The 72,089-nt window shown below is 36.6% G+C and overlaps 6 protein-coding genes across 6 annotated transcripts; 4 read left to right on the top strand and 2 right to left on the bottom strand.

Annotated features, from left to right (window-relative positions):
- Positions 1 to 1,109: 1,109 nt before the first annotated feature.
- On the top strand, positions 1,110 to 8,453 carry LOC131021958 (probable rhamnogalacturonate lyase B). Its single transcript, XM_057951294.1, has 14 exons — positions 1,110 to 1,223; positions 5,277 to 5,316; positions 5,404 to 5,525; positions 5,638 to 5,691; positions 5,777 to 5,893; positions 5,993 to 6,109; positions 6,187 to 6,322; positions 6,418 to 6,588; positions 6,658 to 6,810; positions 6,897 to 7,082; positions 7,224 to 7,365; positions 7,438 to 7,594; positions 7,687 to 7,803; positions 7,868 to 8,453. The coding sequence occupies exons 1-14, from the start codon at positions 1,144 to 1,146 to the stop codon at positions 8,340 to 8,342; spliced, it is 2,067 nt and encodes a 688-aa protein (XP_057807277.1). The 5' UTR covers positions 1,110 to 1,143; the 3' UTR covers positions 8,343 to 8,453.
- Positions 8,454 to 14,182: 5,729 nt separating this feature from the next.
- LOC131023495 (uncharacterized) lies at positions 14,183 to 15,775 on the bottom strand. The gene has a single exon (XM_057953038.1). It carries the CDS (start codon positions 15,773 to 15,775, stop codon positions 14,183 to 14,185), a length of 1,593 nt encoding a protein of 530 aa, XP_057809021.1.
- Positions 15,776 to 34,484: 18,709 nt separating this feature from the next.
- LOC131021921 (geraniol dehydrogenase 1-like) lies at positions 34,485 to 36,610 on the top strand. The gene is made up of 3 exons (XM_057951260.1): positions 34,485 to 35,028; positions 35,132 to 35,245; positions 35,605 to 36,610. Exons 1-3 carry the CDS (start codon positions 34,931 to 34,933, stop codon positions 36,473 to 36,475), a joined length of 1,083 nt encoding a protein of 360 aa, XP_057807243.1. The 5' UTR covers positions 34,485 to 34,930; the 3' UTR covers positions 36,476 to 36,610.
- A 9,207-nt stretch (positions 36,611 to 45,817) lies between these two features.
- Positions 45,818 to 47,867, top strand: LOC131021920 (probable mannitol dehydrogenase). Its single transcript, XM_057951259.1, has 5 exons — positions 45,818 to 46,173; positions 46,407 to 46,520; positions 46,610 to 47,123; positions 47,218 to 47,371; positions 47,462 to 47,867. Exons 1-5 carry the CDS (start codon positions 46,076 to 46,078, stop codon positions 47,662 to 47,664), a joined length of 1,083 nt encoding a protein of 360 aa, XP_057807242.1. The 5' UTR covers positions 45,818 to 46,075; the 3' UTR covers positions 47,665 to 47,867.
- Positions 47,868 to 55,389: 7,522 nt separating this feature from the next.
- LOC131021922 (8-hydroxygeraniol dehydrogenase-like) lies at positions 55,390 to 57,289 on the top strand. The gene is made up of 5 exons (XM_057951262.1): positions 55,390 to 55,736; positions 55,829 to 55,942; positions 56,029 to 56,542; positions 56,637 to 56,790; positions 56,884 to 57,289. Exons 1-5 carry the CDS (start codon positions 55,639 to 55,641, stop codon positions 57,084 to 57,086), a joined length of 1,083 nt encoding a protein of 360 aa, XP_057807245.1. The 5' UTR covers positions 55,390 to 55,638; the 3' UTR covers positions 57,087 to 57,289.
- Positions 57,290 to 62,879: 5,590 nt separating this feature from the next.
- Positions 62,880 to 65,209, bottom strand: LOC131021931 (uncharacterized). The gene is made up of 7 exons (XM_057951274.1): positions 64,894 to 65,209; positions 64,751 to 64,809; positions 64,427 to 64,614; positions 63,615 to 63,685; positions 63,460 to 63,529; positions 63,182 to 63,305; positions 62,880 to 63,100 (listed from the first exon to the last, which is right to left on the bottom strand). The coding sequence occupies exons 1-6, from the start codon at positions 64,973 to 64,975 to the stop codon at positions 63,194 to 63,196; spliced, it is 582 nt and encodes a 193-aa protein (XP_057807257.1). The 5' UTR covers positions 64,976 to 65,209; the 3' UTR covers positions 62,880 to 63,100; positions 63,182 to 63,193.
- Between the last annotated feature and the right edge of the window lie 6,880 nt (positions 65,210 to 72,089).

Raw genomic sequence — 72,089 nt, 5'->3', positions numbered from 1 at the left:
TGAAATTTTATCGAGATAAAATTTTTTAACCCAAATTCTCTCGAATTGTCGATCTAGTCAGGTCAGCCCACACGTCGAACTGAATTAATATCCATACACGAAACTCCCAACTCATTAACATGGAAACATAAACCCATAATTTTCTTTGTATACACATTCAATTAGCAATTTTAGCAATATAAGTATTTTGTATTGCAATTGGATTTTTGGGATCTTTTTAGGTTTTATCGGGTATAGCGTAATAAAATTGACAGCACACATAATTATATTAAGTTTGATGATAATAATAATAATAATAATAATAATAATAATAATAATAATAATAATAATAATAATAATAAAAAAAAGGGGCTGTTTCAATAGATTCAGAACAATGACAAGCCACAAGTCAATTTACAATCATGTGAATACTAATATACAGTCCTACCCGTAAGTGCACGACGACACTAGTTGCTATAGTATAAGTAGCACGTGTTATTTTTTTCATAAATTTATCATGAGAAAATAAGAAATAACAATAATTTCTTCCTTTACATAACTCATTTAGTCATTTTTTTTCCCCACATTTTCTATAATTAAAAAAAAAATCACCGTTTCTCATTCCCCAGTTTCACTTCAAGCTGCGTTTTACTTTGATGGATAATAAAAATTTATGCCCTTACATGCCTCTTTTCCTTTCCAACATTTGGCACAAAAGTATTTTTTCTTCCTTATTTTCACTTTAAGGATGGAGATAATATCATCAACTCAAAATGGAAGGATAATATATTATCCCTCCTTGAAGTGAAAATAAAGAAGAAAAAATGGCGAACTTCTCTTTTGTGTCAAATGTTGGAAAAAAAAAAAAAGGAGACATCTAAAAGCATAAATTTTTGTTAGCCATCATTTTTCATGAATAAATTTATCTATCAAAGTAAACGCACCCTCAAATTATCAATCAAAAGAAAATATACACCAAAGCTTAATGTCAACTCCAAATTATACTGCTTATATAATCATGTCATAAAACACGATAATATTTCGTTTGGTGCAAATTTCATTGAATACTCGTGGTTGAGTTAAACAACATGCAAAAGGTACTTGTGTGTAGAAGTTGGTTTGATATAGGTTTATGTAGGTTGGTTCAGAGGATCGAGGCCAGATATGGACAAGGGTCGAAGACGCTGCCATCTAATTATATTATTGTGTTTATTCTTCCTTCTTACCAAGATTCATGCAGACAGGTATGTTATTTTTGGGATAATTATGAATTAATCCTACATCCTGAATTCTGTCTCATTCTTTCTCGATCGCCATGTACATGAATAATAAACATTAGCTAGGTTCTTCACGCCGAAAGAAATATTCTTTCATATTCTTCTTCTTCTTTTTTATGAAGGTATATGGATCAATCATGCATATATATTTATCTTTTCTTTGATTAGTTAATATGGAAATTTTTTCATATACGAATTGGCTGGGTTACTGTCAACCGCGTATAATTAGCTAGTATCTATAATTATTTAAAGTTTATGATGTTTTGGACGACGTAGAATACAACTCACAAAGATAGTAATTTATTAATGGGTTATCTGCATGTAAATATGTATTTTTTAATTTTGTTTTTTTAATCTAAATATACGAACTTAGTGTTCGTTTGATTTTTTTTCCATAAAATTTATTTTTGCCCAAATTGATGATTATGCATAAAATTTATCTTTATTGGCGTATAAATATACAAACTTTCAGCATTTTATAGATTTTTTCCGTGGACTTAATGTTGTTCTGATTTTTCCCACGAAATTCATTTCCTCCATATTTCTCAACAAGTTTGTGTTGCAATAAGTTGTAGTTAAAATGTTAATTCAAATTTTTTTATGGTGTCCAAAAATGGAAAAGCTTGAATATGATCTTTGGATCCAAAACTTCTAGTATATATCATGCCATATTTCTCAACGAGTTTGTGCTGCAATTAGTTATATATGGTTAAAATGTTGATTCAATTTTTTTAATATGTCAAGAAATTTGAATGTTTTAATATGATCTTTGGTAGGAGTGGTGAATGGGTCGGGTGTGTAACCCGAGTTTAGCCAATTTCTAGTACTCGAATCCGAACCCAGATAGTATTCAGTTACCCATATAACCGATCAGGTTAAACGAGTAGGTTATATAGGTAATTGTAATACCACAAAAGAAAACCTCCCCTATTTATTTTGATTTTCCCACCTATTTAGACTCAAAAAACAAACATCAAAGTTTCACTAATCAATAATCGAACTCATTTTTAAATCACAGTTCACATCAATAAGTTTCAAAATAGAGTCACAGGGTTTTTTAGGACAATAACTTAGGTTGATTTGGAAATTAGGACAATAACTTTCGAACTTGTAAAAATAGGACACTAATTAATCAGCGTTGCACCCGCAGGACATTTATGGTCAATTATCCAATTTTGGGACTTTTTCGCACGGACCAAGCACATGACAACCCGCACGAAGGGGTTGATTATGTGGCAAGTACGTCATTTTTATGGCTCCAGCTAGGATGTCATGTGCTTGGTCCATGCGGAAAAGTCCAAAAATTCGATAATTGGCTGAGAAATGTCATGCGGGTGCAACACTTATTAATTAGTGTCCTATTTTTACAAGTCCAAAAGTTATTGTCCTAATTTCCAAATCAACCTAAGTTATTGTCCTAAAATACCCTCTGACTCTTTCAAAACATCATAATTCACAAGTCTCAAAATTCTCAATGACATTTGCATTTTAAAACTCACAATTTATGTCAATAAGTTTCAAAATAAAAACAACTAACAAACAAAAATAACACAAAACAAAAACTACAAAAAAAAAATCGCTATAAATTTTTATTAAATTAAATTTTATTAAAAGGAGAAAGAGAAAAAAGAACCAAGAACCCTTGAGTGCACAAACAACAAACTAAGGACCGAGCCTCATTAAAACCCTTTTAAGGCAAACCTGGTCGGAAAATCCTTAAAAGGGAAAAAGAGTACTCGTCTAACAAAGGAGCTGTGTGGGAACGGAAGTGAGACAACTTCAGAGATTCCGGCCGAACCATCACCCCTAAGCAGCTCGGTTCCCGAACACATCAAAGCAAACCAACCAAAGAGAACAAGCAAAGAAAAAGCAAAAACACGACCAACCAAAAAGGAACCAAACTGAAAACCAGAAACAGCACGACACCAGGCACAACTAGCGAAGCTAAAAGGAAAATCAGCAGCCCAAGAAAAACCATGCAAACGGAAGAAGAAGATAACACTCCAAGAGGTGGCACATCGACGACGAAAACTACCGCCCCTCAAGCAAGCTCGACGTGAAACGGTAGAAACACGCCGATCACGGAGATCCAAGAGGTCCGACCAGTCGGCTCCCAGTGTCGAGCTCACCCGAGCACTGAAAAAAGACACCGCTGACACCCCGACCCTAACACCAGAAATCGCCCACCCTCCTGCAAAACCATCCCAACACCAGCAGACAATCGAAACCCCAACGAAGCAATCGCACCTGTCGCGAAAAGCATCCAACCTATTCGAAACAGACACTAACACCTTAAAGCACCATTCTAACAAAGCTATGGGTAGAAATTATAATATTCTCTCTATCCCATAAGAGTGTGCATACATCACTTTTGATGACACGATTTTTAATAAATGTTAAGGGAATATGTTATAAGTGGAGGATGTGACCCAATTTTATTGCAGTGTTATAAAATGAGATAAATATAAGGAGTTTGTGGTGGACCATGTTTGATAAAGTCACGATTAAGGTGATAAAGTAAAGGTAAAAAATAATGGGTTTGTGGTGAGGTAGTGTTCAAAAATGAAAAATAAACACTCTTTTTGGACGTACCCAAATGACAAAAAGTGCACACTTTTATGGGACGGGTGTAGTAGTTATTAATTGTTAGGGTATTACGGGCATCACAAGTAACATGTATATCCAATAATTGAAAATTCAATAAACCTATATCCGTTAACCACCTCATTAACCGACATATGCGGTTATATATACAGCTACCCGAACACCAAATGGTTATGAGTTACCTAAATGCTCGATACTGTATAATCACTCACTCCTATTCTTTGGATCAAAAAATTATACCATCTCCGTCCCAACTAACTTGATCAATATTCCTTTTAGGCCTGTCCCAACTAACTTGATCACTTTCCTTATAAGACAAAAGTTTTTTTCTTTATTCACTTTTTTACCTTTTCACCTACCACACTTAACACACTAAACACTAATTCCTTAAAATTTGTGCCAAAAAAAAGTGATTAAGCTAGTTGGGAGCCTGGGAGTCCCAGAGGGAGTATTATTGAGTTTGAAATATGGGAAAAATGAATTTCGGCTGAAAAATTAAAAAAGCATGAAGTTTAATTTGAGAGAAAAACTAGAAAATATTGGAAATTTTTGTATTTAAATGCAAATAACTCAAAAAAAAAAATTAAGACTGTACATTGGCTGGTCATTCCACATTGATGGCTTCTACGGACACGTCAGCATCAATTTGGAAAAAAATAGGTTTCATGGAAATGTCATATGAGCACTAAATTTGTGTATTTATTTTTTAAAAAAAGTTCGTTGAAAAAAACTAAAAATGCTAAAAGTTCATATATTTACACGCAAATAATCATTATTAATTCCATGCTATAGGTGAACTCCTGTTTGTGCAGTTCTCAGTGGTAGATCCAGAAATTCTTATTTGGATGTGCGACAAATAATTATATAAATATAAATGTTAGTAATTTTTTTAATATTAAAATTTAAAAATATCTCTCTCAATCAAAATGACTAAACAATTATTTAAAAATTGATCACTCATGCTATTTTGCAACTTATTCTCGAGATAAGTTATTTTTACCAAATATTAATTATCTCTGGACTTGTAATAACAATTGGAAGAATCAACACCAATATGATGAGTAAAACATTAGAGGATAATTAGTCACATATGTCAGTTTATTTCAACTAGTTTCATAGAAAGAGAACTAACATTATGCCAAAGGAAGTATAAATTAAAAAACATTATTACATTTACATATACAAATAATATTTTAATTTTTTTTAACCTCGGCCCCAATTTACCATTCTGGATCTGCCAATGACAGTTAACCCTACAGTCCCTACTAATGACATGTTCATTACAGACTGAAACCTGCCACATACTTGAAACTCTTAATTGTTACTAAATTTATGATTTGAAAAGGACGTGCACATAATATGTATATATTTTGTAATATGCTTTGTGTTGCTTTTTAATAAAAATATTAGTCGCAGGTCGTCGCCTCCAGTCAAGCTTCTCGTAACGGACAAACATGTATGTCTTGTAAAAGAAATTACAATTGATGCATGTAACACCATATCAAAACACATGCAACCAGAAAATAAAATAAGAATCATGCAGGTGGAGATAGATAACGGCATTGTTAAAATAACGTTATCAAATCCCGGCGGCATGATCACAAGCGTCGGATACAAAAAGACCACCAATATTCTTCAATATCGCTTCAAAGAAGGGCGAAGAGGGTGAGTTCTAAATGTTGAGTGAGAAGATGCATCAATAGCCCCTCTTTTTTTTTTACAAATATATATATATATATATATATATATATATATATTTTGTATTCATTGAATGCAGTTACTGGGACATTATGTGGAGTACGCCAGATCGCAATGGCAGTCACTTGGACACGTAAGATCTTGAGTTTTTAAGCCCAACAACAACGTGGTATTTAAATTATTGCAAAAGAAGTTGTTGATGATCTCTTTATGTGCAGGCTCGAGTGTGAGAACTTAAGAGTTATAGCAGAAAGTGATGATCAGGTTGAAGTTTCATTCATAAGGACATGGCATCACTCCCTTGATGGAGAAGTGCCTCTTAATATTGATAAGAGGTGTGTGATATATCCATGCATTATATATATTATTATGGCTTCAATATTAATTAATGGTCTCAAACTAAAACAGTTCATATATTAAAAATTGTTTCAAAGGTATATTGTCCTACGTGGATCTTCTGGTTTCTACTCGTATGCAACTTTAGAGCATATGGCAGGATGGCCTGATCTAGACATAGACGAAGCAAGAATTGTGATGAAGCTTGATGAGATGTAAGATGACTAATGTTGATTATATAGGCAATTATATATGCTTAGACATGTGTGTTGATATAAGTTGGCGAGTTCAGGTTTCGTTACATGGTAATATCTGACGATAAGCAAAGGATCATGCCAACAGAAATGGATACGAAAACAGGGCGTAGTCTTGACTACAAGGAGGCTGTTCTGTTAACAAATCCCAGCAATCCACAACTCAGAGGAGAGGTAATTAATTAATTAATTATACTAACAAATATATTTAGTAATCGACATTGATAATATAAAGTTGCAGCTAGTGATATGCAAGATTTGACATGCAGGTGGATGATAAGTATCAGTACTCGTGTGAGAACAAGGATAGCCACGTGCACGGATGGATTAGTTCTAATCCGCGTATTGGGTTTTGGGTGATAATGCCTAGCGATGAGTTCCGAGCTGGTGGCCCTATCAAACAAGACCTCACTTCACATGCTAGCTCTACTTCCTTAGCTGTCTGTAATCTAAACATATTTCCAATTTCCATTCATTTTATTTGGACTAATTCATTCTTCCATTCATAGGTATTCTTTAGTGCGCATTATATTGGTGCAGATTTTGGAGTTAAATTGCGCAATGGAGAGCGGTGGAAGAAGGTCTTTGGCCCTGTTTTCATGTACCTTAATTCCGACAACACCCATAACCCCACAGCAATTTGGGAAGATGCTAAGAGACAAGTGATCATTTGCCCACAATTTAACATTACAAATACACATTTGAAAACATCTGCATTAACAATTTTTATTTTGTACCTATATATCAGGCTGCAGAAGAGACCAAGAAATGGCCTTATAATTTCCCATTGTCACGAGATTTTCCCCGTTCCAACCAACGTGGTGCGATCAGTGGCCGACTATTTGTACACGATAGGGTAATCACAACAGCAAATTCAGCATATGTAGGATTGGCTCAACCTGGAGATGCTGGATCTTGGCAAGACAACTCTAAGGTTATATACACATTTGATAGAATTATTATTATTATTATTATTATTATTATTATTATTATTATTATTATTATTATTATTATTATTATTATTATTATTATTATTATATATGTATGAATTGATGGGAGTGTGTGTTTGATTCAGGGGTATCAATTCTGGACACAAAGTGACGAAAGTGGACACTTCAGAATCAAAGATGTTAGAGCAGGCACTTACAACCTATACGCTTGGGTGCCAGGAGTCATAGGAGACTACAAACACCGCGCTGACATTATAATTCGACCAGGTTTGTTTTTCACCTCTTTCGACAAGCTGGAATTAATGGAGACTTATTATGTAGCATATATGCATGATGCAGGAAGCCAAATTGTGATGGGTAATATTGTGTACGATGCTCCAAGAAATGGTCCCACTCTTTGGGAAATCGGGATCCCTGATCGAACTGCAGCTGAATTCTACGTTCCTGATCCTTCCCCTCACCTAGTTAACAAACTATACATTAACCACACAGAAAAGTATATAACTTAAAACATTTTGAGTAATTAATTCTACTAAATCCTTATCTCTCTTCTTACATCATGTAAAATTGTTAATTGTATCCGCCCAGGTATAGACAATATGGTTTGTGGAACAGATACACTGATTTATATCCTCATCAAGATCTGATTTACACCGTTGGAGTCAGCGATTATCGTAGAGACTGGTTTTTCGCCCATGTAAATAGGTATATATGAAGCTAGCTCATTAATTAATTTAAGTTTCGCTTGCGATGACAATGCAATTTTCAGGAAGGTGAGCAAAGGCTATGTACCAACAGCATGGCAAATTGTGTTCAACGTGAGACACGTGATTAGGGCAGGAACTTACACGCTTCGGCTTGCATTGGCATCTGCCAACTACGCAGAAATCCAAGTACGGATCAACAAGCGCAGTGGCATTCGCCCCTATTTCTCGACTGGAGTGATTGGCGCAGACAATGCAATTGCTAGGCATGGCATTCACGGCCTCTATAGATTATACAGTGTGGAGATATCAGGATCTCAACTGCTGCAAGGAAGAAACACAATATATCTGAGGCAAGCACGAGGCGCCTTGCCATTCGTAGGCGCTATGTATGACTACATTCGCCTCGAAGCTCCGCCTCAGTCCTCGCATCAATCACATTCGACTGCCGTCTCCTATGCAAATAGTATCAATTCATGCACGTCTGTACTCATCATGTGTATTACTTCCTCGATTTCATATGCTATTCTTATCAAATAGGGATTGTCGGATGGAAAATTAATTGCTTTACATTTTTTTTTCTTCACTCGCTTATAGTTTTCCTAGCTACTCATCAAGTAGCTAGCTAGAGGAATAGTGCTTTGTACTTTTAAATGGCCTTCTCTGTAATTAAATTTATCATGAGAAAATGATAATTAAAATAAATTGAAAAAAATTATCATATTGTTTTTCTCTCATGTTTCTAGATCGGAACATACAAAAATATGATCACGTCATTACCACATAATAATAATAATAATAATAATAATAATAATAATAATAATAATAATAATAATAATAATAATAATAATAATAATAATAATATATTGAATTGGAGTGTAAAAGGAATAAAAATGAGTTGTTTGAATTTTTTATCGATGCTGTCCGAGGAAAATTAACCACCATATATAAAAAATATGTGAAAAGAATAAAAATATATATATTTCCACTATTTTTCATCAAATAGAATGCATCCTTATTCTATAAACATAGTAAAACTACCTACAAGCAAAAACGAGTCAAAACAACAATCTTAAGATTGAAAGCAAGAATAAAACAAGTAAAATGTCTAAATTAGTTAAGCACAATGACTCAAAATATCACAAACAATAAAACTCAACTAATCCACGGCAACAATCACTACAAGAATTCAGCTCATAGACAACATAATATAGACAACATGCTTCTAAACCTGTTGTCTACCGTTGTCTATTTAGGGCGGCCATAGACAACGGTTTTAAAACTCGTTGTCTATGATAACTATAGACAACGGTTTTTTCAAAACGTTGTCTATTTAGGGCGGTCATAGACAACAGGTTTGAAACTCGTTGTCTATTATAACTATAGACAACGGTTTTTCCAAAACCGTTGTCTATTTAGTGCGGTCATAGACAACATCTCTGAAACTCGTTGTCTATTATAACTATAGACAACGGTGTTGAAAAACGTTGTCTATTTAGGGCGGTCATAGACAACGGTTTGGAAAAATCGTTGTCTATAATTTTTTTCTTACTAATTTTTTCTTTAATTTTTTTTAAGAACATCATCAAATTTAATTCATAAAAAAATACTTAATACTACATCTTAAATTTAAGTTAATGAAAAAATATTTAATATGGTATAAAAATCATAAAAAATAAATAAATTATGAAAAAACAAAATTAAAAATATTTTATTTTTTTTCTCTTCATTAACATTTTATACCCATATTAAACATTTAAACCCAACACAAAGTCCAAAGTCCAATTTCCATATACTAAAAAAGTTCTATTTTTTTTAATTCATAAATTTTCACTTTAAATTCATAATTAAGAAGTTTCTTTATTTTAAGTTTTCAGATGATTTGTATTCATTTATGTTCTATAAATAAATCTGTATCATATGAATATTAATTTTTTAATTCAGTAGACTTTTCATCTCCAACCCTATTCCCCTTCTCTCCTGCGCCGCACCCCCTCCCATCTCACTATCTCTCTCTCAGATTTCATCCCACTGCGCCGCCACAGCCACTTTGCGCCATCGCCGGAGCCCGGCAGCTCCATCGCGGCCAACCGCCATCTTCTCCCTCCTCTCCCTTTTCTTTCTATCACTTTCTCTCTTCTCACACCCAACGCACACACCCAGATCCGCACTCAAATCAGCGGCGTGGGTGCCGCCGCTCGTCCTTCCCGGCAAAGCAACGGCGATAAGCCGCTGACACGCCCGGCTCTCCCTTCTCTCTCTCGGCGGCATCACCGCCTCATCTCCTTTACCCCTCTGACTTAGATCGGCGACGGTGAGAGCCTCCGCCGTCTGAGCCCTAGCCACAATCACGGCTCCCACAGAATCGGCCGCCGCCAGCCACGCCGCCTCCCCCCTCCTGACTCCTACCGACGACACTAGCGCCGCCGTCCTCACTCTCCTCTCCCCCAGATCTGACAAAATCTCTCTCTCTCTTTCCAACAAACTTCGGCGGACGACAGCAGCCCTACTCCGGCCGCCGCCACCGCTCGTTCTCCCCTTCAAATCTTCAACCGACAGCAGCAGAGTCGCGGCCGCCGCCGTCCGTCTGCCTTGGTAAAAACCCTATATTTCTTTAGTTTCTAATTCCTTTCATTTCGTTCCCCTTTTTGTTTAAAAACTGAAATTCTCTTCTCATTTCCCTCTTTGGCAGACGGTGGTGGAGGAATTTTTGGTGGTTTGGAGGCGGAGTGAGGAAGGTTTGGAGTTGGTGGATGGGAGAGGGGCGCCGGAGGAAAGGGCGGAGGAAGGCGGAGGCAGCGCGCAGCGGAGGGTGAGAGCGTGGGTAGTGTTCATAGCTTGTCCATTTGATGTTTAGAAAGAAACGATGCACCCTTTTGATTCAAATGTTGGATGTTTAGAAAGAAACGATGCACCCTTTTGATTCAAATGTTGGATGAAATTTGTGATGTTGGATGAAATTTGTTTGAATGTAATATTTGATTAATAATGTTTGAATGAATGTATGGATTTTTAGTATTAATATATGTATTTTTAGTTTTCTATTATGAGTTTTTAGTATTGGTAAATATATATTTAAAAAATCAGAAAATATATAAATATATATTTAAAAATCAGAAAAATCAGAAAATATCAATATTAGAAAAAAAATATTTTAAAAACTATTGTCTATATTAGAATAGACAACGGTTTTTTTGACCGTTGTCTATCAGAGAATAGACAACGGGTTTCCGACCGTTGTCTATTAGAGAATAGACAACGATCGGAAAACCGTTGTCTATGACCGCCCTCCAATAGACAATACTCTCATTTACAACAGTTGATTTTCTAATACACAATGGGTTTTGTCCGTTGTCTATTGGCGTTTTTCTTGTAGTGAATGCCAAAAACTTATTCGCTACACCGCAAGTGTACGGTGTAGTTGCAATATAAGGAAGCAAGGTCGTATTCCACAAGAATTAGTGGATAAATTCTACTGATTATCCTAATTTATTGTACTATGGCTATTTAGACTAAACAATAAGGTGAGTGGTTTGATTATCTAATTAATTACCTAACAAGTTCAAAGACAATTTAAATCAAACAAACAAAGTAGACTAACCAAGTGATAAAGGTGATTTAGAGATTAGGCATCGATGGATTATCAATGGACTTCAAATTAGCTCAATATTAGTCTTGATGTTACCTATTATCTAGAGTAATCTCTCAACTAGTTCTAGCCCCTCTCCCAGACGACTAAAACGGTAGATTACGGGTCATAGTTACCGTTGTTGGGAACTTAATGAAATATCCTAGCCCTAGTTTTGATGATACCAAAATCTTTAAGTTTTCTTTGTAATAGACTAGAACTTTGTGAACTCAAGTGTTGGAGTTCTTTTTCTAGTTTAGCTAGTGTTCTGAAGAATGAAGACTGAAGACCGGAGGAATGAAGAATGAAGAACGAATTACTAAAGACTGAAGACTGAAGAACTCGACTGGTGTTCACAATTAAAGGCAGAAGTCAAATACTAATATTTGACTAGAACGAGTTTCTCAACTGAAGAATCAGTTATGACTGATTCATCTAATGCTGGCTACGTGGAATCAGGGGACTGATACTAAAGTCAAGTATTAGTTGACATTCTTTCTCGGACTGAACCTCCAACGTTAAAAGGAAGTCACGCAATCAAAGTACAGCCGCATTAAATGCAGAGATACAGAGGATTGTCCTTTCTCTGCAGAGCATTTCTTTTTTTGCGATTACCTTTTCAGAGGTGTCTTACCTCCTGTACCTGAGTAGCCGTTTCTCACCAAACAAGGAACCTCGAAGATTGAAGCCTCAGCAAAATTCGAATTACTCTCCAACGGATGAATTCTTGAAGACCATCTCTGCCAACGGATCTATTCAAGACCTCTCCTATAAATAGAGCTCGATGATCACTTCAATCTTCACCGATTCAAATACACAAGCTGAAACACTGCCGAAATTTCAACTCAGCCAATCAAGTTTGAATCGAAGAAGAGAATCACAAAGCCAAAATCAGTCCATTGCTGATTAAATATATTCTCTTAGAACTTTAGGCAAATATTGTTTATCCAAAGCCTAAGTTACTGATTACAGAGAGCATGTTCTATGTGATCTAGTTGGTAGTTTTCGAACCTCCTTTCAACTGAGCGAAAAGAGTGTTTGAAGTTGTATGAAGTTCAGACCAGTGTTCTGACTTCAGAGAAATCTTAGTGCCTAGTGCGCGCTAAGTGTGTTTGAGAAATCCAACTCAATGTGTTGGTGCGGAAACGTGTGGTTTCAGTTCAAGGTTTGTTGTGCACCCGTAAGCATATGCCCATAGTGTTTGTCAGTGTGATCTACTGACCATGGATGTAGGAATTGGATTCCAAACCACGTAAAAATCCCTTTGTCGTTTATCGCTTTCAATATTTACTTTCTTATCTGACTCAACCTAAAACACCTCTAGAATGACTTGCAATAGGACAAGGACACTCTAGCAATGGTCAGTTGACCCAAAGTCGTCTCTCAAGTAAGATCTTACAGGGCTTCTAATTGTATCACAAGAAAGCGGTAAAGATTGTCGTTTGAAAGCAGTAAATTAAACTAAAGCGTGGAATTAAAACATAACTTGAAATTAAACTTAAGAATTAACTAGGCGAAACTCAAATACTTAAGCATAAATAAATTACTAACCCTAGGCAGAATTAAACGGATAAAGTAAAGGCGAGTTGAATTTAAACGCTACGAGGCTAAGAATTTAAACAACTGTAATTAAAAGTTTATAATCTAATTGACATAAACGAAATTGCATAATTGAAAGCAAAACATAATTCAAGTAGAAACTAATAAATAAACGTAATTGATAAATACCGAAATCGTCACGAGAAGCAAATCTGTCACTTGATTACAACTCAAAACGAAGAACTAACTAAAACTGAATTGAATGCTAACTTAGAATAAAAACTCGAAACTAAAGAACTATGAAAAACGAGAATTAAACTAAAGATTGTTTTGATGCCTAAGGTCGAAGCTATTCTTGGTCCGAAGGTTGAATGATTAATCTCATAATGAACATTAAACCCTATATATAGACTACCTTTCATCAACCCTAAAAACCATCAAGAATGGCCCAGCCAAACTGGGCCTAAAAGATAAACATCAAGGCAGGCATGCGCGCACAGGAGATTGCAGCGAAGGATAACTTGTTCGGCAAGTCATGGCAGCTCTGGCAAGTGATTGCTAGCTCTGGAACAATGTTGGCTCTGGCGAGTAAAGTCAGCTCTGGAGATGTACTCTACTCTGGACGAATAAATGCCAGCTCTGTCAACTTTAGCTCTACACAGATTAATGCCAGCTCTGGCAATGGAAGTCCGGTCTAGTGAAAGTCCGCTCTGTCGAGATTGGTCAGCTCTGTCAAGTTCAGTCAGCTCTGGCTATGGAACTCTACTCTGGCGAATGAAATTCAGCTCTGGAAGGTTTGGTCAGCCAGAGTATGCGCCGCAAGCTCTAAAAATCATTATTCTGATCCAAAATCTCCGACATAGCACTCTTCCTTCTATTATATCAAAATCTCCTACAAAGCATTAAACAAACCCATAAACGCACCAACTTCCAGAATATTTAACTCAAATTTAGCACACTCAAACCCCCAAATTAAGAATAATTAGGCATAAATCATTATCTGTGCAAAATTCTTTTGTTAACTGAAGCTGATTAACTGCAAAGTGTGTTGGGAACTTAATGGAATATCCTAATCCTTGTTTTGATGATACCAAAATCCATAGGCTTGATTGTTGAAATAGAAAGTTTATTAAAAAAAAGAACAAAGAGGTTCAAGCGAAAAACAAGCTAAAGCACCCGCGAGAAGTCACGGAAAACTAAAAAACAACCAAGACTAAGAGAACATTAAATCATCCTCGTTAAAAGATTCTTCGTCATCCAGCATATCTCCCCATCTTTTAGAAACCACAGCCGACATAGCTCGAGCTGCGTCTGAAGGAGAAGAATGAACCACAAAATTTTGCATAAGCGCTCCTCCAGACTGAGCATTGTGCACTTTATTCAAGAACTCCACCGGCGACGGAGTGTCAAGAACAGCGCCCTTATTCATGACCCGCATGCTTGGATCATCTGCATTCCTGAGCCGACTTTTTATACTGTCAATCGGATTCAGTGGAGTTTGCAGACGTTCCATACCCTTTTTAGATCGACTCGGTCGACGCTTAGGATTGTCAACGAGCATTTGCATCCCCTGACTAACCTGCTCCTCTAACCTGCTAATACGACTAGCCAACTCCTCCTGAGCAGAATGTGTGGGCTCAATGACCAACCGAGATGCCGAATCATCTGCCATGTCCGTGGACGGAACCACAACAATGACCTCCGACCCGGTTCTGTCCTCCCTCTGCGATCGTGCTGCCGGACTAACGGCCTCTCGATCGTCTGCAATGATCTCCTCAACCACGGGGCTGTTGGAAACCTCCATAACAGCCGTGTCCTCCTTGCTATCTTGAGCATCAATGGGCCAATCAAGTACAGAATCTGGTCCCGAAATCGAGTCATCTCTACGTGCTGCCATATTGTCTCCATTCTCTAACTCCCTACCCTCCAGCACCTCAAACCGATTGCTTTTTTCCATAGAATTCTTTCCAGCAGTAACATATTCACGTCTGGGCGAAGACTCCGCATCATTATCCAGCCCAGTAGAACTAGGCCCCTCATTCGCGCGCTGTCGGTTCGTAACAGAACGGTTCCTAGTCTTCTTCCATTTTCGAGATCTACTGCGATGCTTCCTGCCCCGCAAACTATTATCCTGTTCTGTTTGCTTAGTCGGAGAAGCAAGCTCTTTGCCCGAAGAAAGTTTACAGTCATCAGTGGCATGGCCAATCGCAGAACAAAGACAACAGAAGTATGGCAAATTCTCATAACCAAACTCAATTTCATAAATATCATCATCACATTTAACATCAAGAAACTGAGGGATATCCAAGGCCACATTCATCTCAACTAACACTCTAGCAAAATAGCCAACCGAAGCCCTAGCAGACATGCCATCAACTAGAATAGGAGTTCCAACATGCCTAGCTATACCAGAGAGAACTTCAGGATGCCAAAACTTATGCGGGAGGTTAAAGATACGGACCCAAACCTGAGCAGTAGAAGAAACAATCTTGTTCGGATTGAAGTTGGGAGTCCATGCCTGAAGGAAAAGAATTCCCACACGAAGACGCCAAGCAGATTTTGCGAAAGCCAAAGCATAATCCTCAGGTGACAAGAACTTCAAAGTGAAATATCCCTTGCCCAGAGGGATAACCTGCCAAGGAGACGACGTTTTCCAAAGGATAGAGAGCTCAGTAAAAAGATCCGCCGCAAATCTCGGCGAATCGCCTTTGCGAAGGAAAACCCTCCCATGAATAGCATGCTGAAAGGATTTGATTTGCCGTTGACGGAAAGCCGAGAAAATAGAAAGGCACAGCCTGTCGTCCATCATTGCGGGTTTCAGCACCGTAAACTCATGAGCCGGGACGTCTGCGGGACGTCCCGAAGATTGCCTAAGAGACTCGACAAACGACTTCACGGGAGGAGTACCGGACGGAACATCTCCACCCCGGCTTAACTCCAAAAGCAATCGTTGCTGCTTCGGCTGTCCCGATCGAAGAACACCGAACTGATCAACGTCACTGCAGGAAGAGGATTGATTGTAATAGACTAGAACTGCTCGAACTCAAGTGTTAGAGTTCTTTTCTAGTTTAGTTTGCTGTTCTGAAGACTGAAGGACGAAGGACTGAAGACTGAAGTTGCCAACTGAAGTATCAGTTGAAGAATCAGTCTTGAACTGATTACTTAATGCGTGCCACGTGGATTCAGCGGACTAATACTAAAGTCAAGTATCAGTTAAACATTCTTCCTCGGACTGAACCTCCAACGTTCAAAGGAAGCCACGTACTCCAAAAAGTACAGCCGTATTAAATGCAGAGATCTCAGGATCATCCCTATATGCAGAGTCATTCCTATTTGGTGACTACTTTATCAAAGACGTCGCATCTCCTGCTCTTCAACATAGCCGTTCTCACCAAAAAATGAACCTCAAAGATTGAAGCCTCAGATCAAATTCAAAAAGCTCTCCAACGAAAGAAATCTTGAAGACGTTCTCCGCCAATGGATCTATTCAAGACCTCTCCTATAAATAGCGCTCGAGGATCACTTCAATCTTCACCGATTCAACGACATAAGCTGAAACTCTGCCAAAATTGTTTCTCAGCCAAAGCTTAACCTCCCCAAAGCTTGAATCGAATGAGAGAATACCAAAGCCAAAAATCAGTCACTGCTGATTACATACATTCTCTTAGACCTTAGGCAAACCCCTGTTTATCCAGAGCCTAGGTCAAAACTAACTCCAAAGAACTTGTTCTTTGAAGTTTAGTTGGCAAGATATCAAACCTCCATTCGACCGATAGAATTGAGTGTTTGAGTTGAAAAGGAGTTCAGGAAGGTACTCTGACTCTGTGAGATCCTAGTGCCAGTTCGTGCTAGGAGTGAGAAATCCAACGCGAGTGAAGTGTTGGTACTGAAGATTGGATCTTCAGTTGATTCAGTTGTGTGCACCCGACTAAGTACACGGATTCGATTTGCAGTGCACCCGTAAGCACTTGCGGAGTAAAGTTGTTGGTCTGATCAACCGACCGTGGATGTAGGAAGTATTTTTCGAACCACGTAAAAATATATGTGTTATTTACAGCTTTCAGTTTTACTTTCCTACTTGTGTTCTTACTTTTGATAAACTGAATACTGATTAAATACAAAGAGAAACCTAAGACTAATAACGTGCTCAACAAAGGCTATTACGAAACAAAAGTATTTCTGCTGCGTATGTTATCAGTCTGACTGATCTATCATCTGATAGTCAGGAAGATTTATAACATCTCTGTTTTAGCAAACTCGACTGAAGCCTTAACGTTCATCAGTTAAGTTCCAGTGACTTAACCGATAACTCATTACTGAAGAGTATTTCAGTATCAGTCGTCAACCCTGTTTGGTCAAAACTCTTTTCAGTAAACAGGCGTCTTAGTTTGTGTGTAAAGTTTCGTTTTGATCTCTATCTTGAGATCCCTCTGATTTGCGAAAAATAGCCTATAGATGTATTCCCCCTCCCCCATACACCTATTCGAGACCCTCCGGACCTAACAAAGTGAAACATAAACTTGACAACGTGTTAATCACAAAGGCTATTTCTAAAGAAAAGTTTTCCGCTGCCAAGTGTTATTTGTTTGACTAATTTATCTCTGATAGTCAGGAGGATTCTTAACACTTCTCTATTTTACAAACTAGACTGAATCCTAACACATATCAGTTAAACTCTTGGACTTAACTGATATCTCTTTACTGAAGAGAGATTAAGTATCAGTCTTCAACCTTTGGAATCGAAGTTTTCCTTAACTATTTCTTTAATCTAAAAGGTTGTGTTTGTTGTTTGAAAAATAGCCTATAGGTGTATTCTCCCCCCCCCGTACACCTATTCTAGACCTTCTGGGACCCAACAACCGTCCCCGGTTAACTTCTAACCTATAACTCCCAAAGGCACAAAGTATCGATAAACTCTCACTCCACTCTCAACCTCCCAGCCTATTGAGTCGATATGTTTCAAGCACCTAATCTATTATAATCATCCTCTCCCGATTCAAATTACAAATAAGAAATGCATAAAGAGTGGCCAACAATTCATGCAAGAGATAATTCTATGGCTTGAAAAGATAATGACAAGGAAATAATCAAGACTTATACTCCCTCCGTCCCTGAAATAATTTCCTCTTTTTTTCTTTTTGGGACGTCCCCCAAATAACTTCCTCTTTTTTTTTTTGAACAACTACCCCAACACTAATAATACTTTATTTATTCTTACTTTTCACTTTTCACCACTCCCAATACTAATTATAACACCTTTTCACAACTTCCAATAATAATTATAACACTTTTTTTTTTCACTATCAATACACTTTACAACTTTTCCTTAAAACATGTGTCGTCCCCAAAGAGGAAGCCATTCAAGGACGGAGGGAGTATTACGCATAATAATCAATCCATTACATAATCTACTAGCCTAATCCCCAAACCAATGGGGAATTTTAGCCTAACATATTCAACATCAACATACCTAGATTAAAAGAATACATAAATGAAAGAGAGAGTAAAGTGACAAATCATATTTCAATGTTGCTTTATTCCTTCTCTCCGCTTCAATGCTCTTCAATTTTAGCAGTTGAAAGTAGTAATGGAGGCTAGGGTTCTGGTGTGGAGGATTAGGGAAGAAGGGACTATGTGTGTGTGGTGAATGATGTCAAAAATGAAGGTTGAAATGGGTTTTAGAAGTGAAAATCCCGTCTAAGCCCCACCAAAAGCATCAATTACGTGTTTCTCCCGCGGTCATGGCCGTGAACGCGGCGTAGGATCGTGGGGGAGCTGTTGGAGAGGCCCGCGGCCGCGGCACGGACCGCGGATGCGTATGGACGATTTTGGAGCAAAGGACCGTGGTCGGGACCGCGGCTTTATGCGCAGTCTGCTCGTTCGGCTTCGTTCTTCATCGTCCGAACTCCGATTTGGTCGCCGTTTGCATTCAAGGATTCCTCTTGAGATGTACTTCAACATCATGTTTTCACAATTTTCAATTTTATCTTTGATTTTCCCTTAGATCACACGAAAACTACATCCAAGAATTAAATCTTCATAAAACTCAACATTAGGGCATAAACAAGCATTCACAAGCAAAATATGAAGAAAATAACAACAAATCATACTAAATGGAGGTACGAAAACCATGTTTGTCAAGGACTTGATTCTAAATATTAGACGCAACTTGCTCGAACGAAATCCTATCTCCAAACTTATGTCTTATCATTAGTGTTTCATTATTAATTTTATTATTTTAAAAAATAATTATTATAAGAAAAAATTATTATCATATAATGAACATTAATTAATATTGACTCAACTCAAAACACCTATTGAATTGACTTGCAATAACACGAGGTCAAGCTAGTGTAGTAAGCTAACTCAAGTCGTCTCTCACAAGGAAGGCTAAGCAGTGTGACTATTCATGCCACACAAAAAATAGTAAAATCCTAAACACTCTAAACAAATGTTTGGTCTGTCATTACTCACACTCTTCCTATGCATAAAATAGAGAACTAGACTCCCAATTGATTCAACCAACACAATTAAACTAAAGCTCCGCATCTCGTAACCTCATCAACAAAGCATAAACATCCAACACATGCATAAATCAAAGGCATAAAGAACAAGTACCACTAAAGAGCCCTCACTACAAATTTTACCACTAATTAACATGAGATTACTAAAGACAAAAAAAAAAACATTCAATAAAATAATCTAAACAATGATTCACAACTCATACTCCACAATAAATACTTAGGTTGTGTTTACTTTGATGGATAAATTTATCCATGTAAAAAGGATGAATAATAAAAATTTATGCCTTTAAATGTCTTTTTTATTTTCCCACGCATTTTACACAAAAGAGAAGTTCACTATTTTTCCTTCCTTATTTTCACTTAAAGGATGGATAATATTATCCTTTCATTTTTTGGGGGATAATATATTATCCATCCTTGAAGTGAAAATAAGGAAGAAAAAATGCTTTTGTATCAAATGTTGAAAAAGAAATGAGATATTTAAAGACATAAATTTTTGTTATCCATCCTTTTCCATGGATAAATTTATCCATCAAAGTAAATGCAGCCTCAACAAAGTAAATCTAGGCAACTAAATGAAATTAGAAAATCAAACTTGATTAAGAAAGCAACGGGCTCAATATCAAATACTAAGCGGGAAAGAAAATCAGGCCACACCAATAACCATCAAATATTTAAAACAATAACAATCAAGCAATAGAACGATCAAATGAGAAACACTTCGATTAGCGATCAAATAACAAGTTCTTACAATAATTAATGGGAATCTTCAACCCAAGAGTACTTAAAGATGAATAATTCTCTCAAAAACTAAGAAAAAATCATAAGAGACTAAGTGGAGGCTGTGAATTTCGAGTGTGTCATGAGAAACCCTAAAATAGGTTTAAATACCTTCTCTTGATGAAAATTTCCGAAAATACCAATCTTCGCAAATGGAGCACGGCAGACGGCGTGCAACAGAGAGGATGTGTTCACGCATTTTAGGCACGAGAGCACCGCGAGGCAGCAAGCGGTGACAGCAGCGCGGCTGCGGCCGCCGTGAGGTGGCGGTCACCATGAAGAATGCTCAAATTCATTCCAAAGTCCACAGGACTCATCATTATCTGGTACTCAGTAAAACTTTCGGCTGAAAAGTTTCTCTCTCCCGTTGAGGAGTGCGAGCAGCCCACGGGCTTGACTTTAACGTCCTCCGTCTCCATTTTGCCGATGACCGGGCCGTCCCCACCCCCGCCGTTCGGCCCCTCCGTTGCAGCCACCATCTCCGACTGAGAGCTGAGCGCCGCCGCACCACTCACGGCTGGTCTGGTGCGGCCGTCCCCGACGTTCGGCCCCTCCGCAGCAGCCGCCATTAGCTTGTAAAAGCTGAGCGCTGCTGCACCATCTCGGCTGGTCTGGTGCGACTGGGACCGCAGCGGCGGACCAGGAGATCGAGAGCTGTGGACCAGGCGAGAGCTGAGCGTTGCCGCCCTTCGCTCCGCTGCTCCTAGCGCCGAGTCTGGACGCCTCCAGCCGTGGACTCGCCGACCGAAGCACCGCCCACCGGAAGATACCGCAGCGGCGGAAATCAGCTCATCGCCGTCTGGAAGTCCACCGCAGCCTTTGGACGTCCACAGCAGCCTCCGTCAACCTCATCTACGAGAAAACTTCCTCCGGAACGGATGATGCGGTTCTCGTCCTCTATCTCCGATCGAAATTCCTTCTAAGCTTCTTTATCACCTCTTTGTTGTTAATCTCTAGTACAGAGGTGAGTTCTGTTCGAATTTCTTCTTCTTTTCTTCGTTGGTTGTTTTGCTCGAATCTGATCGATCTTGTTCTCTTATCGGATATTTCGAACTTTTGCTGTTTTCATTTTCGTGTTTGAAATATTCTATGGCCCAAGAAGGAATTTTTGGATGACATGAGCAACCCGCCTGCTTTCATGACTTCCGATTTTCCTCCCATCTCCAACAACTTTGTAAGACCTATGCCTACTTCCTCCGGTAAGAACCACACTCGGCCTTCGGATGTTCCCTCGAGTTCCAATCTCAAACCCGATTCTGAGAACGGCAAGAGTCATTCCGAGACTCTTGTCAAATCGACGCTGCATGGAATATCTAGCCCTAGCACTGAGGCGAAAAGGAACAAACTCTCTTTTGCGCGAACGGTCCAGCGATCAGTTCCCAAACCAGCAGATGTTTTCGCCCAGGACTACAACGCTCTTCACCCCGTAAACATTGGCAACAAATCTATTCTTCGGATTCCAGAATCCCTGTATCAAAGTAAACTCAAGGAATTTGAGTTCGCTGTTCACGCCAGGCTTTTGCTGAATAAGGGAGACGCCCCCAGATTTGCTTCTGACATTAAGCAAGAACTCATGGCTTTATGGAAAACTTCGGATGCGATCCGTGTGGTGCCACTTGGAAAAGGCTTCTTTTCAATAATTTTCGCGAATGAATATGAGCTTGGTACGGCAAAATCTAGGGCTACTTGGAAATTGAGCAAAGGTATTATTCGAATCAGGGAATGGGTTCCGGATTTTGACCCATACAAAGAATCATCTGCTCTCTCCCAAGTCTGGCTGAGAATCTATTATCTTCCTCACGAATACTGGCATCCGGAAGTGATAATCGGCATCGCCAGATATGTCGGTCTTCCTATTAAACTTGATGGTTTTGCGTTTTCTGGGCAAGTGGGTCACTTTGCTCGTGTTCTTGTCGACATGGATGTCTCTAAGCCTATTCCCGAAACTCTCACAGTGGATAAGGGAACGCGCTTGTTCGAGGTTGAATTCGTATATGAAAATTTGCCGCATTTTTGTAGCTTTTGCAATCTTGCAGGTCATAACATTGCTCAATGCCGCCGCAAGAAACAGCAGGACAACAACACGGACATCACGAAGCCTACAAGCTCGGATCAACCTCCTCTCAAAACCATTCACAACAAAACTATGGGGAAAGAATGGCAGAAAAATAAAGATATTTCGATCGGTAATTCTTTCGAAGCTTTACCTCTAGAGCCTTCCGGAGATGAGGACGTCAACCAGGAGCCTCTTATTGAGAAGGAGAGGACTTCCAATATCAGCGCTTCGGAACATATTAATCACACTCCCCCTTAGGAGTTTCGTCAGACAAATGGGGCACAGAATTTGCCCCAGCGTAAAGAAGGTTTGTCCGGACCTGATTTGCTTGCAGCTGCGTGCAGACCCGTTCCTGATTCGAACACCGTACCACTGATAATACCCGAAGATGAAAGTAATAACAAGAGCACTGACACGGGTACTTTTGCTGATAAGGAGGTGGCCTTAGGAAACATGATGAAAGTGCAGATTTTAGAAACAACATTAACTCAAAATCAAAAGGCTGATAGTGCTAGTGAAAGGCAAGAACAAGAGACAAACTGTTGAACAGTTGGTGCCATTAGTCGTACTACAAACGAGATGATTGAAGCTGTACCAATCAAACGGGGGCGGGGTAGGCCGCCTAAGCAAACTGTCGAATAGTTGGTGCGCACGGCAACTCCGACTATGAAAGATCGTCTACGACACAATCAGGCAGCTACTATTGGGGATCAGGTTGGACAACTTCAGGGGACCACGACGGAGTTTAACTCTTTGGTTAAGGAAGCGGTGGATAAAGGCGTTCAAATTTCAGAGTTCCTCATCTCTCAAACTTCTTCTGCTGCTGGTAAAAGTATGGACACAGCTTCTTCACGGAAATGGGGTGATATGGTGGATGATGATTATGATCCTCAAGAGGAGGACGATAATATCCACCTTTCTCAATGAACATTCTCTCTTGGAATATTCGTGGTATGACGGACACGGCACGTAACTTGCTTCACAATTACTGTCATGTTCATCATCCTATTATTCTAGGCATTATTGAGCCTAAGACTAACTTTCTTCATATTCCGACCTCATTCTGGAACTCTATCAATTTGACTCCTTTCCATCAAAATGATCGCGCCCCTCATGCTTCCAACATCTGGATTCTCATCGCCAACGGGGTTACCTGCTCGTTGATTATGTCCACGGAGCAGATGGTAATTTTTGACATCTTGTTTTCTAGCTATTCTTTCAGAGTGGCTATTGTTCACGGAAGTTGTAATTATATCACTCGCAGGATTCTTTGGGATGATATCTCTTCTTGTATGGTCCCTCAAATGGTGATTCTTGGGGACTTTAATGCTGTGCTTGGAGCTCATGAGCGGCGTGGACGCAGGTTTCCCAGCCGTGCTTCCTGTAGAGATTTTCAAGCTTTCATCGATCGCCATACTCTCATTCAAGCTCCCACCTCTGGGCCTTTTTTTACTTGGACGGACAGGCGTAAATTTCCTATGACTACTGAGTCTGTCCTGGACCGCACTCTTTTCTCAGAGGATTTTGCTACGCAATGGCATTCTACTGAGAGCCGGGTTTTGCCTCGTCTTGGCTCTGACCATGCTCCTATTTTGTTTAAATGTTCCACTCCTCCTAATACCTATGGCGCCCGTCCTTTTCGTTTCCTGAACATGTGGAGTTCTCACTCTGATTTTATTCCAATGGTTCAGCGTTCTTGGGCTCCTGTTGTTGACACGAACTGCCCCATGGTGCGTATGATGCACAAGTTGAAACGTTTGAGGAAAGAGCTCAAAATGTGGAATAAATCCACTTTTGGGAACTTCAACACTTCGCTTGAGGAACTCTATAATAAGCTCTCTTCTCTTCAGGCACATATCGATAATGTTGGCTATTCTGAGACGCTCTTTGATCAAGAAGTTGAGCTTGAAGCCTCTATCTCGGTCATGCTCTCTCGGCAAGAGAACCTACTTCGCCAGAAAAGTAGAATTCGATGGCTCCAGGATGGCGATCGAAATACAAAGTTTTATCATAACATGTTGAGAATGAAGCGCGCTAGCCATACTATCAAGCATCTTGAGATTAACGACGTCCTGGTTGAAGATCATAACACTTTGGCGTCTCATGTGGAAAACTTTTATAAATCTCTTTTTGCGGCGGATATCAATCCTGGGGCCGATCTTTCGTGGATTACTAATTATATCCCCAGTAGCCTCACTTTGGAACATAAATCGGCTTTGGTTACTTGTCCGACTGCGACGGAGATCAAAGCGGTGGTCTTTGCTATGGACAAAGATAGCGCTCCCGGCCCGGATGGCTTTGGAGGTACTTTCTATCGTTCCGCTTGGGAAATTATTGAGCATGATTTCACTTCCGCCATCAGAAGATTCTTCACTCATCATTATCTCCCTTCGGGTCTCAATTCCAATACTCTGAGCCTTCTTCCCAAGAAAGTTAATGCCAAGGTTATCTCTGACTATCGGCCCATCGTTCTTGGCAATTTCTTTTTCAAAGTTATTTCCAAGATTCTGGCGATCCGACTGAATGCTGCTGCTGCCACCATCGTCTCCAACAACCAATTTGGCTTTATTTTGGGACGTTCTATTCATGAGTGCATCACTCTTGCCTCAGAAGGGGCGAACTGCATGGAGAGATCTTTACACGGCAAAAACATGGCTCTTAAAGTCGACATTCATAAGGCCTTTGATACGCTTAGATGGGATTTTCTTCTGTTCGTGCTTCAACAGTTTGGCTTCCCCAATATTTTCTGCTCTTGGATCAAAACTATTCTCAGCTCGGCTCGCATCTCTATTCGGTTCAATGGTGCTCTCTATGGCTATTTCGAATGCGGTCGGGGAGTAAGACAAGGAGATCCTTTGTCTCCCATTCTTTTTGCCTTGGCGGAAGATGTTCTTAGCCGTATTTTTCTGGATGCTGGTAATCGGGGTTTAATCGCCGGCATGCGTTTCTCGAGATCTTTGAGTTTCCCTTCTCATCTGCTTTACGCTGACGATGTGCTCCTGTTCTGTCAGGCCTCCAAGCGTAATTGCATTATGATTGACTCGATTATTCAGCTCTATGCCACGGTCTCTGGTCAGTATTGTAACAAGAATAAGTCTACTCTTTACTTCGGGAAAGGGGTGTCGCCCGGGCGACGTTCTAGGCTCCAACGGATTTTGGACTTCAACATTGGCTCCATGCCTTTCACATACTTGGGAGTGCCTATTTTCTCGGGTCGACCTTCTTGCGCTAAACTTCGACCTATCTTTGATCGGATTCTTGCACATTTCCCTAGGTGGCAAGGTAGTCAACTCTCTATGGCGGGCAGGCTCTGCTTAGTTTCTTCTGTTATCAACAGTGCTGCGGTACATAGTATGCTGGTTTATAAATGGCCGGTGAAACTTCTGCATGATCTTGACAGAGCTTGTAGATCGTTCATCTGGACTGGGAGTACTATGAAGAAACCTTCTTTTTCTGTGAGTTGGATCAGAGCTCGTGCTCTGAAGGAACATGGCGGCATTGGAGTCAAATCTTTCTCTGACATCAATAATAGTTTCATGTTTCGGCTAGGTTGGTATATTCTGAACATGAACAGGTTCGGCTATCGGCTGCTTCGTCAGAAATATCTCACTCAGACCATGGATTGGGCTTCCAAATGGGCGAGTTCGTCGATTTGGACTGGTGTTAGAAGGACGATTCGGGAGATTGTTTCGGATACCTTCTGCACGATTGGCAATGGAGATACGATTTATTTTTGGAGAGATAATTGGCTCGGGTATCGGCTGATCGACAAACTTCATATTCCGGAGTTCATGACACCCTATTTCTCTCAGAAGATTTCAGACTTCTACTTTAATAATAAGTGGCACCTCACTTATAGTTTTATACAGTCTTTCCCGCGCATTGCTCTCGACATCATATCTACCCCCATTCCTGGATTGACGGACGATAGATCCTGGATACACTCGGGTTTCGGGAACATTACTGCTGCTTCGGCCTTTGCTCACATTCGACCTCAGTTCCCTAAGGTCGACTGGGGATCCTGGATTTGGGCCCCTTTTATCCCTGCTCGACGATCTCTCTTTGTCTGGCGCACTATTGTTGGCAAGCTCCCTACCTTTGATATGAATCGCCTCCTTGGTTTTCAGGGGCCTAACCGCTGCCCTTTATGCTCGGCAGCAGAAGAGACGATGGATCACGTTCTGTTGAACTGCTCCTTCTCGGCTTCTATTTGGGCGGATGTCTTTCGTTGGTTTTTGATTGAGCAAACTTTACCGTTGGACGTGGGCAGCATGATTCGCTTCTCTATCCACCAGAATAACAGCAAACAAGTTGGCAATTTGTGGAAAGTTGGGGTGGTCTCTCTCCTCTGGAGTCTCTGGTCTCACCGCAACAACGTCATACACAACAATTTAGCACCTTCACGCCACCTCATTCTCAAGCAGGTCCGAGTTTTTCTTTGTGAAGCTGCCAACAATTTCGTCCTTGGCACTATGGCCAACTCGGTTACTGATCTACTCATTCTTAAGAATCTTTCCATCGCTGGACAACCCAAGAAGCCTTTGTCCTTTAATTACGTTGCTTGGCACCTTCCCCCGCCGTCTTGGATTAAAGTTAATACTGATGGCTCGGTCCGTGAATGGAGGATTCATGCGGGGGGGCATCTTTAGGAATGCCTTCAACGACGTTCTTGGTTGTTATCATTTTTCAGGCGGCCATGGGGTTGCGTTCGAAGCAGAGCTTTTAGCTATTATTATTGCGATTGAATCTGCACATCGCGCCAAATGGGAGAGAGTTTGGTTTGAGTCGGATTCTTCTTACGTGGTTCAGCTTCTTCAGTCGCTATCTGAGACGGTTCCTTGGAGATTCAAGCCTCGGTGGCAGCTTGCTCTCTCCAAACTCCATTCTTTCACGTGGCGCATTTCTCACATTTTTCGTGAGGGCAACAGATCGGCGGATTTTTTAGCTTCTCAAGCTTCGGATGAGGGTTTTTGGCCTCATGCCATTGCTGGTTTAAATGATTTTGTCAAGGAGGATGTTTCTATTCCCTATTTTACTCGTTTCGCTTGATTTTTTGGTTTTTTTTTTTTTTCTTTTTTTCTTTCTTTTTTTTTTCTTTTTTTTCTCTTCGTTCTGGATCGGTTGTGAGCCGGGAGGCCTAAGGGTAATGGTTCGGCCGGAATCCTTGAGACCTCCTAACTCAGCTCTGTCAACCTTGGTCCTTGACGAGTACTCTTTTTCCTCAGCTATTATGAGGTTTTAACGAGGCTCGGCCCTTAGTCTGCAGCTTTGTGCTTTCAAGAGTTTTTGGTTCTCCGTTGTTGTTTCTTTTCTTTTTAATAAAATCTTATTTCAGCATTCCAAAGTCCACAAATCCGCCAAATAACGCCACAACACCCTGTAAGACCGCAAAACATGCAAAAACCACCAAATAAGCATAAAATGAAAAAATATAGGCAAAGCATGCTCAAAAATACGTCCCCAAGCCCGAGAATTTCAACTAAAGCTGAGGTAAACAATTATAATGAATCATCTTTTTCATAAGATTAAATTATAATTTTACAATTGACTAAAAATAATACTATATAGGGTTAAGGTGCAGATAGGCCCCTCAAGTGAAGGCCCTTATAGCATTTCAGTCCTCTTACTAACTGTGTGTGCAAATTGGCCCTCGAACTCAAAAAAATGGTGCAGATCGCCCCCTCTGACTTAACACCGTTATGGGCTGTTAGTCAGAGGGGGCGATCTGCACCATTTTTTTGGAGTTCAGGGGCTAATCTGCATCTTTTCCCTTTTTGGAGTTCGGGGGCTAATCTGCACACCATTCATTAAAAAAAATCACATCTCATCTTCTCCGACCAACTTTTCCGGCGTCAATCGCCGTCAGATGAGGAAAATCACGAAATCAAGTTCCCAAGCCCCAAATCGGGAATTCCAAATCGGCGTCATTGCTCCCGAAAATCACATAATCAAAATGGAAACTCGAATTCTCCATCGAACGTCACCGCCCCCCAATTGCAGAATCACCCCCAACGAATCGAACTTCGCCTCGCCATAGGCGGTGATCGTGACCCCAATCGAGATCGAGATCATGTTGGCCATGGTCTCTAATTTGAAGGCGTCCTTCTTCAACAGCACGCCGATAGTGTAGATGGCGACGGGCATCGTCGGCCTTTATCAACGGATTTCGTCGGATTTGAGAGAAAGAGGCGACTCCTTATCGAGAAAAGCTAGGCGACTCCTCATCGAGAAAAGCCAGGCGGCAGGTTCACCGGATATTGCGGCGGCGATTTCCGACGGAATGGGAGAATTAGGGCTCGTCCTTGACGCTAAGCGTGTGCAGTCGAGCGAGCTCCGAGGTTTAGGGCCCAAGAGAGAAAGAAAGGGGCGGCGCCCTCCGCCGGCCTCGCCGGAGCTTGAATCAGCAACAACGACGATCAAATTTTGAGCGAGAGAGATGAATTAATTAAAAAGTTAAAAGGTGCAGATTAGCCCCTAAACTCCGAAAAAATGGTGCAGATCGCCCCCTTGACTAACGGTCCATAACGGTGTTAAGTCAGAGGGGCCGATCTGCACCGTTTTTTGAGTTCGGGGGCCAATTTGCACACACAGTTAGTAAGGGGACTGAAACGCTCTAAGGGCCTCCACTTGAGGGGCCTATCTGCACCTTAACCCTACTATATATAATGACATGTTTATAAAAATTAAAATAATAAATAATAGCTTTCTATATTGCAATTATACTTTTCTTCAATTTAAATGTTAGTTTTCGTTAGAGGAAATGATAGCTTTTCCTCATTTACTTATGATATGTTGTCATTTCTCTTCATGTTTGAATGCCTGTGTCCCAATATTATGCCTTATAAAAATTTGATGCTTTGGTATTATAAAACTCAAGGATAAAATACTGATCTAGCTAGGGAATGCAATCACATTAATTAAATTTAAACAATTAATATATTAATCCAATTATCAGTTAATCCAACTAAGATGAAACATCACACAAATAACCACACACTCTCACTAGAGCAGTTTATGACAGTTGATTAGAAAATTCTCTATCTCTCTTAGGTCTCAAGAAAACCTACTAACTCCCAAAAACGCATAAGAATAGCTCCATATGATTCATCTATTTCCGTTGGATCACAATCTTAATATCATATATCAAACATTCCTAAATTGATTAAACAATTATATCAGTTTGCTCTCAAAGAAAATAACTAAACATACAAATTATTGATCAGATAATTAATAAGAAACAGTCACTAGAAATTGTAAATCATAACTGGAAAGCAATATGGTATTAATAATTCAATCAACTATGCAAATCCTATAATCAAAAAAGGAAACTAGTCAGACATAATCAAATAAACAGAAGACAAAGTAGAAATGAAAGCAATTGAATAAAATCCAGAATGAATTCAGGATTAACAACTTGGATCCTTAATCTTCTGGAAATTAAATCCAAGCTCTGTGAACAATTTGAATCATCAATCCTCAATCTTTTGAAAACAATAAATTCTAAAAGCTAAAGTCTGAAAATATGAAATGTGTGTCTTCAATAGGTCAACAAAATGACCTATATATATACACAAAGAAAAAAATCAAGTACTCCCTCTGTCCCATCTATCTTGAGACATTTTCGTTTTTGAGCCGTCCCACATATTTTGAGACATTTTTTTATTTGGCAAAAGTTTTACCCTTTATTTATCTTTTCACTTTTTCACCAACCACACTTAATACAAGTTTCTTATGTACCCAAAAAATTTGTCTCAAAATAAATGGGGCGAAGAGAGTACAAGATACTAACAATATAGATAAAAATCGAATCTTGGGCCAAAAACTGATGCACTCAGCGACTAACCCGCAGGTCGCCAAGATGATTCATTAATCTTTTCTTCATCTCGATGACCGTCGTGCGGGTAACCGAGGTGCTCAAATCCTTCCAAATAGGTCTGCGACCTTCATGGCGGTCGCCGACACCTTTCTTCAACTTGGCTTGTGCCTGACGACATCTATGCACGGTCATCGAGTTCATCATTTGTTCGTTCTTCTCTTCTTTCGTGCTTGTTTTCCTCGGTTCTTGAACCTGTTTCTCCTTATACTCGACCCTTTCAGACCTTCATTATCATTATTGTGCCTCCATAATACTCAAATATGCACAAAAAATAGCCAAAACTCCACTCAAACATAATAATATACCAATAAAAATCATGCAATGTGGATAAATATATGATAATTGTAAGAGTGATAGATAGTGGAATTATTTTCAAAAATGGACTAGGAAGATGTTTCATGGACAGACAAAAATAGAAAACTAGAAAAATAGAAAGATGTTTCGTTGATTGAGGAGTATAACTTTTACATTTTAAATTAAATATTTGCCCGTGATCTTTAATTTGATACGCATATTAATATTTTATAATTAACCGAATTTTTACAATTTTATAAAAGAATAAAACAGAAAAATACGAAAATAAAGAAAAAGAAAAAGGAAAAATATATTTTATAAATAAATCTTTAATTTTATCATAATTACAATATTTCCATTTATTTTTAAAATTGATTTCAAAATAAAAATTATTTTTTTAAAATTATATTATAAATTGGAACTTTTTTCTTTTTCTTTTTTCGGTTCCCCTTCTTTATTTATGAGTTGGTCTCTTGCGCGCTCAAGCGCACAGTGACAACCACTCCCACAATATTAATGCAATTAATTTAAATAATTAACTAATTATTATTTGAAGTAGTTAATGAAGGATGAGTATTCCACCTCTTTTCGAAATCTCTTTATTTATTTTCGTCCATAAAAGTTATGCGCTCCATCAATGCAGCCACATCGCTTTCTCGTAGGGAAAATGTAAAATGTTGACTGTTGACCTTGGTACGTAAGCACATACTTCACCATCAAATTCCAATGCCTTCCGATGACAGTTGACAGAAATAAGAACCAAAATTTTTAAATATATAGTAATATAATTTATGTTATATTTTATAATTATCTTTATACTTTTATATTTTTCATCTTTTTATTATATAAAAATTAATTTGTTAAAATCGTATATGTATAATATTTGAAGATGATAAATATAAGAATGCAAGTACAACTGTTGTAAAATGCAACAAGAATCATACTATTTATGAATTTGAATCTCATTTATCACAATAATTTTAATTTTAATTTTAATATTAACTCAATCTTATATATACACACACATATATATAAGGAGTGTGATGCCATATAATTTTGATAATACTAATTGGACAAAATATGTGTTGATAAAAATGGTTAAATACACAAAAAAATTAATTTATTTAAAAATTTTGATTCAAAAAAAATATTTAATTGGACACGAAGATTAAGAAACTTTGTTTTTAGAAGGAACTCACACCAATTAAGTACATTTTTTTATATACTTAAAATGAAAAACGAGCTTATTCTAGTGGGACGTCTTAAAGAGGAAAACAAGCATATTCTAGTGGGACGAAAGGAGTATATTATAATTTTATATCAGCAATTATTTTAAAAATACTATTAAACTATATATGACTTTTGTTTCCATATTATATATCATTTCAAGGTCACCTTTTTTCAATTCTTTTTTCTAATTTTTTTTTATATCTTTAACTTATAAAGTCAATTATCCAAACACTTTAACAATTTATAAACTCATGAAAATTATTATAAGTTCCTTAAAATAAGCTTACCCAAATCCCCGCGGCTTATCAAGTCAATGTGAAATTGGAGAAATTTGATGCCTCGTCGAAGCTTAAGGTGATTAAGAGGGTGTTTGGCTAAGCTTATAAGCTCCTCAAAACAGCTTATAAGCTCCCCAAAAAATAAGTTCTCTACCCCAACTTATTTTATTATAATCTCATATGCAATAATCATTTTACAAATATTTTTCAACTATAATTCATTATTTTCATTATATATCATTCAAGTTCATTTTTCTTTGATTTTCTCTCTCTAACAAAATATTTTCTCTCTCTAACAAAAAATTCTCTCTCTAGCTTATAAGTTCAATTATCCAAACACTTTGACAACTTATAAGCTCTTAAAAATTACATCTTATAAGCTCTTGAAACATCTTATAAGCTCTTTAAAATAAGCTTAGCCAAACACCCTGTAAGTGAGATTAGGGCTTTCAGAATCAGATATATATCTATGCTCAAAGGAGGCTAAGAATTTAGTGGCGAAGTGCATTTGACTGAGTGTCTTGGCCTTTGCTTTTTGTTCAGGCAAGAGAGCTTCTCTTGTTTTTTTTCTTCTCTTCGTTGGCAATTGCCTAAATTTATTGTTGAAATAAGATTTTATTAAAAAGAAAAGAAACAACAACGGAAAACCAAAAACCCTTGAAAGCACAAAGCTGCAGACTAAGGGCCGAGCCTCGTTAAAACCTCATAACAGCTGAGGAAAAAGAGTACTCGTCCAGGACCAAGGTTGACAGAGCTGAGTTAGGAGGTCTCAAGGATTCCGGCCGAACCATTACCCTTAGGCCTCCCGGCTCACAACCGATCCAGAACCTATGTATTCATTGATTCTTGCCTAAATTTATTGATTCTTGCCTTTTTCAAATCATTATTTTCTTTCTTCTCATCGTTGGCAATTCCTTACCAAGCCTATGTATTCATATAAATGATACACAGTTGGCCAGTCAAAACGTTTTTTAATTAATTTCTCAAACAAATTGAATATTATTCTTTTCCTTTCCTTCATTTCTCTTTATTGATTCCTTTTCGTTTCTCCTAGTTGAACCAAACGGTCTTTATGCTTAATTTTCGCTCAATCAATCATACAAGTAGATGCCATCACCAACTCTTGGAAATGCACAATTTATGTTGAGTGGTTCAGCTATCTCGATCATTTATTTGTTTACACTAGTTCAATTATATATAAGGTTTGAATTAACAAATTATTTGTAATTAGGATTTTCTCTACCAAATAGTTTGTACAAACACCAACTTACGTTGCTTGCTAGTAATTGCGACCCTATAGCTAGTATTTATAATGTCCAATCATATGAAACAGTTGTATATAATATTCAGACGAGGGATGCTATAAACTAGAATCTATGTTACAAATTAATTAGGTAGATATAATTAAATAAGGAATTATAACTCCTCTGTCTGGCAATAGTGATTTTTTTAAAAATTATTTTTACATAAGTTTAGAAATAGTAGCCAATATGATTAGAATATCAATGTCTGCATATATAATTGTCATATTTATACCAAACCCCATTAATAAGGGCATTAAAAATGTCTTAATTATAAGTGCTCTTTAGCTTGTTTTGGTCCGTAAAAAAGTATACATCCAATTAAGTGCAATCATGAGCGGAGGAGATGAGAATGGCACGATCTTTAAATTTTTAATGTTTCCTGAATTTTTATTTCCATTTAAAGTTAAAGGCTCGAATCAGTAATGATATTAATTGGAGGGTGGATTCCTCGGGCCTCTCACAACTCGGAAAAAAGAATTATAGTCAGATAATATAAAATTAATCTGATTGATTCCTCGACTTTTGTATTTGGGAGTCAAAAGATTAACAAATGAAGGAAAGTTTGTGTTTTAATCTAATATGGCTCATTATTTACACTAATTAATGTCACCGTAGAGCAAAAATAATTATCTTTATTTTCAATTAAGGAATGAATATTTTTATTATCTCTCTTACTTTTTTGATAAATATATTCTAAAAAAATTAATTTCTCTTAATTATTTTATTATAAATTATTTATTTTTAAATATTCATGCACAAATCTTGTGACCAGAATAAAAGGAATAACTCACTTGTTAACACTGAATCATATGTAGTTGACTAGTTGTACAACACGTACTCAATTTTTTTATTTTTATTTTTATTTTTTTTATTTTTTTTTGAGATACTTGCGTACTTGAAATTTGATTGTGGGAGTATGGGAGAAGAGAATTTTGAAAAGCCTCATCTTATTCTGAAAAAACAAAAAAAAAGCCTCATCATACTACATGGATCAATTTAAAAAAATATTAAAATTGTTTAGGCTGAATTCACAATTTCCATCTCTAGTGAGAAACACACAATAACTTGGAGAGTCATGTGAACAAAATCAAATTAGTGTTTATATCCAACAACATATTATAATATGGATCTAGACTTAGGGTCGTTTTTGTCGCCTTCGCTTGCTTGGGCTTGTCTTCTAGTTGTCTTGGTGTGGTCTTTATTTATTTTTGTCGTTCTTATGTGGGTTGAGCCGGGGATGATGGTTAGGCTGGAATTTCTGAAACAATCCTCTTGCTCTCCCAACATTTTTTCGTCTTATAGACCAGCACTCTTTTTCTTTTCTACGGTTTTTTTCATTGGGTTCTCTGTAGAAAGGTTTTAATGAGGCTGGACCCTTGAATGCGCCTGTACTTTCGAAGGTTCTTCATGTTTTTCTTTTTTTATAGTATATAACATGGATTTAGATTTGAATTGTGTAATAATTTATGCTAGGTATTAGGATGTCATTGCTCACGACGGCAACATTTATTATATATTGTAAATCCCAAGGGCCTATGGCTATAAATACCACTCCTTCCACCTTGGTCTGTGGATCCAGTAAGCATCCGTAATATATCTTCAAAAAAAAAAGTTTGGTAATGGCGAAATCAGCAGAAGCAGAGCACCCGGTGAAGGTCGTTGGGTGGGCTTCGAGAGATACATCTGGAGTTATGTCTCCTTTCAACTTCTCAAGAAGGTCTCCACTCTACCATAACTCAGCCTTGTGTTCAGTGTTTCCATTTTACTCAAATCTTTGTTGCGTAAAAGTGTTTTATATGTATATGGTGTGTTGGTTGCAGGGCAACTGGCGAGCGTGATGTGCAGTTCAAAGTTCTCTACTGCGGCGTCTGCCATTCCGATCTTCACATGATCAAGAACGAGTGGGGCTTCACACACTACCCTATTGTTCCTGGGTAAACATTCACACACTTGATTCATACATAAGTTCAAGTTTTTTATTTTATTTTTGATGAGTTCAAGGTTTTGGTGAGGGCATATTAATATGTTAAGAGGAGTTAACTATTGCAAGAAATTGTTTCCGGAAAGAATCTTGTTCATATATATGTATAATAATAATGTATTAATCGGTTGATTTTGATGTGGTGATTTAGGAAATCTGGTTTCAAGTGTTTTTCCAAAGTTGTGATCTGACGATTATGAATAATAGTTGAAATTGATTCAATTAGTTATGTTTCTTTTGGTGGCTACTCGTATGTGTTGTACACGAATTGTTGCAAAGTAAATGAATTGGTGTGATGAATGTTTGATGCAGGCATGAGATCGTGGGCATTGTAACAGAGGTAGGCAACAAGGTTGAGAAAGTGAAGGTAGGAGACAAAGTGGGCGTTGGATGCTTGGTGGGATCGTGCCGGCAATGCTCGCAATGCTCAAACGATCTGGAAAACTACTGCTCCAAACAGATCCTCACCTACAGCATGCCTTACTTGGACGGAAGCATCACATACGGCGGCTACTCCGATGTGATGGTGGCGGACGAGCACTTCATCATCCAATGGCCCGAGTCTCTACCCATGGACAAGGGCGCGCCTCTGCTGTGTGCCGGCATCACTACTTACAGCCCCCTGAGGTACTTCGGCCTCGACAAGCCGGGCCTCAACGTGGGGGTTGTGGGGCTTGGCGGCCTGGGGCATCTCGCTGTCAAGTTCGCCAAGGCCTTCGGCACCAGAGTCACTGTGATTAGTACTTCCTTGGCCAAGAAGCAGGAAGCGCTCAGCAATCTGGGTGCTGATGAGTTCTTGGTGAGCCGCGACGAGCAGCAGATGAGCGCCGCGGTGGGGACGCTGGACGGCATCATTGACACGGTGTCGGCCACTCATCCCCTGCTGCCGTTGATAAGCCTGCTCAAGCCTGACGGCAGGCTCATCATGGTGGGGGCTCCCGAGAAGCCGCTGGAGCTGCCGGTGTTTCCTCTGCTTATGGGGAGGAAGTCGATATCGGGGAGCGGGATCGGAGGGTTGAAAGAGACGCAGGAGATGGTGGATTTTGCAGCCAAGCACAACATATTGCCGGATGTGGAGATCATCCCTATAGACTACGTCAACACGGCTATGGACCGTCTCTTGAACTCCGATGTCAAGTATCGCTTCGTCATTGACGTCGCCGCCACCTTGAAAGCCGAGTAGGGCCGCTTTCTCAGAATCGACGGCAGTTTCGAACTATCAGTCCTTTCCTTAGAGACGTACATGTCGAATTACTATTTGAGATATTTGGTGTTACTTGCTAGCTTATTTTTGGATAAATAATGTACTATTAAATAAGTTACTCCCTCCGTCCATGAAAAAGAGTCCTACTTACCCCATTTTTTTTGTCCATGAAAAAAAGTCCTATTTAACTTTTTGAACCATCACATCATACCTTTTCTCTTATATTTAACTATAAATTGTACTTTTATTCCACTTTTTAACTAAAAAAGTACTTTTATTCTACTTTTTTGTACTAATAATACCCCTACAAATTATACTTTTATCTCACTTATACCTACTTTAACAACTTTCTTAAAACCCGAGCCGAACCCCAAATGAGACTCTTTTTCATGGACGGAGGGAGTATATCTCAAGGAAACAAATGGGCCGTCTTTATTAACGAGTAGTTAGCAATTAGCATAGTAGTTTAAATAAGTTTTATATCAAGAAAACAAATGGGCCGTCGTTAACTCGTATGCATATATATATTCCAATCAAGTACGTTCTCAATACTATTTTTGTTAGCACCACGTTCTCAATACTATTGTATTGCCCAATGGAATAAGACTGAGTTTTCGAAACTGAATATGTCAATGATAGGAATTGGAATATTTTCTTAGTTGTTGCGACATAATCTTTATATATATAAAAAGCAAAATAAATGTAATTTAATTCAATTGCAAGGATATAATTGAAATTTGTGGAAAAAATTATAACCACCACTAAACCACCTATTAGTTAATTATCTTGAAAACCGCCGCCAGTTAGCTTCTCTAAACAAAATAAGCTAATTCAATATTCCATAAAACAAAACTAATTGGTTAAAAAAACGAAACAAAACTAATTCAATTTTAACAATATTTAATGTTTACCTCTTTCGAAAAGACAGTACAAATCAATTTGTAATTTATCCCATAATTTAACAAATTAACAATTTATATTTTAGGAAGTAGAGTTTTCCTTAAAATGAGGAACCACAATTTCACTTTTATAATTTTCTTTTTTGTCTTATTTCTAATATTTTAATCATTCAAATTATGTATTTTACATTTATTTTATATTTCAAATAATTTATTAATATTATACTATGCAATTCTTATATATTACAATTTACATTAAAAAAATGATAACTCAATAACCTCATCCAATTATTTTAATATTAAATCAATTTAAAAATTATGAATTACAATTCATGCATGCCTACTTTCGCAAACTCTTATTCAATTAATTGATTTTTATAAATCTGTCTCAAATCGTTAATTTGATGCATGAAATGTATGAATCAATTTAAAAAGAGCAAGTTATGACCGTTTAAAATTTCTATATATTAAATATATTTTATTTATTTATTTATTAGTTTTTTAATTATTATTTTTTAAAGTTGAGACTACTGACACACTTAAACATCTTCTTAACATTTTGTTATTTTTTTCTTCATTATTTTCTTAGTTGTGACATTTGGAATTTTCATATTACGTAGTTCTATTTATTTTATATTGAAAATTTTGGTAATAAAATACAATGTCAGTATTATAAAAAGATAATATTATATATTATAATTTCTGTCAAGAAAGAAAGTATAACATTGTCATGTCACAAAAAAATGTTTGCAAATATTTTTATGATAATAATATGTGGATCCATTTTTGTTGAATTGAAGAATCATTTCATTAACTCAATAAATATTAAAATAATTAGTTTAAGTTAATAAGTCAACAAAAATTAATTACGAGCATTTAATTTTTAAAAATAAAGAGTAGTGATTAATTATTTAGAATTTAATTTTTCAAAGTAAGTTGAAAATCGGTTAAATTTGAAGTACAATAAAGAAGGTCGTGTAAATTAATTACATAAAAAAAATTTAAAAATATGTTATTAGATATTATTATTTCATTAATTTTAATTTTATTTTTAAATATTTATTTCATCATTAAATGAATGAATAATCCATTTTTATTGAATAAAAAGTTAGAAGAGATAAAGAAAATAATGCATAATTGAATTTGTTCAAAATTATTGTTGATTTCTAAATATGACAACTCTTTTATTTTCTATTAACGTGTTTTTTATCCATACAATTATCTTTGATAGGTATTAAAGTATTAAAGTAAGTTCAAATATTATTATGTGTTTATTAAAATTTCAAAATATGTTGAGCTATGGTTTGGGATCAACCGGGTAATTAAATTCATGGCTTTGCTGAATTAATTATTGGTCGAGGATTCAAATGTCATAGGGTGCAAAAATTTACTACTTACTTATTTGTAATTCATCATCTTTCACAATAAATTTAAATATTACATATGAATTCTTAGTTAATTTATTTTATATTATTGTATAAATTACATTAGCTATATTAAAAAATTAGATCATTTTGCAAATAATAAATTTGATAACAAATTTTATTTTTATTAGTTTAAATTAATAATTGTAAAGCATATCCATAGCTCACGCGAGTCTAAAATCATAATCACCGCGCATTGCGTGGCAGGTACACTAGTTTAATGAATATGCAACACAACATTAATTTCAACTCGAGTCGGGATGAAAAATTGGGTTTACAATCTAACTAGGTATTATTCTTTTCAATGGCGATCTATGGACAATCTTTCAGATAAAAAATGAAAAATAAATAAATAGAGTAGTGTCTCATTGATGTTCTTGGGCTTTGCTTTATTAGTTTTATAATAAGGGGTGGTTCTATTCATAGCTTCCAGTTTACTCATTATAATTCCAAAAAAAAATACTAATTATTATACTATTTTAACCCTCTAACCTCTAATTAAAATTATTAATAAAATAACATCTTCTCCAAAAAGTTTGATTTTTCCGCGTCTAGAAAAAAGCTTGAATTTTTTTATCTTGGACTTGTGTCTCACAAATCTACAGGAGAGATAACTGGAGCCATTAGCATTTGAATGTTTTTTTTAGTTGCAATTTTATGTGTTTATAAAACAAGAAAAATCAAGAATAGAAATTGTTGATTGCCTTGCGCTTTGAGTTGCGCATCGTCAGTTCCACGCGAATTTTGGGTTTTCAAATTATCTTTCTTAATTACTCATACTGTGTTTTATTTGTTATTATTGATTATTGATTGATGATTTTAAGAGTAGATTGAAATAGATTCTAGATTACTTCAGATAATGGTTTCGTGGAACTACTTTTCATTGACTCGTTAATTAATTTCAGCATGTTTTTCTTTCAAATTTATGGGGGTACAAATTACAAATGAAAAAATTAGTAGTATTTTATAGAATTTTAATTTAGGAGTTATAAGGATAAATTAGTAATTTTGTTATTATTTTTTATTATTTATTAATTTGGGGGCTATAAAGAGTTAAATGGAGGCTATGAATAAAGTTACCCTTATAATAATGTTAAATTCAAATGGTTTTTCTCTATAATATTAGTTTGTGCCAAATTTGTGTTTACAATTATATTCATATATATGAGTGAAGAATTATAATTGCAAGATTAAATTAATAGAAACAGGTAGGTTTATTGGATTAATTAGTTTGGTGTCTCTTTTATGAAAATGAATTGGAAATGGTACGATTGAAGAAACCAAACTTGGCCAATGAGACCTAATTCAAATGGTAAAACTGAGGCATCCAAAGAGTCAAAGACTCTCTCTTTTATAAGAGGTCTTGAGTTCAATCTCATCTGCGTGCGAGTAGTTTTCCCACTTTTATATATATAAATTTTTCATTTTTGTGTGGGTAGCAGTTCTGCCTACGTGCAGTTATTTTCTCATCTTTATATGGTGTAGAGGTCCCTTATGCGTGTGGATTACTTATTTGATTATATAATATATATATCTTATAATTAAAAACAAAGAAAAAAAAAGGTAACCAAACCTAAATAGTTTATTTGGGTTAATTGGTTTAAAATATTCAAACTTCGTTCCCATTTTGTTTAGGCATGGCTTTCAAATTTTATTCATATGTACGTACTAACGGAATCATTGTTTTAGCTAGCTCCGCGCAAAAAAAAAAAAAATTGTCTTACATGCACAATTATTTCAAACTTCGTTCCGATTTTGTTTAGGTATATGGCTTTCAAATTTTATTCTTATATACTAACGAAATCATTGTTTTAGCTAGCTCGGCGCAAAAAAAAAAATTATCTTATATGCACAGTTATTCTAGTTAATGATAATTTTAGGATCGAATCTACAAGAAATTGATTATAATTTTTTCACCTACGATGTTATTATAAAAAGACTTGATTTCTGCTAGCTGCTATGACTACTCTCGTGGGCAAAACAATAAAGAAAATTAAATTGAAACAGAAAAGTGACTTGATCAAAGACACCGATAATCTGACTTGACATAAATCATTAAATTAACATGGACTTTACTCAGTCATAAGCGTAATCATATTTATTACATGCATATATCAATTGGTTATAGGTCAAAACCAATAACGCCTTTATTGTCACGCGTCACGCACCACAAAGCCCTCAACCCAATCTTCCCTTCCGTATAAACCTATAATATATCAGTAATGGATATAACTATTATGTCCATAAGCCCATCCTGCGTTGGCATCTCGCTCGAAGGAGTAATGCCCAGAAAGATCCAATTCAACTACACGTATGATAAAAGCCACCAACCGCGACACCAACACCAGTTGTACTATTCGGATACTGAAATTTCTTTCACCTTATGCTCAAAGTTTACTTGTGGTCAAAACCCTTAACCAACTAGTGATAAATTAATCAATCAAGTTGTCCAAACAGTTTGAATCAAACCTAGTGTATCAGGAACATATTCATACAGTTAGATCTCACGAGTTTTAAGTGTTCATGCTTAAATCATCTTGCCCGAATCAGGCTAAAATACTTAGCTAGACATAAATGAAATAAATAAGATAAAATATATAAAATAAAGCATACTTGAATTGAAATAAAAACTTACGAAATGAAAATAGTACTTACAGCTAAAAGTGTTTCGCAAAACATGAACTGAAAATAAAAGCATTATGTCCAACACGAGCGAGTTTTTGCATCCTTACAACTCTCAAAATTAAAAGCAGCAATAGTGATCTCTAAATGTACACATTTGGCTTGCAGCCATGTAGGATCTTTATAGGCGCGATCTAGATTCGTGAAGGCCCAGCCTAAGAGAGTCAGCTGGAGCAAGGAGTCTCCTTCCTCGCGATTCATCCATTTCTTTTAGGCCTAATCTTGCAAATTCGGATTCTTGTGGATAAGATAGAGTTTTAACCTTATTGGCCTCTTCATGGATGACCATCACTTTCTACCCCGATTAAGCGCCTAAAGGTTATTCATATTATGTCCATCTGTTGTGCTTGCTTCTGCCTTGAATCGTCCGTCTAATGCTATTGCATTTTGCGCGGTACTTTAGGTAAAGGGTTGAAACATTTAATCAGCTTTAGTTTTGGTGGACATATCTCTATCATGAAATGCAGTAGCATTATGTCCTACCTGCACCTGTTCTACCCTAAAGGGACCCTTCCTTCAAACAATGTCCTCTGAAGCACAAGATAAAAACAAAAATAGAGAAAAAGACTTCATCTGAACTTAAAAATAGATATAAAAACGAGCATATATGTATGAGCTCATCATATCGTGAGACTTTATTTTGTTTGCAATTAGCTCTTATTTTTCCTTTTTGGAATATTTAAATTGACTTGAAAAATAATTGCATAATTTAAAAAACATAAGCTTAATTGCCTTAACCCCCCCCCCCCCCCCCCCAAAAAAAAAAAAAAACTTAATTATGCTTTAATTATAATGTAATGACTCGTACGACCTCCATTAAATTTTATGGAATCTCCAACGGTCTCCATTGTCTACGAAATTTAATGCAGTCAAGAATGACACGATAATCGACCATTATAAGACATGATATTATGAACTAAAAGAAAATGGAAATTAGATTTTTTTATATTATCTTATATCATATTTTAATCTCGTTCGACGTGATAGAAAGTGTTTTATATACGGAACGATAGGCACTAATTAATCAAATAAATTAATAAAGTAACATAAAACCATTCGCGTTATATTGTAGTAGCTGGCACCTTCCAATGCTTGGATCTTGATTTCCTGAAATTAACATTTACGCTATTTTGCCAAGTTTAGTCATATAGTCCCCCCCCCCCCCCCCCCCCCCCCCTTTTTTATCATTTTGTCATTTGAACAATATCCTTCTACCCATTTAATAATAATAATAATAATAATAATAATAATAATAATAATAATAAATTGTATTCATTGATCAGTGTGATGCGAATAAATTTTGTTCTTCTGCAGTGATATGCAAATCACAAAACCAAAGACATTAAACAAACCCTGTTGAGCGTGCTCCACGCCAAAATGGATTAATGGAATACGAGGTTACTCATATGTATTCTATCAATAGGTTCATCACAATATGAATACTTTTCTCTCAAAGATATCACAATATGCGCCTCAAAAAAAAAAGATATCACAATATGGATATTGTTAATTATAATATTCCCCTGTCTTTGTTGACTGTGATTTTGATTTTGATTAAAGTAGTACTAATTAATAGTTAAATGAATAATATAAAGGGCCGCCTTGCTAGACCGCTCTACCCTCCCCGACATATAAATAGAGATATTTAGTCTTTCATCTTTCGCAGCCATTAAATTCTTAAATCAATTGACTTGGCATTGTGGGGACGCTTAGAGTTGAAGGTTCATGTATACCATAATATTTAGACTAGAAAAAGAAACATAATTCCGATCAATTAGATAGCGACAAATTTTCACTTATTGTGTTAGTCCCTTCAACTTTAAATAAGTGTTATGTTCTAGAGTTTTTCTACTCTCCTTTTGAATGTCATATTATAATAATTTAGAGTAAAATTAAGTTAAACTTTCAATTGTACCCATGTCATTAATATTACAATTAAATGTGTTATAATCATTTCTTCTCCACTTTATTTTAAAATAAGAAATAAAATTATACTCGTTTATTTTGTGTCATATGACATTTATTTTAATTTTCGATGGAGAACATATATAGGAAGAACCAATATACCCATGTGTATTTCTTTTATAGACGTATATGTTAAGGGTGTGTTCACTTTGATGGATGGGAAAAGGAGGGATAACAAAAATTTAACCTTTAAAATATCTCTTTTTTAATTCCATATTTTACACAACAGATGAGTTCACTATTTTTCCTTCCTTATTTTCACTTCAAGAAGGGATAATATTATCACACCAAAATGGAGGGATAATATTATCATTTCTTGAAGTGAAAAATAAGGAAGGAAAAATGGTGAACTTCTCTTTTGTGTAAAATATAGTATAAGAAAGAAGACATTTTAAGACTTAAATTTTTATTATCCCTTATTTTCTATCCATCCATCAAAATGAACGCACCCTAAGTGACCCTAAATTTTAATTAGTCGGAATCTTATTTCTACTCGTTCTTACTTTCTTGTAATATACATATGCAATCGCATCCTCTCAAAATGTAATACTCCTATGTAATTTAATTACATGTTTGTAAATGTTGATAATTAAGTTGTATGTACACTGCGATTACATATATATTATATAAATACTTACAGGTTATATGGGGAGGAGATTCAGTGTCTCATAATTTTATATGTGCCACTATGTTCCATGCTTATATCTATTACTTTAAAAATATTTTTTATAAAAATAAAATTTATTATAATACTATGAATTATAATTAATTTTTATTTCAAAAGTTTAATTTTTTTTTAAAAAGTATATACCATGACTTTGAATTTATCAACCTATTACTAGCTAATAAAAGTGAAATTAAATAATAAAAAACAATTATATACCTTAGATTGATGGAATAAGCCCTAGTTAATATTAAACCAAAGCATACAAAGTTAAAATTAAACAACAAATAAATAAAAAAAATAAACAAAATTGAAAATGGGATACAAAGTGGAACATAAAGTGTGATACACTGAATCTCATTACGTTATGTGGAGGCGCTTAAGTCGTTGAAAAAACGAGTTACAACATTATTTGCTATGTACACAGCTAAAAAATTTAATTATCATTTTTTCTATGCAAGCAAGATCAAAGGTTTTCACAATATCACACACAAAAATAAAAGAGTTTCCACAAAATAAAATTTTAATCAATTAAGAAAAAAAAACAATATACTTGGATAAAAGTAATTATATGTTGTTTTGTTTTTCAATTTTATTTTGTTAAATTTAAAGCAGATTACTTTTATAGAAAAATACAGTTACTTTCTGAAAACCATCAAATTTAATTCAGGAAAAAATATTCAATATACATCTTAATTAAAAATAATGGCAATATATTTAATTTGGTACAAAAATTATATATAAAAAAATTGAATGAATATTCATCTAAAATTTATATTAATTTTAATACAAGTTTTTGGATGAATAATTCATTATATATATATAAAAATTGAATTTCTTATATGGTTTAAATTTTTATTTTGCAGAAGGTGGAATGGCGGTATTTTTTTACATAGGTATCCGTATTATCATCATTTATAAGAGTAGAATGCGTGAGATCCAATAATGGTAGAAATGACGGAGGCAACGGCGATGGCCCGCCAAAACAAAACGCACTCATACTTTTACATTTCTTTATAATTAAAATCCACTAATTTAGGCAACTTTTACACCGCCACAACCTCCTGCTACATAGCTTTTGCTTTTATTGTGTGTTTTTCTTTGGGATTTGATTCTTAAAGAAAGAGTTCATCACACCTAATAGTGGCTACCAACATCGATCCATTCAAGGCCTTTGGCTGGCCTGCCACATACTCATCTTGCCTCCTCTCCCTTTCATATTCTAGAGTTTTCAATTCTTATAACTAAATCAAAGTAATGATTATTCAACATACTTATGCGCGCAACAAAAGTCTAGAGGTAAATCGTAGTATAACATTGTAATCTGCAAAACAAATATTTGGGAGTATTATATTATTCTGTTGCGTAGAAAAAAATGAAAAATCAAGTCGATTACGAACAGAATGTAGAAACGCGAATTCAAACCCCCAAATTGGTGTTGAATGTTTTTTTTTTTTTTTTTGATCAATAAAATTCAATAAACTTAGGCTAGTACCAGAGGTACCGCAAAATTACAAAAGTGGTGAGTACTCGTTAGAGCACCAAACCAAAAAAGTGACATTTGATTCTACAACCTTGAAAAGCTTATTCCAACTCCATATCCTACCTTTGATATCTATAGCAATCTTGGACACATCCCAATTCTTATTCTCAAACCTACTTTCATTTCTGTGTTTCCACAGCATCCACACCGTAAGTGTGAGGTGGAATTGATGAAATAAGGTTGGAGAAGGTTTGACAATGTTACAACTTGTAAAACAATGACCATATATATGCTTTATTTATATCTTCACACGCGCCTCTGAGCTAAGCAGATGCATCATCAACACTAACATCTCCTTCCCTATAAATACCGCCATTCCACCTTCTGCAAAATAATCGACTCACTCTCTCAGTCTCTCTCCATTTTTTAACATATCTTTTACAAACAATTATACATTTTAAGATGGCCAAATCACCCGAAACAGAGCACCCTATCAAGGCCTTCGGATTGGCTGCCACCGACTCATCTGGCCATGTCTCTCCTTTCAAATTCTCCAGAAGGTGCTTTTCCTCTCTCTCATTAATCTCATCACTGCTTTTAACTGAGTATTGTGTAGACTGCTGAAAAACAACTCATTTCTTGTACGTTATTCTTGTAATAGATTTTTTAGGGAGTCTAAATTAAACTAAAAGTATAGAAAAATCTTGAGTATCTCAATCTTCTTCGTCTAGTTTGTAGATTCATTAAAATTGTATGCAGACTAATACTTAAAATTGTATGGGCCAATTTGCAGGGCTACTGGCGACGAAGACGTGCAATTGAAAGTGTTGTACTGTGGGATCTGCCACTCCGATCTACATTACCTCAAGAACGAATGGGGCATCTCTCAATATCCTCTGGTTCCAGGGTGCGTTACTTTCTGCTTTCTACTTGTTAATCATTTTACAAACCAACAAAATTATTTACTATAATTGATGATCTGCAATGCTAATGCAGGCATGAGATTGTGGGAGTGGTAACAGAGGTGGGAAAGAAGGTGAAGAAGGTGAAAGTTGGAGACAAAGTTGGTGTGGGATGCATGGTGGGCTCATGTGGATCATGTGAGAGCTGCAAAGAGGATCTTGAGAATTACTGCCCCAAGATCATCCCCACTTACAGTGCCAATTACCATGATGGAAGCATCACATATGGTGGTTACTCTGATATCATGGTTGCTGAAGAGCATTTCATCGTGCGTATCCCCGACAACATGCCCTTGGATTCTGCTGCTCCTCTTCTATGTGCAGGCATCACCACCTACAGCCCCATGAGATACTTTGGATTAGACAAACCCGGGATGCACATCGGAGTTGTAGGTTTGGGCGGACTAGGCCATGTTGCTGTTAAATTTGCCAAGGCTTTTGGTTCTAAGGTCACAGTCATTAGCACCTCCCCTAACAAGAAGGATGAAGCACTATCAAATTTGGGCGCAGATTCATTCTTGATCAGTAAAGATGCAGATGAAATGCAGGTAAAATTCTTCATCCTCTGTTTTCTAATTAAGTGCATTAACATTATCAATTCCTCATCACTAAATTAATTAATGTGGAGTTTATTGTTAATAGGCTGCTATGGGAACAATGGATGGTATTATTGATACAGTATCAGCTTATCACCCTTTGATGCCACTCATTGGGCTATTGAAGGCTCATGGAAAGCTGATCATGCTTGGTGCCCCAGACAAGCCTCTTGAGCTACCAGTCTTTCCTCTACTAGCAGGTGCATATTGATAATTAATTGTTTGATATAGTCCAATAAATAATTTGTATGATAAGGATTATATTAATGTGAGATTGAATGTGTGTGCAGGGAGAAAGATGATATCCGGAAGTGGGATTGGAGGAATGAAAGAGACGCAAGAAATGATTGATTTTGCAGCAAAGCACAACATAAAGGCAGATATTGAAGTAATTCCGGCGGATTACGTGAACACTGCATTAGAGCGGCTGGCCAAAGCAGATGTGAAATACCGTTTCGTGATAGACGTGGCCAACACCATGATACAATCTTAAGCTGAGGTTTTGGATGGAAGAGTGTGTTCTGCTTTTGGTTTCAATAAGAGATACCCAGTTTACTTGTATTTTACAAATATAGCCAGCTTCATATTCGTTGCTTCCTTCAGATTTTGACTCGTGGTTTCTTGTCTTTAAATCTTGTACATGTGTATTGTGTACACATATATATACTTTAATAAAAATATATCATTATTAGTTAATCGTCTCCAATTATGCACCTACAGTTTCAATCTTCATATGGTCTCATAGTGTCACATAATTTTTTTTTAAATCCATCAATTTTTATTCTATATTTCTTTTTGATAATAAATCTACAAACTCAACTTTCATACGAGTTTCACTGTCGCACACAAATTTCTATATAAGTCTCAGAAAAATAATACTAGAAGTTGGTTTTCATCTTAGAAAGTTGATTTCAATTTCTAGCTTTTTCATCTTATTATTAGCACCTTTAGCGGGCTCAGAATTTTGAATTTGGAGATATGCTAGATAATTATATAATCATAAATGTAAAATATATTTATGTTAAAAGTAATTTATCCCGAAACATAATAAGATTTTAAAGTCAACTTCAAAATACAAAAGAGATATATAAATATCTATTTTATTTTTCAAGGAATTTTCGTTCTTTGAAAGCGATTGACAAACCTCGTCGTTAGAAAACTTCTAGATATATATCTTTTGTCAATTAATGTGACCAAACAATCATTGAAAATTAAATCTTATTATTTCACAACTTATTTTTGATAGATTGTTACTTTGGATTAGAATTTAGGATTTTTTTTCTAAATTAGACTTATATTTTGCATTAGACTTATAATATAATTGAGGGTATAAATACTAACTATAAAATAACTTATATATAATTATAATACTACTAAAAAATATAGTATATATATTTTTTTTTGGGGGGGAGGGGGTGCAGTTACGCCCCTTGCACCGTTGCACGTAGCTGGATCCCCCCCTTTATACACAATTGACCATTATTTTTAGTCCCTTCATATTTTTGAATTTATCAAATAAATACACGTATCCTATATGAAATATTAACATGTTTTATTCATATATATTATTCAATTCTAATCTGATGTTTTTGTATTCTTAGAGTCAAAAGGTAAGGAAAAAATCGAGCAATTTGCAAATCTCACCTCAGAAATCAAAGTTGAAAACATCACAAGTTTCAGAAATCAACTAGAACTAGAAACTACGAATACACAAATAAAAGAAGTTTGGGAATAAACCGATAATTTCTTCGATGGCGGGATTGATGAATATTTGTGCTGGAGGCCCGAATTTGTTGCTTAGTGGACTCGCTGACTAGGCGTCGCCGTGAGGGAATTTTCTGTTCATTGTCACGAACCCAAAGAGGGCTTTTATTATGATGAGGATGGAATTAGAGATTCTCGTTCTTCTAAGAAAGAACCAAATAAATTAAGCTAAACACACCTAAAGTCCAAATATAAGTCATACATAAATAAGATTATTCTACTATATTTGTATTGTCGCAGGTTTAAAAGCCACATTGGACAGATCTGAATCAACTATAAATCTGAGCATCACAGAGCTGCAATGAGAAAGAAGGCAGATCTGAGGATGTAAGTCAAAGCTAAAGAACTAATAATAAAGATAGGGAGCAGATTTAAAGACTATTGGTAGATATGAAAGTTAGAAGATATATGTATTTTTAATTCTTTTATTTAGATTAAATATTCTTTTTCCTTTTTGGGGATTTGGGCCAAGGGCCCTACAACATTAATGAGCCTTTGATATTAGGGTTTAGTTAGGTTGAGAAAGTAGTCTATAAATAGAGAAAACTATTCAAATGTAAGAATATTAATTGCTCCTCCATTCAAAAACAAACACAAGAAAGGAAAAAACATTCTATTCTTCATAATTCTTTAATTTCTTCATTTTTCAAGTCAAAGTTCGTGTTTTTCTATATAAAATTCGATGTTGAGATTTAACCCGACTCAGCACATTAGGTCTCCGTCAAACCTGCATTATTACCGCAGTGTTAATTGGACATTGAAAATTACAAAATAAATGGTGAGAGTGATGATGATTATTACTTGAATGAGCCCTTGTCGATTTTGTTCCACACCATGGAATGCTCCACGTTTGGATTCACCTTATCCCAGTGCAACGACTTCAGTTTCGCGGTGGAACGGGAGCTTTGTTTGACGGAATACGCGGTAGAGGTGGTGGTGGTAGTGCCCTCATTTTCACTTCCGCCGTTGATGCTACAGTTGTAGAGACTCGCGAGGGCTGCAGCCATGGTGCTCCTGGCGGCGGAGGAAGCGGCGGCAATGACGTAATTTTTACAGATGAAGCTTGTAATCTCTGGCATAAGTTTAATAGAAGGGACACACATTTGAAATAAAAAATTAAATAACAAATGGCCGTGTAACAGCGTTTGAAGGGAGGGGTTAATTGCCCCGATTTTGAGACATTATGGCTTAATTGATCCAATGTCGAATATTGGAGGTAATACGCTCTAGGGGTGTGACAGGTGTCTACATTAGGGGCGAATTTGAGCTGCTCGAAATGCTCCACCATTGATATAATCGTATCAATTCATAAACATTTTGAGCATTTCAAACTCCAGAAATGTTTATCAATTGATACGATTATATCAATGGTGGAGCATTTCGAGCAGCTCAAACTCCAGAAATCAAGATAGAAGAGAGAGATTTCATAAACATAAACCAAAATATTCATTCCATAATGAGTAAGCTTAGAGATTACATTATTTATATCTAATAATGAAAACCTAATGGGCTAATGGGCTGGAGCATAATAGGGCCAAGCTAGAGAATTGGGTTGGGCGTATCATTCCCCACTCATTCACAATCACCTTGTCCTCAAGGTGAAGCTATGAAAAATGGCGATGATTCGGCCCACTAATTGCAAAAACATAACAAAATAGTGCTGAAATAAAAATTGCCCGCCACATGCTTGATTTCTGGAAAAATACATCCAGGGAGCTCTTGTATTTGACGGCCTCTCCTGAATTCATCATCATCTTTCTACGCATAATGTTGATCGGGTAAGAAGCCAAGCACACGCTGATTGTGATACCCCATCCCAGCATGAAACTAGCCAAGAAACTATCCTGCAAATTACCAGTTAACACGACGGGTTTCAAGGAATCATACATTCCGAAATAAATGCCCACGGTAGACTATATCTTGCTTGAAACCACTTCTTGAAGTAGCCAAGTTTCCTGCAAACAACTTCAAGTATCCGTCCCGATCTTTCTTGAAGTTAAACAGCTTCTTGAAGTAATCTTTGAAGGCAAAGTTGAGGGCCTGAGTAGGGAAGTATTTGATAACATTCGCAGTGTTGCCTCTCCACAGAGCAAGTACACCTTCATCCCTAATGGTTCTAGCGAAGCAATCTGAGATTTCCTTATAAGGTTCAGACAGCCCACCAGCTCTAATCATCTCATCTTGGTTTTGGATTAAGAGCTTAACTCTTTCAATGGAAACAGCAGCAGTCTTGGATACTACAGCAGAAGCCCCTCCCATGAGGAAATCCTCCCTAAAACTGCTAAAACTTTTGCCTTTCTCTGCTGGTGCCAGTATAATAAAAGAAAATGCTGGTGAAACAATTTCCCTGACAGCTCATAGGCTTGGTGGCATGGAAAAAGTCCGCACCCTACATTTACAACATTTCTAGAGTGTGTGTGAAGAGAAAATACAAGAAAAGAGATGAGATCGTCCATGTATCTTTTGGTATGTCGATGAATGTTGGAAAATAGAAGAAATATCCTAACCTTGTTTTGATGATCCTAAAACCCTTAGATTTTATTTTCTAGACTAGACTCTTTTCGAACTCAAATGTTAGAATTCTTTTTGTAGTTAAACTGAAGCGGCAAAGCTTGAAAACTGAAGACATGACTGAAGAACCTCGACTGAAGCATTGACCAACTGAAGCTCAGCTGAAGTTATTGCAACAATAAATGAAGGACTTGTACTGGAATGAAGAAGCAATCTTTAGTCGAAACATTCTTTGAAGACATGTTTAAGGATCAGAAGAATACAGCGGACTGAAGCTACAAAAAGACGGACTGAAGATGCATTAAAGGACATATCACTTAGACGAATAAGACAAATGATATCTTCTAGTACACGCCGCATTAAATGTTAAATGCAAAGGACATAGCATTAAATGCTGGGATTTGGCAAATCGTCCTTCACCGAGCAGAGTTACTTCATCCGTGTTACTTAACACTGTAACACCATCTCCCCATGCCTGAAGACCTTACCCATTTCGGCAAAAAAGGGAGATAGAGGACGAAGATCCTGAGCACAGATCACATCAAGTGTCAACGACATTATTTGAAGAAGGACCTCCTCCAAGGGATCTATTCTTCATCCTCCGCTTATAAATAGAGCTCAAAGAATAACCTTCAACCTCACCGATTCAAAGACTTACGCTGAAGCTCTGCCAAAATATCGAGTCAGCCACTACTTAGCTATCAAACTTGAATCGAAGAAGAGAGTAAACCTTGTTGTAAAAATCAGTTTATCTGATATATAAACACTCTATTAGAAGTGTCTAGGCAATCATATTCTTATATCCTTAGCCTAGTCCTTGATTACTCTAGAGCCTGTTCTCAGTAATCTTAGTTGGAAGATTTTTAATCCCATTTTCAACCGAGAGAAAAGAGCGTTTGAGTGTTGAAATTTAGACGGTTGTCTAAACTTAAGAGCTCTCAGTCCTTGCAAGCAAGACGAGTGAAGTCTTAGCGTTCTTGCGAGATTGAGAAAAGTGAAGAGAAATCCAACCTAGTGCGTTGGTACTGAAACGGTTGTTTCAGTTGTTAGGTTTGTTGTGCACCCGTAAGCACAAGCCCAATCGATTGTCAGTGTAATCAACTGACCGTGGACGTAGGGAAGGTTTTCCGAACCACGTTAAAAATCTCTGTGTCATTTACTATTTTCAATATTTCATATTCTATCTGTGCACAAAGCTTATATACTGAAACTGTTAACTTGAAAAGAGAAACCTTAAAATTGACAATCTGATTCACTAAAGGCTATTTCCTTAAAATCGTTTCCGCTCACCAAGTGTTATCAGTCTAACTGACAAACCTTTGGGTAGTCAGTAAGATTTATAACACTTACTCTGATTTACAACTCAGTAAACTGAAGCCTTATCTGAACTATCAGTTTGTCGACTTGTTCTTCATACTGAAGTTATCCACTGAATCATTATCAGTATCAGTCTACCTCTTCTTTCAACTGATCTTATTTTTCACTGATCATGTCACTACTACTTTCTTCGTCAACGAAAGAAGTTCAAAGTTTTAAAATAGCCTACTGGTGTATTTTCTCCCCCCCTCTTACACCAGTTCAGTGACCCTCTGAGACCCAACAATGAAGATTGCATTCTGTCCTCAATGTTTGCAGGCAATGTGCAGTACTGACCATGTCCTCGACAAAAGTCCCAGTTGAAAACCTGCACAAAAATAATCCAAGAAAACTCAAGAACTGATACAAATCGGCTGAGTATGCCCAAGAGATTCGGCGGCAGTTCACCGCATAGCTGAACTTCTTGACCGGCGAAAACAACCATGGAAGGGTAAAAGCTAGAGACGACACCCACAGTTAAAAACATCCGCAATAGCAGCAAATATGGGTCCAAAAGCAACGACCACAGTCTCGTCCTTAGAACCGACGAGTAACCAAAATCGACTGCCAAGAATTGGCGGAGGACTCGCTGAAGAAGTTATCGGTGGTGGTGGTGGTATTGCGGGTGAAGGCGGTATGTCTGAGGGTGGCTCCGTAGGTGGAGGTGGTATTGGTAGTCGAGGTGTTGGCGGCAGCGGCGACGGAGGTTGGAGAACTATCAGTGGTAGCGGAGACAGTGGATTGAGTCCTGTAAATGGATGAGGCAAAAGGGATGGTTGTTCAGAGACGCAAAGACTTGAGATATGCTTCATTGCAACTTCAACTTCTGCCATGGAATCATGAGATTTAGGATCGCCAAAGTCATCCTCATCATCGTTGCTGAACAGAATCAAGTATTTCTTGTGGCATCGATGGGTATTGGACCAGGTTTGGTTACAATTGTAACAAAGCCTGCGATCATTTTTCTCTTCGATTTCGGATGGGCTAAGACGACGAATGGGAAGAAGTGAAGTGGAGTGAGCTGTATGTAAGATTGGGGAAAACGATAGTGGTGGATATGTAGCCGGAGTAATGGGTGGTGGGGTTGATGGGTTTGTAGCATGCAAATTGGCGTCTATGGAGGTTTGCAACCTGTAGATGGAGGTATGAAGCTCTTCAATGGTGGCGAGTATTTCAGATCTTGACATTTTTTTTTTGGATAAAAATGGGGTATTCAAAGAGAGAATCTCACAATGAAAGCACCAATTGATACGATTATACCAATGGTGGAGCATTTCGAGCAACTCTAACTCCAGAAATCAAGAGAGAAGAGAGAGATTTGATAAATATCAACCAAAATACTCATTCCATAATGAGTAAGCTTAGAGATTTCCATTATTTATATCTAATAATGAAAACCTAATGGGCTAATGAGCTGGAGCATAATAGGGTCAAGCTAGAGAGTTAGGCTGGGCGTATCAGTCTCCCCCCACTTCTTACTTCCCGCCGCCCCCCTCCCCCTCCCCCTCCCCCTCCCGAATAAAATACTAACCCATCGTAAGCAGCCACAACAACACACATAACCAAGTCAAAGTTAATGGGTTCGATTTCAAAGATTAAAAAGAGGATAAAATGGTAACTTCAACTTCTTATCTTGGTAACTATAGAAATATAGAATCTGTAATCGGGGGTGAGCAATGGATACAGATACCAAATGAAATAGTGATTTTTAAATGGGCCTTGCCCTTATCTCGAACCTAAAGAGTTAGGTATCTACCAAACAGTCGAATAATCGTAATACCTAACTAATATTGGCTAAACTGTCCGATCAAATATAAATTAAATATAAACTACATGGAAGTAGCTATTGGACCATCTATTGTTCTGGTTCATCAATTTATTATAGCAAAACACTATTTTTTTAAATAAATAGACATATTTACATATGCGAAAATTTAAATAGTGTTAATGGGTAAACATGCTTATTTTTATAATTTATATATAAAAAAATGTCCACTTATTGTATGTTAAAATTAATATATTTGACATAGGTGGCAAAGTTGGAAGAAATCAAATTATGTCAGCTTTTCTTCATAAATCTAGGTATTCGAAATTATACATTTCTTCTAGAACCAAAATTGTATTCATTTTTGATAACCCGTTCATCTGTTTGCGATAATATACCTTGATGCTCATTTATAAGTTAGTTTTCTAGATTGAAATATATGAAATTAATTGTGGAAAGGTAGATACAAGATCAAGTGTAATACGGAAGAAAAAAGATATATATTTATTAAAATAGAAAATAAAAATCAATGGTGTAAAATTTGAAATATAAGAAAAAAATTGAAATTGCAATAGGATTGATTTTATTTATTTTCATTAAATATTTGTATAAACGTATAATTAACTACGTAAAATATATAAAATTTATTCGTTATCATAATTTTTTGGTAAATACACACTTAAAAATTATAAAAAAATTAAATACGCTTTATTGACTAATCTCGAATAGCCCGTGCGTTGAATTGTAAAGTAGACATGGTTGGATATTTGATATTTCAACGTTGTCGTAAACATGTAGATACTAGGAGAGAGAGAGAGAGAGAGAGAGAGTTTTGAAGAAGGTCAATAATTGACAGCCCTTGTTCTCATAGATTGGTCATACTAATTCTTCAAATATTACAGACTCGACTACGCTTATCGCATTGCGTATTCACACGCCGCAGCGGCTACACGCTTTCCTATAAATACCTCTCTTTAACATTCTCCCAAATCACTCATTTGCATCCTCTCCATTTTCTATATTGCTTGCTTATATATTTCTGATTTCCAAAATATTACTTTCTCATATATTATGGCGAAATCACCCGAAACAGAGCACCCTATCAAGGCCTTCGGATTGGCTGCCACTGACTCATCTGCTCATCTCTCTCCTTTCAAATTCTCTAGAAGGTGCTTTTCCTCTCTCGATCTTCTTCGTCTAGTTTGTAGATTCATTAAGTTGAGCAATATGTAGAAACTAATACTCAAAATTATATTCGCAGGGCTACTGGTGACGAAGACGTGCAGTTGAAAGTGTTGTATTGTGGGATCTGCCACTCGGATCTTCATTACCTCAAGAACGAATGGGGCATCTCTCAGTATCCTCTGGTTCCAGGGTGCGTTACTTTCTACTTTCTACTTGTTATTCATTTTACAAACCAACAAAATTATTTACTATAATTGATCTGCAATGCTAATGCAGGCATGAGATTGTGGGAGTGGTAACAGAGGTGGGAAAGAAGGTGAAGAAGGTGAAAGTTGGAGACAAAGTTGGTGTGGGATGCATGGTGGGCTCATGTGGATCATGTGAGAGCTGCAAAGAGGATCTTGAGAATTACTGCCCCAACATCATCTCCACTTACAGTGCCAATTACCATGATGGAAGCATCACATATGGTGGCTACTCTGACATCATGGTTGCCGAAGAGCATTTCATTGTGCGTATCCCCGACAACATGCCCTTGGATTCTGCTGCTCCTCTTCTATGTGCAGGCATCACCACCTACAGCCCCATGAGATACTTTGGATTAGACAAACCCGGAATGCACATCGGAGTTGTGGGTTTGGGCGGACTAGGCCACGTTGCCGTTAAATTTGCCAAGGCTTTTGGTTCTAAGGTCACAGTCATTAGCACCTCCCCTAACAAGAAGGATGAAGCACTGTCAAATTTGGGCGCAGATTCATTCTTGATCAGTAAAGATGCAGATGAAATGCAGGTAAAATTCTTCATGCTCTGTTTTCTAATTAAGTGCATTAACATTATCAATTCCTCATCACTAAATTAATTAATGTGGAGTTTATTGTTAATAGGCTGCTATGGGAACAATGGATGGTATTATTGATACAGTATCAGCTTATCACCCTTTGATGCCACTCATTGGGCTATTGAAGGCTCATGGAAAGCTGATCATGCTTGGCGCCCCAGAGAAGCCTCTTGAGCTACCAATCTTTCCTCTGCTAGCAGGTGCAAGACCCATATATATATAAAATTAAGTGGTTGATATATCCATTAAAATGAATAATTTATTTAATGTGGAGTTGAATGAATATTGTGTAGGGAGAAAGATGATATCTGGGAGTGGGATTGGAGGAATGAAAGAGACGCAGGAAATGATTGATTTCGCGGCGAAGCACAATATAAAAGCAGATATTGAAGTAATTTCGGCAGACTACGTTAACACAGCGATAGAGCGGCTGGCCAAAGCTGATGTGAAGTATCGGTTTGTGATTGATGTAGCCAACACACTTAAACAATCATAAGCCGCTTTGGTTTGCGATGGAAGATCCAGAATGTTGTACACTAGTTGGTTCCTATCTGCGACAAATCCCCACTTTGTTTGGGTCTCTATTCATATGTGTTTCATCTTTCAGTTTTTGACTCATGTCGTCTTTAATTTTTGTGCGTCTGTATTGTAAGACACGTATCACAAGAAAATATACTACCTTTTTCTATTTAGGACTCACATAAGATGACTCATGACTCCAACTTCCTACCTAACTATATACTCCTCCTGTCATTATTGTTGATCTATTTATTTTGAGCATACATATTTAAAAGAATAAGATTATAATGAAAAAATGCCTGAGATCAAAATGTTTGTAGTATAAAATTATGACACTGGATAAAAACAGACCAATAAATAATAGAACGGATGAGGTATTATTAGTGTAGTTGTGATTCAACGTCTTTTCTTAACCAACTGTTACCCTTTTCTATTAGTTAAGTATGAAACGAAGAGAAATCCTATTAATAAATTGGAGTTTGAAAACAGGCGTTTGTAATAACCTAAACAAAAAATTTATACTACTATAAAAAGTATTTGAGCACAAAATATAAATTGCTTATTATATTCTTATTACATATTTAATTTTAAAAGTAATTGTGCATATTATTATATATTTTAAAAAAAATACTCACTCTGTTTCACAAAAACATGAACAATTTGTCATTTTAGGGTGTCTCACAAAAATATGTAAATTTTTTCATTTTTGTACACTATTCCCTTATTTTTTATCATTCCTTTTCATAACATCAAAAATCATCATGACCCACCACTACTTTTCCTCAATTAACTCATTACATTTTATAAAATGAGACTTATTTTCCACTCACAATAACTCTCAACACTAACATTTCTTAAGCCCTATGTCACTCACACTTGTCCATATTTTTGTGAGATTGAAGGAGTATTAATTTATTAAATATTTAAATACTATAAAAATACGTTAATTAATTACATTATATTATCTAAAATCTATTTGATATATATCTGAAACTCTTTTATCAAGTCGATATTACTGGGATCGTAATGATAATCAAGCTGAAGATGTGTCAACAATATATTCATATTTTATCAAGTTACCATAATATTTATAATTGTTATAATTTAACAATTATTAATTTATAATATTAACAAGACCTTTATATTTATAAATTTATTGAGTACTCCCTCCGTCCCACTAAGCATGATATAGTTTTCTTTTTGGTCTGTCCGACGAAGCATGACATGTTTCTAAAAATAGCAAAAAATTTACTATTTATTCACATTTTCATTTTTTCACCTATCACACTTAACACACAAAATACCAATTTCTTAATTCCTGTGCCGAAAAGAAGTGTGTCATGCTTCATGGGACGGGGGGAGTATTATTTTAAAGAGATTTTACTATAATTATAGAATGAAATAAATCAAATTGTGGTGTGACATGATTTAGTAGGTGTAGATTTAATCGGAGAGTTAAGGTGAAACGATGAACTATACCTAGTGTTACTGATGATCGAGAGAAGAAAGTAAAGCCGAAAGCACGAAATTGATTACTGCTGTATTAAGAATAGAGATAGCGTAAGTTACAAAGGAGCACGTATGCTGATATTTATAGATTACATATAGGGGGTAAAATAGTAAAATCAGCACTGGATCATGCGCCTTGCGTGGTCGGGGGGGCATAATGGTAAAATCGCCTTTACGCGGGCGATTTCCCTGCGTCTCGGTGATTCCGCTGGTGGAAACCATTCCTCTGGCGAGAGCGGCTTCTCTGGCGAAGGTGGTCCCTCTGATAAAGGTGATTCCTCTGGCGAATATTATTCCTCTGGCGAGTGTGATTCCTCTGGCGGGTATGATTCCTCTGGCGAGTGTGATTCCTCTGGCGAGTGTGATTCCTCTGGCGAGAACCATCTCGCTGCTCCCCGTGATTCCCTTGGTAACGTCATTCCTCTGTTCCGCATATATTACTCCTCATCAAATTGCTAATTTAAAACTTAAATATAATAGATATTATATTTATATTTTAACTTATATTAAATAAAATAATATTGATTATATATACAATGTACGATCTTTCTGTTATTTATGTATAAAACTATAGAACTTGCATAAGAGCATCCACAGTGGTTGAGTAAGCTCCTTACTCAATAGAGCGGGGGACCACTTATGAGTAATGAGCCCATACTCATTCTTTTTAGTTTTAATTTTTGTATTTTTCATTTAACTTTAATTACACAAATTTAAATAACACAATTTACTTCAAATTAAAATTGCATTAATTTTAAAAACCTGCAAATTACATTAAAAAATTACATAAAATTTAAAAATTTAAAAACATAACCTAAAATATATTTTATATTTACAATATTGTAAAATTAAACTAAATTTAATATACGTAATTTAATTATTTTAAATTTGTAGTTTTAATAAATAAACTAAATAAATAATTTTATAAATTAAAAAACAAAAACAAAATATTGATTCGAAAATTATATAGAAATGAAAAAAAAAGAACAAAAGTTGTAAGAAACTTTAAAATATTTATAAGAAAAGAAAGAGGAAAAAACAACACTAACTTTTGAAATAGTAAATGATGAAACAAGTATCAATACCTTTAAATAAAACAAATAAAGAACACAAAGATTTTATGTAGGTCGATCGAATGATCTACGTCCACGGGAGATTGCCGGACTTTTCACTATATTTTCAAGAGAGTTTACATTTACAAGCTTTTAGCTACTGGAAAGAGAGAGTCACGAATGACAGTAAAAGATCCTCCTCTACAAATGAGTACAATGCCCTATTTATATGACAGATACAAAGAGGGGCAAAACAGTAAATCTAACAATATTTACGTAACTAACTACGTTTATCAAGAGCACTAATAACAAACTGATTGCTCAGCTTTTGTCAGGTGTCGTTATTCTTCCAAGGTTGATCTCCAATCATCGTGGTTAGATCAGCGCTGGCATGACCCAGCTCATGGCAGCCATGTTGGCTCCTTATCCTCATGTATGTAGTCAGTCAGCGCTGGCGTTCATGTATGTGGTCAATCAGCATTGACGTTCGTGACTCCTAGAGGTCAGTCAGCGTCGACCTTTGTAACTCCTAGAGGTCAGTCAACGTCGATTGTCCTCAACCTCTTCATGGATCGTTTGCTTCTGAACTCTTTCGCTCGCGTCTCCCAGGAGCCAGCGCTGGCTTTGGGCCCTCCTAGGTCCGACGCTGTCCTTGGTCTCTCTAGGGTTCAACGTTGTCACCGTGCTTTCCGAGAGCCAACGCTGTCATAGCACTCTCCGAAAGCCAGCGACGACTTCAAGTTCTTTCGGGTACCAGCGTTATCTTCAAGTTATTTGCCCTCATTCTTATCTTTTATTTATTAAGATATGTGCACAATATTGTCCTCATCAGTAAAGAAAATAAAAATAATAATTTAAACATATGTTTGAATCATCTCAAATTTTAAAACATCTTAATTTAACTTCTTATTATTTTATTTTTTTTTAATTCCGAGCGTGCATTGCACGCGCTTTGAAAATCAAAGAGTGAGTCATACTCGATTAATCGAGTAAGACTTGAGTTGCCCACCACCCACAGTGGCTTACTCGATGGGCCTTACTCGAGTAAGGCCCATCGAGTAAGCCACTGTGGATGCTCTAAGAATAACATTAAGTAGTTATTGCATCGGCTACTCTTATTAATTTCTCGTAGCAAGAAACCAATTTGCATCACCAAATTGGTCGTCGTATACCACCAAATAATTCCTATAATACTATCAAGAATTAAGTGAGTATAATGATAAGCAGGGTCGATCCACAGAGAAGGAGTAAAAATATTCAATTTCCTAAAGATCTAATTTTTCGGTGATGCCACCACGCCTTAAAATTAAGAGGATGATTAATTAACTAAGAAAATAATTAAAGCACGAAAATACTCTAGAAAACAAATAATGAAAGGTAACTTGCCTCGAATAAATCCATATCAATTTAATACTCTGTTCATCGACGCAAAAATTAATTAATCCCTATCAACCAACCAGTTATAGAATATCGTGAACGCAACAGACGTACCCCAATCCCTACTTACTATGTCGATAAACAGCTGGAAATGTTAGGCCTGCTTATTTCCCTTATTAAAATATAACCTAGCTGGAGACGCCAGACCTAGATTTAATATTCTAATAGCATTAAGATGAAGGAACCCAATTTAGACCAATTATCCTAGATACGCTAGTAATAATAAATCCACCAATTTATTCCTACTACGAGCATAGTAGCTTTATCACTAATCAGTCATATTCCAACAATTACGGATTGACAGGAACCGATTAACTGTAATCCAATTAAATCTAAGTTGATCAGACTTAAATAAAATCAGAATTGTCTTTAAACACAAGGATCAAATCGGAACCAACAGAAATCAATTATATGCTCAATTTGGTCTCACAGATTATTAAATCAATACTTCATTATTCTCGCCGAATTAAAAGTTTAGCTACTTATAATTAAAACTAGAACAATCAAATACATAAAAACAAACATAAAATAAATGAAATTGGAATTAAAATATAAAAGTCACCACTTCAGGAATTAAGGGAAGAAACGTCTACTGCACTTGATCTCCCCAAAACCAATCGCTAGTTCCTAGAAAAAAAAAAAACAATAGAGAGAAATTTAATTGCCTAACTAATCTTCTAATCTAATAAAATAAAACGTGTGTTGCAAGAAGAATTAAAAACCTAATTTTCTATCTACTAAAACTTGCGGCTGCAGAATCCCTAAGTGCGGTCCTTTAGCCCCACTAAATGGGCTAATCGGCCCCTATTATAAAATAAGCCCAAAAATTAATACTTAATAAAAGAGTTTAAATTCTATTACATCCAAAATAAATAATTTCAAGCCCAACTCTAATTCCTCTTAAAAAACACACGAACTTCATCAAATTCACACCATTCTCGATCTTTCTTCATTCATGAGTCTCCAACTCCGATCCATGTAATTCATGCACCAAAACATCACAAACTTGGGCAATATCAAATAAAATACATGATGATAAACATAAATCTAGACAACTAAATCACACACATCAGCTACTCTTATTAATTTCTCGTAGCAAGAAACCAATTCATATTAGTAGCAAACTAATTTTTTTTAATAAATAGCAATCAAATATATTGATCTTCACTTGGAAAATAAAATATATAACATATAATCAGTTGAGACTTGAGATAATACAATAATATAATAAAACTTCGTAGAGTTTATAATTATTTGGAATTCACTTTCAAGTTCAATTTAAATTTAATTTTTAAATTATCTGATGTCATTTTTGCAAAAAGTAATACCGAATTTTCCAAATTATATCTCTTCTCAGTCGGTGACTTGTAAACAAGATTTGTCGCATTCTAACCTTGTGAGAATTCCAGAGCTCAAGTATTCATTAATTGATTGATTTCACCATAATTTTATTACCTTAACTTGTTGAAGGTTGGGTTGTTGGGATTCTTTCCTCAACCGGCTGCAGAGGAATTAATCTCTTCGTTTTGTGTCTTTATCTAATGGAACTTCAGTTAATACCTACCCTTTTGTCTTCAAGTTTTGATGCGGATTATGTCTTCAGTTATGGGTTTATAGAATTTGCTTGGTTTTATCAGAGGAGTGAAGAGATTGTGTCGTTAGTTTTGATATGCAAAGAATATAGGCGCGTTCTTGTAATAATATATACTTTGTGGGAAAGATGAAAAGCAGATTGTTGGAGCTGAGATGCCTTACAAGGAATGGAAAGTGTGTATAGAAATTAATACTGTTTCGATTATGAGCAGTGAAAGTATATCACAAACAATACATTATACAGGAAAGAAATTAAGCACTATATATAGGAATCAATGATTGGCAGTCGTGCTTATTTTAGGCAGTAGTTGCTACTCTATAAGCAAATCGTGGATATGAATGAAGATATTGCTACACTGTTTTGTTTAGTCGTCACAACTCTTATCATTTCTGCATGTACCTGTTGCAAAGCGTTGCAGGATTATTAATTAATTCTGATGTACTTATTATTGCATTGCTAACACTGTGTGTCGGCTTTTACCTTCTTTTCATTTCAGTTCTTGCTTTTCTTCTTGTTGTTTCTGTTACTTGTCGTCTCACATGCTTCAGAGTTGCTGCCACTCACTGATTTCCCCATCACGTGAGATGCTCTTGCTTGATTCATTCTATTCAATTTCATACAAATTAGTGCTATACTTAATAACGATTAAGACTCAAACTCAATCATATGTATTGTAAGTTTACTTCATCGCTTAATTAAATTTAAAGTAAACACTCTCTTGTTCGACTTATAATTAAGTTGTTTAAAATAAATTTTACCTGTGCAACCGTTTCTCCAAGAATCTGGCCAAGGTTGCTCGCCGAGCCATCGCCACAGTCGGAGTGTGACCTACAACGTTCAAATATAGATAGATGATGAGATAGTGAATGAAATATATATATGTAGAATTGTTATATATAGGTGCAATACATACCTCTTGTAGAGATGCCGGTGGTTGCATTTCCAGATACATAGACATTAGTTTCTGCCGACACAGACATGTTCCTACATAAGTAATATTTTGTACAATCAGTTTCTGACACGTGTGTTGCCCTATCTACTAATCAACACCCACCACGTGATTAGCGAAGGAGCCAGCCACATTATTCTCACAAAAAAGAGCCGCAACATTTACGCTACAACCAGATTCAATCTTTCACACATAAATTAGCTTAACGTTTTTTATTGTTTGACCATGTTGATTCTTTCAAATAAACTTTAATGTAAAATACTTAACAATGTTATCTACGCACCCAAGTCCCAACGTGGCCACTTTTCATTTTATTTTTATTTCATAAAAGCAATGCATAATTAGCATGAAACTACTGTATATGGATAGATCGTTCATTCAATGTCGATAATGATAGCCCCGTGAGTAACATGTGGTGTTCTTCATATTTTTTTTTTAAGCGAGTGGTGTTCTTCATATTTTATAAGTTTATGTTGACAAATTGAAGCGATTATTGTTTGTAAAATGTCACTTCAACCAACTTATTTAATTCGATTGAAAAGTAAGCATCATACAAATCTCAAAAGCTTCATAATCTTTACTTTTGCCGAGCACTAGCAACTCTATTTTTCCTTATCTTAATAAGATCCGACATGGAAACATAAACATCTTTTATTAACTAATTACTGTACAATAATCTTTGAAAAAAGTTGAGCCGATTATTGCCCTACCCGAAACCGACAATTAAATTGTGTATAAACATATGTGTAAAAAAAGATCTCCGAAGAAATGGGTACCTTAAGTTGGGGGTGGCAGCATCGTTGAGGTCATAGAGAAAGCCGCCGCCGGCGGGGTGGCGGAAAGGCGGCGGCGCAACCAGAAGTAGGCTCGAATTGTCCTGGTCGTAAGGAGCCAAGCCACAAATTGTGCTGCCACTGCACGAAGAAAGCATTTCATCACCACCTGCGAATTCCCATTTCTTCTTCTGTAACCACAAATAGATACATCAACACACGTGTCTGAAATCTGAATCACAAAATTCAGTAAACTTCACATTTCACAAAAATGGAAAAAAAAAAAAAAAAAAAAGAGAGAGAGAGAGAGTAGGAAATTAAGCATACATCGGAGAAATTGAGGGAAGAACTTGAACTGAGAGACAAAGATATCTCGAATCCTCCAGCTGCAAATCAAGAAGATGTTAAATTTAACCAAATCTAAGCCGATTAATCTATACATGAAATTCTTGAAAATTTTGAAAAAGTACTTGTATCTATGAATGGATTCTTGAGATTGGCTTGCTCCAATTTGTACTTGGGAGAATTCAAGCCCAGAAAATCTATCTCCATGATTATAAAATTTGGAACAACAAATTTGAGAAAAGGTGAGAGAGAAATGAAAAAAGTTTTTGAAGTAGATAACTAGAAAAGAAGACATACAAATATTAATAATGGATATTTTAGGGTGGGTGTGGGGGCTGGTGTAGAGCCAATGAATGGCTAGCGTTAAACAAAGTGAAAAACACGTGCTGAGATGAATGAATGGATGAATATGATAAAAAGATAAAGAAGCACCACATAAACTGCACCACGTGAAACTTTGCAACATTTATATTTGACGTTTAAGAGTGTCCAACTTCAACTCTCTCTCTCTCTCTCTCCAAAAATCGTACAACTATAGTAATTTTACTATCTATGATATAACCAAGTTAAAATACTATACTTTATGGCAACGTGATGAATTCCATATTTGCACGGTTGTCATAAAGGTAGAGCCAGTCTGCAGAGATGTGTGGCCTCAACTCAATTTAACACGCACATTAATTATGCTTGAGGTGGATTAATCACTGGCTCCTTATTATTCTAATTGCTCTGCTCTTCGCCTCTCAAAAATTGCTTTTTTTTTTTTTTGATAAGGAAAGTAAATATTATAGAACGAAAAGGCACCAGTAGTACCAAGAAGATTACAAAATCATCGGGGATTCATCATTCGACATCCACCTATGAAACCCAACTCCATCATTAACAAAACCAAAAATTCTACCCCAACTCCACACTCTAGCTTTGATTTCTCCAAACAAGTTTGCACTCTCCCATCTTTTGTTCTCAAATCTACTCTCATTCCGCATTTGAAACTCCATTCAAAATATCGCCTCTCAAAAATTGCTATGCTGTTCAAATTTTGAAACTCCATTCAAAATATCGTTAAAATATTTTTCTTAATAAATAAAATAGCTATTTTATATTTTAATGTAAAAAACTTCATTCTTACAAAGTCTATTTTGTCTAGTATCTAACATTTTTATCTACTAGCAGAGTAAGTGTGCATTTGCAAACATTTCAACTAATTAATTACTGTTATATATTGAATAATTATTGTATCGTAGTATAATTTAAGTAGTCAACGAAAATTTTAAAACTTAATATATAGATTTATCACTTTATATAGGTATAATAATGTTAGAAAATGAAAAGAAAGATACTAATCTTGCACTCAGCTGAACGCTTCTCAGACTTCTCAAGGGATCTCTAAAAATCTTAAGAAAAAAAAAATTTAAGGCTAAAATTCAAGTGACTTTAATTATCAATTAATTCATTATTTTATTTTCACAAAAGTAAATTAATAATAATTGCTTTAGTAATACATATCTTAGATAAAAAAATATATATATAAATATTATTAAATTATGAAAATTATAAACAGAATTAGTGCAAAACAAAACTTTGCGTCGATGTTAATAGTTGAAAAGAAATTACAGTTATTTGCTATAATGAAAGTTGAAAATAATTTAATTTTTTTTTGTCTAGCTCAAATAAATATTAGTGTATTAATTTTCAACAATGTATGGGTTCGTCTAGCCCATAATAGGTTTTCCGGCCAAATCCGAAGTCGGAATTTTCGTATGTGGCGTTATTCATGTCAAATCACCCTATACGTGGCAAATCACACCCACCCTCCCCCTCACACGTCACTCTCCCCCCTCCCATGTCACTATCTTTCTCTCTTTCCCCATCCCCCTTGTAGGGTATCTTCGCCTAGCCAGGGTTCACCGCTTGGTTCCCGAACCTCCTGTCTTCCCCACTTCGTGCTCAAGCACTTGAACTTCGTCTTCACTTCTCTTCTCCTTCCTTCGCTTCTTCTAGTCTGCACAAAAGATACACAATAGAAAGCAAAGAAAAGATACAAGAGAAAAGAAAAGAAATAGAGAGATAGAGTTCAGAGATTGGGGAAAAGGTGTCATCGGGACACGGTGGGGCTCAGATTTTCCCCTTGTACTCAGCAACCCTTCCAGCAGCTGAATGATCAAGGCCAGGGATGGACGACGGAGCAGCTTCTCAGATCTCAACAGAACCGCCAACAACAGGAGCCAAGGTCAGCACTCCGGCGGCTCAGATCTACTCAGGTAACCACCAAACAGGGCTCCGATGGACAGGAAAGCCCGGTGATACCACCACCTATGCGGGGAATCCCGTATTATCAAAGAATCAACCACACTTGAAAGGAATCGCAGAGCCTTTCTTACTTTGATAATTCGTTATCCCAACATGAGAGAGCATCAGGAATTTAAGGAGGGTAGCAGCAACGGTAGGGAGAATCGCCATTGAAGGCGCTGGAGAAACCAAGGTAAGAGGGCGGTGAAAGGGGGGAGGAAACGAGGAGCCAGAAAGATAGAGGAGAGGATAAGGGTTAGTGGAGCGGCGCTGAGTGAAGTGAGAGAGAGAGAGGGGCGGGGTGGGGTATATCTGAAAGGGAAGTGGGCTAGGGTTTGGGAATGGGCTGGGATAAGTGGGTGGGCTCGGTTCTGGGCCCTGAAGTTGGCCCAGACCCAAAAAGAAAAAGAAAGGAAGGGAATGAGAAATGGGCCAACCTCACATATCCACCTTTGGCACATTGATCATTCTGTCACCAGGAAAGGGCCATCGATTGAGTTTGAGTTATCATCACAGCCCCAATTTTTACTCTTATCTGCCACAAAGTCAAGACAAGAGAGGGTGAGAGAAATATTAAGCATATTTAACTCAATCTCAAAACCACAGAGATCAACCCAAGGGAAATCACCATCTCTCAAACCATGAGGTTATCATTGAGGACACAACAGACTCAACAGGACAAACACACATATAGTAAAGAAAGAGATCAAGGACAAGACACTAGACACCAGAACAGAGCAGAACTGATAGACCATAGCAGAGCTCACAACAGACCAGACACACAGAGCAAGAAGAAAAACACGCAGAGCATACAAACACAGGGCAGAGCAGAGCAACAGACTCAACACATGCAGCAAACAAGAAGACAACAGAAGAAAAGAAAAGAAACAAGCAGCCACAAAGGCTGAACTTGTCACACAAAAGCACAGAGGGATCAACCAGGACCAATGTTCAAGGTCCTTTTGCAAGATTCCAGCTTTGCAACTGGTAGGCACTTAGTGCCCATATCTACAGGATTGAACTCAGAGGGAATTTTGTTCAAAATTACATCCCCCATTTCCACAATATCTTTGATGAAATGATACTTGACATCAATGTGTTTAGTTCTATCATGAAAGACAGGATTTTTGCACAATTGTATAGCAGACTGACTGTCAGAGAAGAGCACAGGTTTATCATCTACAAAGTTGATCTCAGAAAGCACACCATTTAACCATATAGCTTCTTTAACAGCTTCAGTAGCAGCTATATACTCAGATTCAGTAGTAGATAAGGCAACAATGCCTTGTAACTGAGATTTCCAACTTATGCAAGCATTACACAAAGTAAACACATAAGAAGTAGAGGACTTCCTACTATCCTTATCATTAGCATAGTTAGAATCCACATAACCAACACATTTCACACCATTTTCAGACTTGGAGAAAAGCAGACCATGTTTCATAGTGGATTTCAGATATCTAAAGAGCCATTTCATGGCTTCCCAGCGAGGGAGGCCAGGATTTGACATGTACCTGCTCAAACAAGAAACAGCATAAGCAATATCAGGCCTAGTGCTAATCATCAAGTACATAACAGACCCTATAGCATTAGCATAAGAGATGTTTCTCATTTCTTCAAGATCAGTGTAAGAGGTGGGACATTGCTTCTTAATAAGCTCAAAATGGGATCCAAGAGGCACACTGACAGAGTTACAATCAATCATATTGAACTTATGCAAGACTTGCTTCACATACTCAGACTGATGCAGCAAAAGGGTGCAATTCTCCCTATTTCTTTCTATGTTCATGCCTAGAATCTTTTTGGCATCTCCTAAGTCTTTCATGTCAAACATATCACAAAGGCACTTTTGAACATGCTGTATGGTTTTCAAACATGGTCCAAGGATAAGCATATCATCAACATATAAAAGCAAGAACACAGGAGACTCTCCACCCAAGTGATATAAGCAATGATTAAAACTGCTCCTAACAAAATTCAAGCTTTTCATGCATTAGTCAAATTTCAAGTTCCATTGTCTTGGAGACTGTTTTAAACCATATAAAGACTTCTTAAGGAGGCATACATGATCAGGGAAGTTCTTGTCAACAAAACCCTCAGGCTGCTTCATATAGATATCATTTTCAAGTTCACCATGCAAGAAGGCAGCAGTGACATCCATTTATTTTAATTCCCAATTAAAATGAGCACAAAGAGCAAGCATAATGCGCACAGTAGTGAATTTAACAACTGGAGCAAATATCTCATTGTAATCAATGCCCTCTTTTTGTGTAAAACCTTTGGCAACAAGCCTAGCCTTATATCTGACATTTTCCACCTCATTTTTTATCTTAAATAACCATTTGCATTCAACAATAGAACAGTCAGCAGGTTTAGGGACCAAAATCCATGTATTGTTGTTATGCAGAGAGTTCATTTCATATTCTATAGCAGTCAACCACTTAGCAGATTCATCAGAGTTAACAGCCTCAGAGTAAGAGCAAGGTTCAACATGATCCACATTATTAAACACATTCAAAGCATACATAGACATGTTGTAATCATCAAACCTAGCAGGCTGCCTAACATGCCTTCTTTCTCTATCTCTTGTAAGTTGATAATCATTCAGGTTGTCATTCACAGGCACATCATTTAGAGCAGGTTCAGGCACAACATGTTCATTCACAATAGGTTCTGGAATCAATGGTTCAGGGGGAGGGGTAGGTTCAGGGTTTGGCAGGGGTTCCACCTCAAAAGGAGTCACAGGAGTAAACATGAATTCATATCTAGTAGCATCATAAGCTTTCAGGTTCTCCACATCACTTGGAGCAGCAGAATGTGAGGAATTCAGCAAACAAGGAAAACTCAGCTCATTGAAAGAAACATCTCTGCTGACACAGGTTTTAAACCCAGGTACAGACTTATCCCACAACCTATATCCTTTAACACCTTCAGGATAACCAAGGAAGATGCATTTCTTAGCCCTAGGCTCAAGTTTATCAAGATTTTGATGCACATATGCAGCACAGCCAAAGACTCTCAGGTTTTTCAAGCATATAGGTTTATTCCAGAATACAGACTCAAGTAGCTTACCAAGTAAAGGCACAGAAGGAGACCTATTGATTAAATAAACAGCAGTCATAAGGGCTTCACCCCAGAAGTGCTTAGACAGACCAGATGCAACAAGGAGACTTCTTACTCTCTCAAGGAGAGTTCTATTCATTCTCTCAACAACTCCATTTTGCTGTGGAGTATATGGGACTGACTTATGCCTAATGATGCCTAACTCAGAACACCATTTATCCATGGAATGATTACAAAACTCAAGACCATTATCAGTTCTAATGCATTTAATGCTCTTTCTGGTTTGGTTTTGAATTTGAACAGCCCATTTAGACAATTTATCAAACACATCAGATTTATTTTTCATAAGAAACACCCAAGTTTTTCTAGAAAAATCATCAATCACAGATAGGAAGTACACATTACCACCATGAGTGGGCACCTTTGCAGGGCCCCAAACATCAGCATGCAGGTATTCAAGAATCTCAGTGCTAACATGTTTTCTGGGATAGGGAACAGAAATAGGGAATGCAGATTTGTGATGCTTTCCTAAAATGCAGGGTTCACAAAAAATGATGTCAGAAATCTTGTCATTACCAAAGGAACCAGCCTTTTTTAGAATATCCATGCCCTTATTGCTTATATGACCTAGTCTAGCATGCCAAAGTGCAGACTTATCATCATGAACCATGTTTGCAGTATGTAAAGGCACAGACTCAGCATGTACAGCATACAGATTTCCCTTTCTAAGTGCAGAAAAGTAATGTTCAGAATCCCTTTTAAACTGAAAACTCAAGTGATCAACAGATCCAGTTATCATGTTATCAGCAATTTGAGATACAGACAACAAACTGAACTTTAAGTTGGGAACAAATCTGACTTCAGTCAAAGTAAGACACTTTCCATTTTCAAATTTTAAACACACATCACCCTTTCCCATGATTTCACAATTCTGACCATCAGCTAATGCAACATGCCCTGACTTAACAGGTTGAAGATTATGAAACATATGCTCAAAAGGAGTGACATGAAAAGTGCAGCCAGAGTCAATGAGCCATTTACTGGAACTCATGGTTTTTGAAATAGCATTTGAGTAACTTATGAACTGAAAATCATAGTCATGCATCATGTACACACAATCATCCTCATACACATTGTTGGCACTTTGGTTAGGCTCTTCAGGGACAGGTTGCCTTTTCTGCCTAGGGAGTTTGCATCTATTGATAAAGTGACCAGGTTTTCCACAGTTCCAGCAGACCTTTCTAGGCTTTTGGTCAGAGTTTTGGTTCTGGTTTTGACCTCTATGTTCAGTATTCTGATTATAAGGTCTCATAACCTTAGGCTTATCAAGGTTCTGACCCCTATTGAAGTTCTGGGGTTGGTTCTTGTTCACATAAAGGATTTCACCATGTAAAGGCTTTGACTTAACCAATTTCAGTTCACTCTCTTTAGACTTAAGGCCATTAGTAATCATTTCACAAGTGACTTTTGCACCACCATATTTTAAAGCAGATTTTACCTCAGCAAAGGGCTAAGGTATGGAGTTTAGAAGAATTTGAGGAGCATACTTTTCAATGGAGTCATCTCCAGCAAGTTTTAAATCATGCAACAGTTTATTGAAAACATCCATGTTGGTGTCAATATTTTTTGAGGAATCCATTTGAAAAGACATGAATTGATTATGCAAAGACCAAGTTGACACTTCAGTGGGTGCAGCATATATGGAGTTCAAATCATCCCACAAATCTTTTGCACAGGCATGGTGTGACACTTTTCTGACCACATAGCTACACAAGTTTAACAAAATAGTGGCCCTAGCACTATCATTCATTTCATGCTGCCTAGCATCAGTGACTGACGCATCAATCTTAGTGGTTATAGCCCTTTTTACCTTTTCTTTTACCAGAATGCACTCAATTTTGATTTTCCAATCCTGGAAATCATCCCTGCCATTAAATGGCACAACATGCATGTTGTTCATGATTATGCA

The sequence above is a fragment of the Salvia miltiorrhiza genome, chromosome 4 (genome assembly GCF_028751815.1).
Source record: "Salvia miltiorrhiza cultivar Shanhuang (shh) chromosome 4, IMPLAD_Smil_shh, whole genome shotgun sequence".
Lineage (NCBI taxonomy): Eukaryota > Viridiplantae > Streptophyta > Magnoliopsida > Lamiales > Lamiaceae > Salvia > Salvia miltiorrhiza.
Note: the sequence above shows the minus strand (reverse complement) of the source record. Positions and strands in the feature narration are given on the sequence as shown.

Coding starts and splice junctions, on each gene's coding strand:
- LOC131021931 (XM_057951274.1), bottom strand. CDS start 64,975: ATGGAGATAGATTTTCTGGGCTTGAATTCTCCCAAGTACAAATTGGAG. Junction 64,615..64,750: donor CTTCCCTCAATTTCTCCGAT/GTATGCTTAATT, acceptor TTGTGGTTACAG/AAGAAGAAATGGGAATTCGC. Junction 63,686..64,426: donor GCTGCCACCCCCAACTTAAG/GTACCCATTTCT, acceptor TTACTTATGTAG/GAACATGTCTGTGTCGGCAG.
- LOC131021921 (XM_057951260.1), top strand. CDS start 34,931: ATGGCGAAATCAGCAGAAGCAGAGCACCCGGTGAAGGTCGTTGGGTGG. Junction 35,029..35,131: donor CCTTTCAACTTCTCAAGAAG/GTCTCCACTCTA, acceptor TGTTGGTTGCAG/GGCAACTGGCGAGCGTGATG. Junction 35,246..35,604: donor CACTACCCTATTGTTCCTGG/GTAAACATTCAC, acceptor TGTTTGATGCAG/GCATGAGATCGTGGGCATTG.
- LOC131021922 (XM_057951262.1), top strand. CDS start 55,639: ATGGCGAAATCACCCGAAACAGAGCACCCTATCAAGGCCTTCGGATTG. Junction 55,737..55,828: donor CCTTTCAAATTCTCTAGAAG/GTGCTTTTCCTC, acceptor TTATATTCGCAG/GGCTACTGGTGACGAAGACG. Junction 55,943..56,028: donor CAGTATCCTCTGGTTCCAGG/GTGCGTTACTTT, acceptor ATGCTAATGCAG/GCATGAGATTGTGGGAGTGG.
- LOC131021920 (XM_057951259.1), top strand. CDS start 46,076: ATGGCCAAATCACCCGAAACAGAGCACCCTATCAAGGCCTTCGGATTG. Junction 47,124..47,217: donor AAGATGCAGATGAAATGCAG/GTAAAATTCTTC, acceptor TATTGTTAATAG/GCTGCTATGGGAACAATGGA. Junction 47,372..47,461: donor AGTCTTTCCTCTACTAGCAG/GTGCATATTGAT, acceptor ATGTGTGTGCAG/GGAGAAAGATGATATCCGGA.
- LOC131021958 (XM_057951294.1), top strand. CDS start 1,144: ATGGACAAGGGTCGAAGACGCTGCCATCTAATTATATTATTGTGTTTA. Junction 5,526..5,637: donor TTCAAAGAAGGGCGAAGAGG/GTGAGTTCTAAA, acceptor CATTGAATGCAG/TTACTGGGACATTATGTGGA. Junction 6,589..6,657: donor CTAGCTCTACTTCCTTAGCT/GTCTGTAATCTA, acceptor TTCCATTCATAG/GTATTCTTTAGTGCGCATTA.
- LOC131023495 (XM_057953038.1), bottom strand. CDS start 15,775: ATGGACGACAGGCTGTGCCTTTCTATTTTCTCGGCTTTCCGTCAACGG.